Source organism: Salvia hispanica, chromosome 3, assembly GCF_029641045.1.
Source record: "Salvia hispanica isolate PSC_SH4W2 chromosome 3, Shi_PSC_v1, whole genome shotgun sequence".
Taxonomy (NCBI): Eukaryota; Viridiplantae; Streptophyta; class Magnoliopsida; order Lamiales; family Lamiaceae; genus Salvia; species Salvia hispanica.
Genome location: NC_142694.1, coordinates 15,146,842 through 15,218,645, shown reverse-complemented (window position 1 = coordinate 15,218,645; position 71,804 = coordinate 15,146,842). Strand labels below are relative to the sequence as shown.

General features: G+C 39.2%; 4 protein-coding genes, 1 long non-coding RNA gene and 1 pseudogene across 6 annotated transcripts; 3 read left to right on the top strand and 3 right to left on the bottom strand.

Moving 5' to 3' along the window:
- Positions 1 to 9,147: 9,147 nt before the first annotated feature.
- LOC148930233 (uncharacterized) lies at positions 9,148 to 10,163 on the bottom strand. The gene is made up of 2 exons (XM_089066396.1): positions 9,400 to 10,163; positions 9,148 to 9,154 (listed from the first exon to the last, which is right to left on the bottom strand). The coding sequence occupies exons 1-2, from the start codon at positions 10,161 to 10,163 to the stop codon at positions 9,148 to 9,150; spliced, it is 771 nt and encodes a 256-aa protein (XP_088922522.1).
- A 3,646-nt stretch (positions 10,164 to 13,809) lies between these two features.
- Positions 13,810 to 15,644, top strand: LOC125209320 (pectinesterase pseudogene; annotated as a pseudogene).
- A 23,690-nt stretch (positions 15,645 to 39,334) lies between these two features.
- LOC125217072 (uncharacterized) lies at positions 39,335 to 41,548 on the top strand. Its single transcript, XR_016136380.1, has 3 exons — positions 39,335 to 39,521; positions 40,023 to 40,119; positions 41,322 to 41,548. It is a non-coding gene; the product is annotated as an uncharacterized LOC125217072 (long non-coding RNA).
- A 13,371-nt stretch (positions 41,549 to 54,919) lies between these two features.
- On the bottom strand, positions 54,920 to 57,558 carry LOC125212610 (pectinesterase-like). Its single transcript, XM_048112822.2, has 2 exons — positions 56,605 to 57,558; positions 54,920 to 55,694 (listed from the first exon to the last, which is right to left on the bottom strand). Exons 1-2 carry the CDS (start codon positions 57,554 to 57,556, stop codon positions 55,063 to 55,065), a joined length of 1,584 nt encoding a protein of 527 aa, XP_047968779.1. The 5' UTR covers positions 57,557 to 57,558; the 3' UTR covers positions 54,920 to 55,062.
- Positions 57,559 to 61,154: 3,596 nt separating this feature from the next.
- DET1 (light-mediated development protein 1 / deetiolated1 (DET1)) lies at positions 61,155 to 66,777 on the bottom strand. Of its 2 annotated transcripts, XM_048111237.2 has the most exons (11): positions 66,504 to 66,775; positions 65,397 to 65,824; positions 65,077 to 65,305; positions 64,580 to 64,738; positions 64,061 to 64,129; positions 63,854 to 63,910; positions 63,194 to 63,274; positions 62,822 to 62,986; positions 62,639 to 62,734; positions 61,611 to 61,710; positions 61,155 to 61,510 (listed from the first exon to the last, which is right to left on the bottom strand). In XM_048111237.2, exons 1-11 carry the CDS (start codon positions 66,573 to 66,575, stop codon positions 61,371 to 61,373), a joined length of 1,596 nt encoding a protein of 531 aa, XP_047967194.1. In that variant the 5' UTR covers positions 66,576 to 66,775; the 3' UTR covers positions 61,155 to 61,370. The 2 variants fall into 2 exon arrangements, with proteins under 2 accessions (XP_047967194.1, XP_047967195.1); XM_048111238.2 differs by lacking the exon at positions 63,854 to 63,910 and having other exon boundaries at positions 66,504 to 66,777.
- A 278-nt stretch (positions 66,778 to 67,055) lies between these two features.
- Positions 67,056 to 71,318, top strand: ROS3 (RNA-binding (RRM/RBD/RNP motifs) family protein). The gene is made up of 4 exons (XM_048115828.2): positions 67,056 to 67,377; positions 68,418 to 68,639; positions 68,839 to 69,330; positions 69,429 to 71,318. Exons 1-4 carry the CDS (start codon positions 67,183 to 67,185, stop codon positions 70,791 to 70,793), a joined length of 2,274 nt encoding a protein of 757 aa, XP_047971785.1. The 5' UTR covers positions 67,056 to 67,182; the 3' UTR covers positions 70,794 to 71,318.
- Positions 71,319 to 71,804: the final 486 nt, after the last annotated feature.

Below are 71,804 nucleotides of genomic sequence, written 5' to 3'. Positions count from 1 at the left end.
TTAATGATTGTATGTAAACGGGGCTTCAGTTCGGAGAATGATTAATTTTTTTGTTTGTCTCTCATTCATGCTTGTGTCGTTTGTTTTGGTCAATTATAATTCTTTTAATGAATTGACATTCATGATTACATGTGTTTGTTCGGAGCGGATCACCTCATTCAAATAATACACCATTTCATACTACACTAATAAAATAATGACATATGGATATTTTTTAATCAGCGCCATCTCAGTGAATATTAGGCTGAAAAGCAACTGAATCATCTTCTTTCTCTTCACTCGCTGCCTTCTGCTGCTGCTTCTAGTTTTTCAATTTTCAATAGCTCGACAAAGTCTGAATTTATGGCATGGGTGTGATGGAAGAAATAAGAGATGGAAGAATGGGGTTATATTAGAGGGATTCATAATTTTGAAATGAATGTTTTTTTGGGATTAGGACTTTGATTTTTTTTTTCAAATTCATCTTCTGCGTTGCCGACGTGCCCATTAACAGGGATTATATTATTAATTTCTTGTAATTATAATTTTAGTTTATATTGATTCTTTTCTTTATTTCTGAATACAAATTTATCATAGACAGTATGAACAACCACAATTAAGAAACATCAGAGTGGAATTTCTATTGAGGCTAAAGTTAGACCTTGACTCAGAAGAAAAAGGGGAAAAAACAAAAGAATGATAAATAACAAAGTGAAAGTGGAATTTCAAGAACAATAGTCTCACTTTAACTGCTGATGTTTGTGTTCCGGTTGTGGAAGTAATATGGTGTTTCTCTTCCAACAAGATGGAATTGGAAGTGTGATTACACGTTTATTTATCCGTTTGATTAACTAAAATGTTGGTGATGATGATGTATCATAATTAATCTTTTGGTCTTTTATTTTGTTAATTTAAAATATATCCACGTGTCATTATTTTATTAGTGTAGTATGAAATGGTGTATTATTTGAATGAGGTGATCCGCTCCGGTGTTTGATAATGTATGATGTTAATTCTGCATACATTGAGAATATAACTGCATATTCTTGTTTAGCGATTATATTTTTCGCTTTGGCATATTTTGGTGAATTAATATAATATAGGATTATAGTTTCCTTGGTTGTGTTGATGTTACTTTTGGAGATGTTTATGTTCGTTAGTTACGATCTTGGGAATATAATTTTTTTTTGGATTTTGTCGATTTTAGTAAAAATTGGATTTGGAAAAATTATATGGAATCCCATTAGGAGTCAACAATTGTTTGTTGGGGAGCTATTGAACTGACCGTCAGGATTTAACGACTTGCTGAGTTTGCAAGGTATGCGAACCCAATGGCTCGTTGGCTAGCCACTATATTCCGAAAAGTTAACAACGACTTGCTTGCAAACGTTTATATTCGGTTTTAAAATTTTAAATTCAAATTTTTTGGTGCGTCTCATGTTCCTTTTATTGATGTGTGTATTTTAATGAGAATATTAGTTGGCCCATTGGAAGATTAATATTGGCACGAGATACACACATACCTTTAGTGATAAATATGTGACAATTATTCAGTTTTCGTGTAAGTAATGTGTGATGCTCACAGGTGGACATTGCTTAACATGATCTTATTGTCAGTGTTTGATCATTATAAAGAGAATACCACTTACAAATTCACATTATTGTCAAAGGACTTATTGTGAATGTTGTGCTCGGTACCTCAATATGGTTTACTAATGTTCAAATAGATTAGTCGCAATAAGACGTTGCAACAGTAACCTCTCTTGTCTAGACTTCTTTACTACGAATGTTAGGAAGGTAAGTGTGTGTGTATTTGGCACGAGATACACACATACATGTGGTGATAAATACATGATGATTATCCAGTTTTCATGTGAGTAAATGTGATGTCACACCTCAACCCTTATGACGTATGCACTTACTATAAATAAATTCATAAATAGAAATAAATTAACCCATGCTTTAAGTACATAAAACACACATATTATATCATTTCAAAAATCAACATTATAAATATATAATGATAAATAAAACTATATCAATAGGCAAAAGATGCAACTTTCAGGTTAGGGATGTCACATGTGATGCCCACAGATGGACATTGCTTGACATGATCTTATTGTCAGTGTTTGATTACTGCAAAAGGTTACCACTTGCAAGTTTATATTACTGTCCACAGACTTGAATTGAATGTTGTGCCGGTACCTCGAGATGCTACCATTTTATTTGAGTTTTATGATGTGAGCATGACAATTAATTTGGTTTTGTTCTCTATTCAATTGTAATATCTGCTTCTGCAGTTTCTTCCAACATGAACAATACGTAAGTTGAATGGGTCAAATTTTAAGGATTGCAAAGATTATATTTTAATTGCTCTGGGTTGCATGGATCTAGATTACGCGCTAAGGATTGAGCAACCTACTTCTCCTACGAACTATAATGCTTCTTATCAAAGGAGAAACTATGAGAAATGGGAATACTCGAATCGTATAAGCCTACTGATCATTATGTGTAGCATCCCAGAAGCCTTTCTAGGCACTGCATCTAAGTATATCACTAAGGCCAGTGAATGCCTTGCCAAAAATTAAGGAATGTTTTGCGAAAAACATTAAGGCTGACACAAGCATGCTTGATCTCAATAAAGCATAAGGGCAAGGCAACATAAGGGAGCACATTATGAAAATGTCTCACGTTGCTTCACTTAAGCTTGAATTTTAAAGACTTGCTTGTGCATTTAGTGTTGCACATCTGGTCAGTATCTCAAGAAATAAAATAAAGTGCATTAGTAAAAAGTGTATGAGAATGCTGCTATGGATAAGGGTTCATCACAAAGGTAACAACATAAGGACAATGATAGTTGTTTCTTTGGTGGTAGACATGGATATAATAAAAGGAAGAATTGTGACAGATATCACGCATGACGTACAAATGAAGTTACAATTCTTATTTTGGTCTGTTCTGAAATTAATTTGTATTTAGTCCTTAATGATATATAGTGAGTAGATTCTGATGCTACTGCTCACATAAGGTTATCAATGCAAGACTGTCTGAACTGCCGAAAGTCAATTATGGTGAAAGATACATCTAAGTGTGATATGACAAATCGGTGGAAGTATAGGCTATTGGGCATTATAGATTGATATTAAACACTGGAATTTTACGGTTTTGAAGGATACTTTATTGTACTGTCTTTTAGACAAAATTTGGTTTCTATTTCTGCTTTGGACAAATTTGGTTTTTATTGTTCATTCAAAAATAGTAAAGTTCTTCCTTCAAATAATTATGTATTGTGGGCATTGTTTCTTAAGTGCATATAACAATCTTTGTATGCTCGATTATGTTACTTCATATTCAGAAGCTTTACATGTTGAATCAAAAGGGACTAAGCAAATTAAATAATGAAAATTTGGTTAATTTATGACACAAGTGTTTTGGTTATATCTCAAAATAAAGGATTGTGAGACTTGTGTCAGATATTGTATTCAATACACTTATCTTTTCAAAACTTGATTTGTGTGTTTAATGTATCGAATGAAAGCAGGCCAAACTTAATAAATTAGGTGCCAATAGAGATATACATTTTAGAATTGATATATACGGACATTTGTGGTTCATTTACTTCGGTTTCTTGGAATGATCAACAATATTTTATATCATTCATAAATGAATATTCTTGTTTTGGGCACCTACATTTAATCTATTAAAAGTCTGAGGCTATAGACAAGTTCAAAATATTTAGGGCTGATGTTGAGCTCTAACTCAACAAAGGCATTAAGAAAGTCAAATCTGACCGTGATGGCAAATACTACGACAGAAATGACTGCTCAGATGAACAATGTCAAAGACCTTTTGCCTTCTATTTTTGAAGAGTGTAGGATCGTCCTTTTGTACACCATGTCGGGATCGCCTAGCATGAGTGGTGTAGCTAAAAGACAAAATAAAACTCTTAAAGACATGTGAAGGAGTATGATTTATCATTCTTCCTTGTCGCATTTGCTTTAGGAAGAGACATTAAAGACTGTAGCAAATATCCTCACTTTGGTTTTATAGAAAAATTTAGGGTTTTTTTATAATATTTTATGATCCACAAAAGGAACTAATTTTTAGGACGAGAAATATAGTATTCCTTGAGGATGTTGAGTTTGGGGGGAAGAATGTGTTAAGGAACATTACTCTTGAGGAGGAGTCTGTATAGACACCTACTACTGCTTCTGACAATGATCAGGTATCAATTACTATCATTGAAGAAGAAGCATATTAACAACCTCAAGATGATATTGTTGTAAACATTCAATCTCATGCGAATGATATCATTTAAAGACAATCTCAGCAACCTCAATTAAGACTCTCGTCAATGGTATCACAAATTTTATAAAGTAGTTCTTTGATTTGGATTCAGCAAGAATGCTATTGATGGTTGTGTGTATCACAAGTTCAGTGGGAGCAAATGAAGCCTCTTTTGTATTTGGAATCGAGAGAAATAATTTTCGATTGTCACAGAAGAGATATAGTGAAAAGGTGCCTAAAGTATTTGAGATGCATAATTGCAAGTAAAGAAATACCCCTATGACTAAAGGAGACAAACCTAGTCTCATTCAGTGCCCTAAGATAAATCTTGAGATTTAGAAAATGCAGAAGTTTCCATATGCTTCGGTGATTGGGAGCCTAATGTGTGCTCAAGTGTGTATTAGACCCAGTTTCGTTTTAATTGTTTATATGTTGTGCAGATATTTCAGTAACCCGATATGGATTATTAAGAAACAGCAAAATGGGTTATGAGATATTTATAGAGAACTAAGCATTACATGCTCGCATACAGAAACTCAGATCATTTGGAGAGATCTTTAGGCATTTTGATTCTGATTTTGTTAGATGCTAATACAGTATAGGATCCATTTTAGGTTATGTGTGTCTGTTGGCTGTAGAGCCATTTCGTGGAGAAGTGCTGAGCAAACACTTGTAGCTACTTCTACCATGACAACAGAATTTGTAACTTGTTTTGGGGCATCTAGTTAATGAATATGACTGAAATTTCATCATTAGGCTGCATATTGTAAGGTATTGATAGACCACTTAAGTTATTTTGTGACAATAACTCTATAGTATTATATTCTAAAACAACAGGAGCTTCCTAGTTGTTAAATAAAGGGTTCAGAATGGAAAAATACATATAGAGCATAAGAGAATGGATTTGATGATTACAAATCCATTCATTAAGGGATTATCACCCAAGGTCTTTCATGGGCATGTAGCCCAATAGGTGTTATGTTTTTTAAGGATACTTCCGTTCAGTAGTTTTGGTAATTGTTCTATATTGTGTTTTGAACATGTAGTTATAAAACTCATGTTATTCTCTGCAGAAATAAAGTACTTCCTCTGTCCCATTAAAAATGCAACGTTTTCCTTTTTTGGTTGTCCCATTAAAAATGCAACGTTTTCCTTTTTTGGTTGTCCCATTAAAAATGAAACGTTTCCTAAAATGGAAACAACTCTATCTCTACTTTTTCATCTCTCTTACTTTACTCTCTCTTCATTAACTCACAAAACAACACTACATAAAATCCCGTGCCGATTCCCAAATGTTGCATTTTAAGTGGGACGGAGGGAGTATTATGTTTTGTCCATTATTTTTGGTTTGATCTCACTTTGGGAGGACCAGTTGGAAGTAGACATGTATGATCACCTTCCATGAAATTTCCATGCTACACTCCATAATTGATTTATTGTTGATTATATTTGCATATGTGATTACTGATGGGTTTAATCATGAAAAAATATGGTGACTGCCCCTTTAGTCCTATGTCGATATGGTTGATGATAAGATTGCTCGGGAATACACTATATGATAGCATATTTGAGCGTTCATTCGGTTTGTACACATTTATTTGGTGTCATGTGTTGTCCAAGTGGGAGATTGTTGGAATTTTGGGCTTCCACGTGACTAATTTAATGTGTATGGCTATCTTTCAGTTGCCCAATTACAGTGATTCAATAAAGATTAAGGTTTGGGCTAAAGTGTATGTAATTGTTATGGAAATAAGTGTAGATACCATAAAGTGATTTTCTATTTGATGAGGGACCGAATAGAAAATAAAGGGGCTTATATTTAATATAAATATAAGCTAGGGTTATGGTCCCCAGACGTCAGAAGAACGTTCAATATCTTTGTATTCTCTCGGCAGACTATTGTGAAGGACGTCTCTGATCGTTTGGAAGATACATAGCTGATGCACTTTTTATTAGCACTAAATAAACCTGCAAGTATACAGAGTATATATATAGTATAGCTAAAGGTCAGTACCGGATATCGAACACGGGGAAGACGAACACAAAGTGTCTATCCTCTACTGAGACTCAATTACTATTTGGAAAAACATTTGGGTTTTGAAAACTTTTGAAAAACTAAAAGCAAATAAGAGCATAGATCAACTAAAAGCAGATAAATCAAGAGAAAGACAATAGAGATAAGGGAATCCCAGGGATGTGTGTTCACAGGTGGTTATACAAAATTCCAACTACAATACCCTATCACAGTTATTACTTTGATAGAACGTGTCACCTAGATTATGCTCATGCGAAACAAACGTTGATTACAAGATTAGGGTTGTCAATGCTAACATGTAACTCCAAAAATCTCCTAAGACCCTTGAAAAGTCCTCACTCTCAATTAACAGTGCCGTTTTAAAGGAAGCTAACTGTAGTGTCTACTAAGTGGACCTAACTCGCTAGAACTCTGTCACAGTTATGAGGCAAGTTATATTAAATCATACACGATTGTGTCACTCAATCATGAAGCATCAAGATTAACTTAGGGAAGAAACAAAGTAAAAACAAAACGGATATTAAATAGAAAACGGAACTTGTATAACCAAAGTCGTTACTAACACATCCCTAGAATCCTATGAGTTTAGTTACACATAATTGAATAAGCTAAAAACATAGATTGAAGGGAAGACAATTTGAACATAAAACTAAAGCAAATAAAACCCGTAGGTTGAATCCTTGTCGTTCTTGATGTTCTTGAAATCCTGTTCCAACTCCTTGCACCAGTGAAGTACTCTAAGCCTTGATCTCTATGAAGTATTTTGCAATTAGAAGTTCTCTCTTTTTGATGAAGCTTGAGGCCTTATTTATAGGGGAAAGCCATGCCTTGTTGTAGAAGGAAAAAATCTCCAAAATATGGTAAAACTGGGCGCAAATCTAGGGCTTCTCGGATTCGCCGCCTTTCTTCGGCGGGCCGCCGCACCTTGGCCGGCGATCGCCTCGTTGGAGTCCAGAGAGTCTGTTCCCTCGGCGGCGGACCGCCGCACATCTTCCGGCGGTCGCCGGACGAGACTTCTCTTCCAAGCACATTTTTCCGAGGCGGACCGCTGCATTGATCTGCCCGCCGGGCGCCGGTGGTCGCCGGTCGCCGTCTGACTCCAGATTCCCAAACTTGGCGTTTTGGCTCCCTTTTTCGGCTCAATTATGCACATTTCTCACAAAACACGTCAAAATACCAAAATAGACAAAATATGCAAATAATGGACGTGTAGAGTGACTTTGACATCAAAAAGGGACCAAATAATGGCCTTAAAACAGTGCAAAATCCGAGCGTATCAACTCCCCCAAACTTACATTTTTGTTTGTCCTCAAACAAAACAATAAAGACACAAGAATAGACGCACGGAATGCACAAGGACTAGACGTCATAATTGCCTCAAAAGATTAAAGAATAGATTAAGCATGTATTAACGCAATCAAATCAAGTAAGGCTTATTAGTGCACTTTTATTACTAACTCGTGGAACACCTTGAATTCAAGCCCTCGCACGTGGCAAACTTCCAAAGATGGGAAGTGTTCTCTCATTCTCAAAGTGTATAAGGATAATGTGTACATAAGCACTCAAATCATGCATCATGCAAAGTTTACCATAGGCTTGCTCAAAGTCTACCCCCTCCTCTACTAAATGTGATTAAGCTTCAAAAGTCCGAAAGGTCTTTATCTTTGGTTGTAACGTAGGCTCTTTGGTAGGTGAGGAATATCTGGCTAAAAAGTGACTAAAAATAAAAATATCCCAAGTAGAGTAAAGATAACTCCACTTTTCTAAACCCAAGACACTTTTAACACTTCATTTATCTCCTTCAACTCACTTTCCAATCCTTTGATTTTCTTTTTCTTTTTTATTTCTTTCTTTCTTTCTTTCTTACACATCCTTTCGTTTTTTTTATAAGACCAAGCACATGTTTGCATTCTTTCTCAATTTCACAACTTGTACTTCCTTTACATTAAGCACACTACTTTTATACTTTCCCCTTATCTCTCCAATTCCTTTATAAATAAGATAGCAAAAACTAACTAACCCAAGGAATTGTCTCCATTATTTTGGCTTCCAAAGAAAAGCCTTAAAGGCTCAAACTTGGCTCCAAAGGGAAAAATTTTGAATTTTTGAGAGGGTCAAAATTTTGGATAGAAGTAGGCTAAGAAAAGATGGCCAATCATCTTCCTAAATCAACTTAAACACTATGTAAACTTAGGCAAGACTAGGAGCAAGTTCTAGAAACAAATACATGAATGCAGATGAATCACACAAGAATGAAATAATAGGCTCAAATATTCACAAGGTATAAGCATGATTCAAGGCGAACAAGCAATTCACTAATTATGCACCTTTTCACCAAACCATCAAATCAAAACGTTAAGCCACACTTAAACATAGATGGAATGTAATATCATCGGCAACTCAATCTAAAGTGTGTCCCTAAGCATGCGTGTTTCTAAGTTCTTCATGTTAAGTTCACGGCATGGATTCAAGAAAACATTTTTTAGAACACAAAATTCACTTACGGGGTTATTGAAAATAAAAACAAAAATTTAAAGCAGAAAGAAAAATCCTAAACTCACGGTCCACCACTTCATCCCCCCAAACTTATGTACAACAAAGTGTAAAATAAGTTTGCAGAGTTGGTAAGGACGTGAGTGGACTACTGAAAAAAAACGTACCTAGAAAATTCTCGCTTTGAGGCCTGACCGGGTGAAAGTTGAAGATCTTTGAAAAAATTACGCTGGAGAAATACGCCCAGGTGGTGGCCCGCCGCGGGCTGTCAGACGGTCGCCACACGACATCAAAATGTTCCAGCGAGTATGTGGCGGACCGCCGTAGCACATGCGGCGGTCGCCGCGGAGAGGTCAGAGCCTGCGAAAAAATTTTCAATGCACAAAATTAAACTAAAACCAAAAATACTTAACTTAAAGCAAAAATTGTCAAAAACAAGGTTGGGTTGCCTCCCAACAAGCGCTTATTTTTCGTCTTTAGCTTGACGTTCTTTGAAGCTCATGAGTTATCCCCCATCGTGAGGATTCCTTTGGAATGCCTTTGTACCAACAATCTTAGTCTCTGCCACCGCAAATGGAACCAACTTGTTGAAAACTTTCTTCCACCATTTTAATTTTCCATTCGAGGTTTTGATCACGTAGATTTCGGGGTCATCTTGAGGTGTAGTCTTCTTCATCTTCTTTCTCTTGGGCTTTTCCTGCAAGGTAGACTTAGTAGGATTAGGCTCGCCCTTTTTAGGAGCTTGAGGTAAAGTGTTAACAATGAAAATAGTAGGGTTAGGAAGATCTTCCCCTCCAAATGGATCATAAGGCTTAGACAAATCGGTCACCATGACCTCCCTGCAATCATGTTCCATCTTAGCTTGTTTCGCCTCTTCATACTTAAGCATCGCGCTTTCGATGTTGTAGGTCGACTTTCCTCCATGGTCACTTATTGTGATTTCTCCTCTACCTACATCAATAAGAGCTTTGCATGTGGCTAGAAAATTTCTGCCTAAAATCAGAGGAACTTGTTTATCAACTTTCATGTCTAAAACAAAGAAATCGGCAGGGAATATGAAGTCATCAACCTTTACTAACACATCCTCAATTACCCCCACCGCATTTATCGCAGTGTTATCGGCCATCCTTAAGCAGGTATCTGTGGATTTGAGCGGCCCGATGTTGAGCTTCTCGTAGTACTCCAATGACATTATGTTGACGCTAGCTCCAAGATCACAAAGAGCCTTGTCTACCTTGCCATTCCCAATGGAACAGCGAATGATGAATTGGCCAGGGTCCCTCTGCTTGACAGTCCTTTGCTTTTGGATGATATCACTACAGTGAAGAGGTAGCTTTAGATCAGATTTCTGGAGCTTTTGCTTTTTCATCACCGCTTCTCTCATGAGCTTGGCATACCTAGGTATTTCCTGCAATGCATCAACAAGAGGGAGGTTAGTATGACATTTACAAAACATATTTAAGAATTGTCGGAATTGCTCTTCAAGCTTGAACGGCTTCCTCGGCTGGAAGGGGAGTACAATCCCATTGTGCCGCACGAGTTCCATCTTGGCGGGCGCCTCTGCTTCTTCAGTGGCGGGCCGCTGCGGGGTTTGCGGCGGTCCGCCAGGCGTCGGGCAGGATCCAAACTGTGCCCCAGTGGCGGCCCGCTGCAACGTATGCGGTGGTCAGCTAGGTGTCGGACAGTCCCTAAAACTCGTTCCAGAGGTGCTGGCTTCATCCTTGTTGGTACCGACAACCTTGGCAACAACCTTACCTTTATCCTCCACTACCTTATTTTGGAATTGATCCATTTGTAACTTAATGATGGACACAGTGGAGACAACAGTGTTTAACCCAGATTCAAGCTTGGTCAGTCTTTCCTCTACAACTCCCATCTTGGTCTCGTTGTTCTTTCTATCCTCTATCATTAGCTCCAAGATCTTTTGGATGCCAGCCTCATATTTGTCTTCCTTGGTAGGTGGCTCCACCCCTTTCTCTTTGCCTAGTTTGAACCCTGCATGAGATTGGACAAAGTTATGATTATTAGCATGAGATACATGTGGATGTGGGTGATTTCCATTATAATTATTAAAATTATCGCCCCCCTGATGAGGGCGATAATTATTATTATAAAGCCTGTTGGGATCACCCCCATTTTGGACATATTTCACATCTTTGATGGCATTCCCTTCTTTGCCCGGAGCTTCCAATTTTTCTAGTCTTGCTCTGATGAATGCCAATTCTTGGGATGTCTCATTCCAACATGGTTTCTTCACTGCATCTAGCCTTTCAGCTTTGTGTTTTTCCTTGGACCAACCTCGACTGTTTGTAGCTAATTCCTCTATCACCTCCATAGCAGCAACTCCTCCTTTCCTCAAGAATCCCCCATTCGCCCCTGAATCCAACAAACTAGAGATTTTTTCGATAAACCCATTATAAAGGATTCCTACCTGATGGTCTATTCCAAAACCATGATTCGGGCATTTGCGGAGAAGGGCTTTGAAACGTGCGAGAGCTTCATATAGAGGCTCATCGGGTCCTTGTATGAATTGAAAGATCTCACACTTAAGCTTTAGGATGGTGCCAGGCGGGTAGTACTTGTCGAGGAAGAGTACCACTAGATCCTTCCAATTGGTGGTTTTATCTACAGGCAGGTAATCATACCATTCTTTAGCAGCATCAGTCAAGGAAAAGGGAAAAAGTCTTACCCTCACAATATCATCATCAACACCATTGATCTTGATTGTATTATCTATTTCCACGAACTTGGTGAGATGTCGATTTGCGTCCTCGGTGTCTCTTCCTGCGAAGGCATTTTGTTCAACCCTATTGATTAAGGGTATCCCCAACTTGAAGTTGTTGGCCTCTATCCGCGGACCTGCAGGAATATCCACAATGTTACCATGACTAAACATATTCAAGACTGGAACTACCTCCCTTGCTCGTTTTTCTTTTTCAGCTTTTGCCCGAGCTCTCTCATCTCGCATCTCTTCCACCTCCTTTCGGAGGGCGATGATAAGATCGTGGTTGGTAGGCTCCACCATCTTATTATCTCCACAAGATACTCAAATCTGCACAACCTGCAGAAACTAAAAAAAAAAAGACGAAAAGAAAAATAAATAAAATAAAAAAAGAAAAAAGAAAAAAGAAAGCAGTAAAATCCAAAGTAGTAAAATTATCCGTTTGAAGATATCACTCCAAAGTGAATTGTCTTTCCCGACAACGGCGCCAAAAACTTGATGCACTTTTTCTTAGCACTAAATAAACCTGCAAGTATACAGAGTATATATAGTAAAAGGTCAGTACCGGATATCGAACACGGGGAAGACGAACACAAAGTGTCTATCCTCTACTGAGACTCAATTACTATTTGGAAAAACATTTGGGTTTTGAAAACTTTTGAAAAACTAAAAGCAAATAAGAGCATAGATCAACTAAAAGCAGATAAATCAAGAGAAAGACAATAGAGATAAGGGAATCCCAGGGATGTGTGTTCACAGTTATGGTTATACAAAATTCCAACTACAATACCCTAGCACAGTTATTACTTTGATAGAACGAGTCACCTAGATTATGCTCATGCGAAACAAACGTTGATTACAAGATTAGGGTTGTCAATTAACAGTGCTCACTTAAATTAGGCCTCAAAAATCTCCTAAGACCCTTGAAAAGTCCTCACTCTCAATTAACAGTGCCGTTTTAAAGGAAGCTAACTGTAGTGTCTACTAAGTGGACCTAACTCGCTAGAACTCTGTCACAGTTATGAGGCAAGTTATATTAAATCATACACGATTGTGTCACTCAATCATGAAGCATCAAGATTAACTTAGGGAAGAAACAAAGTAAAAACAAAGCGGATATTAAATAGAAAACGGAACTTGTATAACCAAAGTCGTTACTAACTCATCCCTAGAATCCTATGAGTTTAGTTACACATAATTGAATAAGCTAAAAACATAGATTGAAGGGAAGACAATTTGAACATAAAACTAAAGCAAATAAAACTCGTAGGTTGAATCCTTGTCGTTCTTGATGTTCTTGAAATCCTGCTCCAACTCCTTGCACCAGTGAAGTACTCTAAGCCTTGATCTCTATGAAGTATTTTGCAATTAGAAGTTCTCTCTTTTTTATGAAGCTTGAGGCCTTATTTATAGGGGAAAGTCATGCCTTGTTGTAGAAGGAAAAAATCTCCAAAATATGGTAAAACTGGGCGCAAATCTAGGGCTTCTCGGATTCGCCGCCTTTCTCCGGCGGGCCGCCGCACCTTGGCCGGCGATCGCCGCGTTGGAGTCCAGAGAGTCTGTTCCCTCGGCGGCGGACCGCCGCACATCTTCCGGCGGTCGCCGGACGAGACTTCTCTTTCAAGCACATTTTTCCGAGGCGGACCGCTGCATTGATCTGCCCGCCGGGCGACGGTGGTCGCCGCACACATCCGCGGCGTTCGCCGGTCGCCCTCTGACTCCAGATTCCCAAACTTGGCATTTTGGCTCCTTTTTTCGGCTCAATTATGCACATTTCTCACAAAACACGTCAAAATACCAAAATAGACAAAATATGCAAATAATGGACATGTAGAGTGACTTTGACATAAAAAACAGACCAAATAATGACCTTAAAACAGTGCAAAATCCGAGCGTATCAATAGCCACTGCAAAGCAATTCCGCCGTTCAATTCGTTATGAATCAAGGTACGCTTCCGCTCTACAGTTTATGCTCTTTCTCCGTCGTTCTCGGTTAATCATCATAGATAGCTTTATGTAATTGTTCATTCAATTATTCCAACAAAAAACCCTAATCATCTTCGCATTCCTGTCTTTACTAGTCGACGGCGCCGCCACTGCCCACAACCACAAACACCACAGCAGAGGCGAATATGCACCTGCCTCTGCTGTGGTGAGGTCCTCCTGCGCCGCCACACGGTCCCCTGACCTCTGCCTCTCCACTTCGGCTGCAGCGGTCCAGGCTAACGCATTCAATACCAAACTGCTCTCTGAGCTGATAAAGTCCTTCAAAATCTTCTCCAAAACAACAAATATGGGCATCAAGAAATTGAAAGATGTGAATAGCAAGCTGAAGCAGCAGAAGTCCCTGACGCGCCGCGATCAGAGCGCCTTTTACGACTGCAAGATGATGATTTACGACACGGAAAAACAGATCAGAGCCAGCGAGGAGATTTTCAACGAGTACTCGGTGTCCCAGGACGCCGCCCACAAGGTGGAACTCTACATCCTCCTCAGCGCCGCCCAGACAAACGTGCTCACCTACCTCGACGGCTTCTCCCACAGCGGCAGCGACAAGAAGGTCGGGGCGGCCCTCGCCACAGCCTTCCTGAAAAACATGTACAGAAAAGCCAACGACTTGATGTCGAAAGCCGATGAAATGTTTAAAAAGGCTCAGACGGTGAAGAGTGGGATGGGGGAGGAGTGGCCGGAGTGGCTGTCGACCGATGATAGGAAGCTGCTGTTGGATCCGGCGTTGGAGGTGGCGCCGGACTTGAGGTGGCGCCAGACGGGAGCGGGGACTACACGACGGTGGCAGAGGCGGTGGCGAAGGCGAAGGAGGATGCGCCAAAGAAGAGTGGTAAGAGGTTTGTGATTAGGATAAAGGAGGGGGAATATATGGAGAATGTGGTGATACCCAAGGAGCTCACGAACTTGATGTTCATCGGAGATGGGCAGTCGAACACCATTATCACCTCCAACAGGAACGTCGTCGACGGCGACACCCCCTTCAGTTCCCCCACCGTAGGTCAGTTGTCTTGCCTAAAGCCTTGCAATAAACTATTCCACACCCTATTAAATATGCACAACTTCCATAGCAGTGGGTCGTTTTATTTTCAATAAAAATCAACACATTTATTCTTACTTTTACTTTATTCTCTCTTAACCTCTCCACCTTTTCGATTTCCTACTTTATTCCTATTTTACTTACTCACTTAACACAGTTTTTTTCAAATCGTTTGTCGAAAAGAAACGCCTTCACTACTACGGAACGAAGGAAATACTATTATTTTGTGAACTACTATTAAAAATAGAATAAACTATAAAGTATAAGAAAGAGGGAAAAAAAGACAATATTTCACTTTTTAATGCTAACAAGTCAACACATTTCTTCTGAGTGACTTTACCCTCTCTTCATTGTTTTACATTTTTCATTTATATTATATTCTTCTTTTATTTAACTCACTATTTTTGGTGCGTATATTTTTGGTGCTTGTCACAGGGGTTACCGGAGACAGTTTTCTTGCCCGTGACATCACATTCAAAAACACGGCGGGGCCATCGAAGGACCAAGCCGTGGCCCTCCGCGTGAATGCAGACCGCGCCGTCTTCTACCGTTGCAGCATGATCGGCTACCAGAACACCCTCTACGTCCACTCCCTCCGCCATTTCTACAAACAGTGCGCCGTCGTTGGCACAGTCGACTTCATCTTTGGCAACGCGGCCGCTTTCTTCCTCGACTGCAACATCCAGGCCCGGGTCCCCATTCCCGGCGAAATAAACACGATCACCGCCCAGGGTCGCGAGCTCCGCAGCCAGAACACCGGCATCGTCATCCAGAAATGCCGCATCACCGCCGAGCCAGGCGCTGAGGGAAAATTTAAGACGTACCTCGGCCGGCCGTGGATGGCGTACTCGAGGACCGTCGTGATGCAGACTGAAATCAGTAATGTGATAGTTCCTGCTGGTTGGTCCGAGTGGGATGGGAAATTTGCTCTTGATACTCTTTTCTATGCTGAGTATAAGAACACGGGTACTGGGGCGAAGACGGCGAGTAAGGTGAAATGGAAAGGGTTTCGTGTGCTGACGGAGGAGAAGGAGGTGGAACCGTTTACGATCGGGAATTTCCTTGGCAGTTAGAGTTATTAGCTCCCCTTCTCTCTGGGGCTCTGAATCTCATATTTGTGTGTTTTACGTTGTTTCTATGTTGTTTCTATGTTGTTTTGTTTCCGTTGTTGTTGTGCTAAAATAATGAATCAGTGTGTTCCGCTATGGTTGAAATATCTTTTCCGGAACACAAATTTAAAATTGAATATTTAGTGCATTATCTGAAAAGAGAATTGAGAATGATGAAATAAGTAATGAAGAGAAAGAATGTACAGTAAGAGAGACTAAATCTGCTTATTTTTGTCAAGAAGTCAATTATAATGAAACCGTCAAAACAAGAATTAATTCGACTCAACCACAATTGAACGGAGAGAATATTAAGTAAAAATTAAAATGTTACTTTTGGAAACAAAATTTAGGTGGAAGTTTGAGTTACTCAAGTATACTTTTTTTTTCCCAATAATCTTTAGGTGTTGCCATTTTAAAAGAATACCACTATTATGTAATTTTGTACTTCTTCGTCCACTATTTAAAGAAGCTATTTTAAAAAGCTATTTTCTTTTTTCTATTTTTAGTATATAGTTCTCGTATTCCATTAACTTTTATATTCACGATTCATTATAAAATTAATAGTACTACTCCCTCCATCCCCGATTAAGAGTCACACTTTGACCGGGCACGAGTTTTAAGAAATGTAAAGAAAAATTGGTTGAAAAAGTTAGTGTAGTGTGAGACCCATTTTTTTATATTAATTTTATAATAAAATGTGAGTGGATTGAGTTAGTGGAATATGGGACCTACTTACTATTTATGGTAAAAATGAAGTGTAACTCTTAATTGGGGACGGACCGAAATTAAAAAGTGTGACTCTTAATCGGGGACGGAGGGAGTATAACATATCATTTACCCTCTCTCTTTATTTCTTTACAAAGTCAAACATATTTTTAAAACTCATGCTAAATCAAAATAACTTTTTAAATGGTGGACGAGAGAATACTATTATTAGTGATCATAGATCAATTCTCTACCCAAATATTTAAAATCACTTTTAAAGCTGTAAACATTCAAATGTTTATGATTTTTAAAATTATTTTTAAAGCTTAAATACCAATCCGTCAAAAGTTTATGATTTTTTATGATCAATATCCCCAATACAGAACTAAGTTTTAAAAGCAAACCTGCAGTGCCATTAGTGGGGTTCGAAGGAAATTAAGGATGCAGCGAACGATTCCGATCTTAAATGAGTCAAAACTAACCTTTAAAATTAGGTATATTGACACATAATATCATGGATTTTTTAAAAGTTGGATTTTTTTCACGAACTTTGAAATTGACAAATAATATTACGAACTTTACCACGGATTTGTTATTTCTCATCAATAAAAAATTTTCTACCCCGAGTTTTTTATTTAAAGATTTTCAATATTTGCAGCCATCAGTTGTTAATATCTACTTACGTAGATAATTCTTTCCCATGTCCTACACAAATTTGTATTTTTCTGATTGGTAAATCCAAGATATTTGAATTTCTTCCCTCTCTATATTCATAAAATGTCTACCAATTCTTGTGAGGTGCATTTATTGAATCATCCACATACCTAGTTCAAGTGCAGTATTAACTTGTGAGGTGCGCTTATGTATCATTTGTGAGAAAAAAGAGATTTATTTTAGTGTTATTTTTGTTCGTATTGGGTAACTCACCATGTGCAGTACGGTCAAAGTTCTAACCACAAAGAATAGGTAAACAACATTTATAGAGGGGATATTGGTCTAACAAACATAAACTTCTAGCGAATTCTAGTATTTTTTATGAACTTTGAAAGTTGTTTTAAAATCATAAACTTTAATATTGGTGTTAATTTTTTTGCGTTTGGTCATTTCTTCAAACAAGAAAGATCTATGAGATATATTTTAGTATTCTATTTGGCACATTTATTTAGCATCATATTCGAGAATTAAGGCCTCAAAATAACATTGTTCATATATAGTTTAGATTAGGGACGGAGCCAGGAATTCTACATGGGAGGGGCAAAAATATACATAAAGATATTTTAATACATTAAGAAGGGGCAAAAATAAGGATATTTAAACAAAATTTAAAATTATCTATTAAAATTAGCATACATGAATTTTTTTTAGGTGGGGCATTTGCCCCTTGTGGAGGCCTAATAGATCCGTCCCTGGTTTAGACTAAGCCATATAGATTTCACGAATAGCCATGTATGACAAAATCTACCAAAAATCTTTTACAGTATTTGGGTTGGGTCCGGTTGGAAAAATTGCACACATTCAAAAGTTTGTGCTTTTTAAGACAACTATTAAACTTCGTGGTAAATGCCAAAATTGCCAAAATTTTTTATTTTTAAGATCAATATCCCTTTATAGAATGAAGTTTTATAAGCAAATACTTCCTCCGTTCCATAGTAGTAGAGTCATTTTGCCATTTTAGTACGTTCAATAGTAGTAGAGTTATTTCCTTTTTTGGTAAAAGTTAACACATTTCTTCCCACTTACTTTACTCTCTCTTACTTTATTCTCTCTACATCTGTCTACCTTTTACATTTCCTACTTTATTTTTCATTTACTTAATTCACCTAACACAACTTTTTCTTAATCTCTGTACCGAAAAGAAATGTCTCTACTACTATGCAACGGAGGGAGTATGTAGCAACAACAATGGGGTTTGAAGGAAATTAAGGATGCAGTCGAATGTTTTCGATCTTAATATTTTTTGTTTTGAAAAATATACTCCTCTGTCCTATAAAAATATGTGCATTTGACAAGGCACATGAATTAATTCACAATTGATAAAGAAAGAGAGATGATAAGAAGGGTAGTTTAGTAGTATTAGTAAATAGTAGGACATTATTATTAGTATTTAATGAGTTGTAATGGTGGGTTAAAGTAAAATAAGTTGTAAATAAATTGATGTATAGATAATGAGCTGGGGACAACTTTTTCATAAATGCCCATTTTTTATAGGATAAACGAAAATGAAAAGTATACATATTTTTATGACACTGAGGGAGTATTAGTATAACGTGACAGTATGTTATTATTTGTTATATTTATAAGAAATAAAGTTGGACACTGATATAATTAATTAATAAGTATATTTGTTATATTTTAATGTTTTCAAACATTACATAAATGAAGTATATTGTAAATATAAAAAGAATCTACTACTCCTAAATTGTTACTCCCTCCGCCCCACATAATTTTACCCAATATTTCATTTTAGTCCGTCCCACATAATTTTACCCATTTCACTTTTACCATTTTTGATAGTGGTACTCATATTCCACTAACTAATTCCTACTCACATTTTATTATAAAACCAATACTTTAAAAATAGGACCCACATCCCACCAACTTTTTCAACTCACTTTCTATTACATTTCTTAAAACTCGTGCCAAGTTAAACTGTGTAAAATTGTGTGGGACGGAGGGAGTACTAATCAACTATGCGTAAAATTTGACTTTGTTATTGTGTTGACTGTTGATCATATGCCTTGTATGAACGAACGGTTATTAGCGAAACACGTTAAAAGGTTATTGCATTGGATTTTTATACAACATGTTGAATATTGATGGTCTACTTTTAGTTAGACCTTAAGTATTTAATCTTGCATTGGGCCTGACCCAATTGATTAAATGTTGTGGCCCAATGTTTGTGTAATGGTGGCCCAACCCGGCTTGATCCATTACTTACCTTGACTGCACCGATGTCTGCCACGTGTATCTCTCACCTGGATCCAGCTTTGTGGCCGTGATTTTGTGTTGTGTTTGTTAAGTGAGAGGCCGACCTCTCACTTACCCTAATTCAGTTACTCTCCTCTCTCTCACTCCAGAACTCTCTCACTCCAGAACTCTCTCTCCGTCTTCTCTCTTCTTTCTCTCTCTTGTTTTCAGGCGACTTCGCCGGTGAACTCCTCAGATCTTTGGGTTACACCGATTGATCCTTGTTTTAGTGGATCTTATCGGGTTAGATCTTGAGTTTGGAGACTTTCTCGGTTTCCAACAGAGTGCTTGAAGGATTCTTACTTAGGGTTAGAATCTGGTGAAGAGCGGTGGTCAAGAAGTGAGAACTTGAGAGGATCTTGTGAGTTGCTGGTGATTGGGGGGTGTTCTGATAGTCTGGGTGACATTCGGTGTGGCTAGGGTTTTCTGACCTAGTATTCAAAGGTTTCTCATCGTGTGACTTGTGGTAGAAGCGTGTGGCGAGGTCCTTGGCCTGGTTTAGTCACTATTGTGACCTGAGCCATATCCTTACTGTTCTGTCTTTGTTGCATTTGTTTGTTGCTACTTAGATCCGAAAGGATCTTGTACTGATTTACTGATCTATCTACTTGAGTGTGCAGGTACTAATTGGGTAAGGACTTGGATTCAAGATTGGTTGAAATCTTGGAATTGTTAGGGCTTCAATTAGGGTTCGATACCTGTAATAGTTAGATATCTCAGTGGGTTAGATTACTTGTAATCTTGTATCACCGTTTGTACTTGGCTTGTAATTTCTGAGATTAGCCATCTCAGAGATCAATCAATAAAGAGGTCTCGGTAATTAGCGAATCCCGAGTGATCTGATCCCTACAGTGGTATCAGAGCCATGGGGGGATCACTTGGGCGCGCCGGGTCACAAAATAAGGAGGCTCGTCAGAGTAAGGCTCAGCCTCCTGTACAGGCTCTGAGGTAAGTCGGATTCTCCTTAACGAAGGGTTTCCGCTCTGGTAAATTGGCTGGATCTCTAAAACTTTTACAGCTTTCTAGTTTTAGGGGTGGGCAGTTGTTGCTGGTAGTTGCCACTGGCCGTGGCTTAGGCTCTCTTTTCTCCTACTTGTCTTGCATGTTCTAGTTGCTCTTTACAGCTTTCTTGCTTCCGTTGCTGTTTTCTTTGAGTGTCTCTTTAATCTCAAAGTGTGTATCCCAAAGCTTGACTCTGTGTCCTTGAGTGAATTGCCTATCCACCCTGTGCCTTAACCGCCTTGAGTGACCCCTGCGCCCCCATACATTTTGTGAACTGGGAAATCCTCTTGCCGGGGTACACGTGACAGATAGGGAGGAACTCCTTCTGGACTTGATTCTGGAGTCTGAGATCACTTTGAGGTGACTCCTGTGCGTGTGCGCCTTTGCTGTACTTGTGCTTCTGTGTTTCTTGCATGAGAAACCCCTGCATATCTGTTTTAAGTGGTCTCTTTGACTGTTGTGTGTTTAAGACCACTCTCTGTGAAAGCAGGGTTGCTTGTTGTGCTCTCTGGGTTACTGGTACTTTTGTGTGTGTTAAAATCTTTCTCAAAATGTCCCAGCCAGTTGGCATTGTCCCCTTTAATGGGAAAAATGATTTTGTGATTTGGAAACATAAAATGAAGTGTGTTTTAATTCAACATAAAGTTTTCAAATCTGTTGAGGGATTAGTCCCTGACACTGAGTCTGCAGAAATGGCTGCAGAAATGAATGAATTAGCTAGGTCTATTATTATACTCAAGAATGTATTTACTGGAAAAACTCTTTAAGTTTAAACTTGATCTTTCAAAGGACATTGAGGATAATATTGACATTTTTCAAAAACTTGTTCAAGACATTAAAAGGTCTGGTGACAAAACCATTGATGAGTATACTAGTGAAGTAAGGGGAGTAAGTAGTGTGTGCAGTGTGCTTTACGTGTTGCGATATTCAAATAAGGAAATAGCAGGTTCCCTAGATCCAGCAAGTCCACTAGATCACTTGGTCTAGGAACTCGTGGGTCGTGCGGAATCCCGGTCGTCGGACACACAAGCACTTTCCCTTTTCAAAAACCCTCAACCACTTTACTAAACCTAGTATAGGGAAGTAGGGATCGATCCCACAGAGAAGGATGCGTAAGACTCATAGTCAAGGATTTGGGAGTATTTTTGGTGTTGGCTGCTGCCACGCATTTTCTTGGGTTGAGGATAATTAAAATTAACTTGACTTGGGAACCTTAGAAAGAAACTTAACCTAACAGCTAGACCTAGGAGATAATTCTACGGTGGGGACCACGTCTAAAAAGCAAAGTACGACTGAAAAGGTGGCAGAATAACTAACTCTCGTACTAGCTGACAGTGACATCGTCTTCTACAACCAAATTCGCATAAAACTTCTTAAGAAAACACATAAGCAAATCAAAAACAGAGCTACTAACTTGAAATCAAATCTATGCATAATAAACGAAGAACTTAACAGATCTGCATACCCTAGACGAAGTGAAGTAGAAAACAAGAGGAAATAAAACAATTCTATCTACCACTGTCTTTCCACACGCCAAAACTGACCTCAGACGCTAAATCCACTCCGGATCCAAGCGTCCGACATGAACTCCCAACAGAAGAAACTCTCCATCACGTCAGATTTTACAGATAAGAACTCCGAATACTCAAACAACCACAGATCTATCACCAAATTCCACATCAAACACCTCAATAACGAAATAAACAGAGATCGACATAGCAATTGAAGAATTACGCTAACAGCAGAGAGATCTATGCAAAATAACTTGAAATTAAACAGCTCAATGCAGATCCATGAACGGTAAAGCAGTAGAAAATTATCAACATCAAAGTCGACTCCCAAAAGTGAAGTTCGACGGTGGAAACTAGCAAAAACAGCTGAAATTAAAAGTAATTGTATCTTCGCCCTCACTAGGACGGTGTTGCCAAGCACGAAATCTTTAGAAAATACCCCCCCTATCACGATTACCCCAGAACCATTCCCAAGTGTGTGTAAAAATGTATGAGCTAAGAAGAATGGAAGACTATCCTTCCATTGTGCTGCATGCTCTTCTCTATTTATAAGCGTTTTAGTGGGCCCAGCGAGGTATAGATAATGACTTTGTTGCCCTCAGCTGTAGACTTCCTTTATCACGCCAATTTCCTCGTAATTCCTGCTCATTTCGTTCCATTCTCCTGCTAGACCATCTCCTTCATAACTTCCTTGATCTAGCAATTTTCTTCACACACCAGGCTTAGGAAACGTGTTAGACCCAGCAAATCATAACATTTTTTCGCACATTACTGATGCATGAAATTAGCCTTATCAAACTGCTCACACTTAAACCATACTTGTCCTCAAGTATAAAGACAAGAAAAGAAAAAGAATAAGGCGAATTTCAAGCGAGGTTATCTCTTGACCGACTCCTAGACCTAGACTCAAGAAAAACTAAGAAAATATAAGAAAATCATACAAACATGCAAAACACACATACATGAGCTAGTTTCAATTTTAGGCATCTGTCTCCACAAGATTAAGGTCATTCCAATAGTTTGCACTCCTCCAAATAGGCCCTTTCCCTTCCTTTACCTAGCCAATCTGTCAGCTTGTCAAGATAGCTTTCTACTCACCCAATTGTTAGATTCACTCGATCACTCATTCCTCACCAGGGATGTTAGGATCGATTCTCTCTTAAGTTAATGCTGCACCACTGAAGCGTTGGGTTATGAGAGTTTCTCCTTCCTGGGTCAGGCTATTATTATTCCTGTTTTAGACCATTCCCCCCTCTGGACTTCGTCCAGCTTATTCCTCCTCTCTCTCTGTTTTTTTTTTTTTTTTTCAACATCTGGACTTTGTCCAGCTTATTTCTCCATTTTCCTTTCTTCTGGACTTCGTCCAGCTTATACCTTCATAACCCAATTCCCAATTTTTTCTCCTTCATAGCTCTTCTTCCCTAAGCATTCAGTGGTGGCCCTTAAACATGTGTTAGCTCAAAGTTATCTGAGGTTTATAACTCACTATATAGTAGGGCTTCACAACTAAGTATGTAGAAGCATTCTCCGTCATTCTTGCTTCATTCAAATTAACTAGGCTCATTTAAGGAAAAAGCTTTTAAGTTGAAATGCCTCCTATCTTCAATTACTTTTACTAAGGGAATCATGCCGTATTAAATCCACTGGCTCATGTGACAACACTTAAAACTAACAGACTCTTAACATGCAACACGGGTAATGCATTGACTCCTCTCCCCCCTCCCACTTCACTCAAGCTTGTCCCTAAGCCATCGTCGTGAAGGGGGGAACAGAGAGATCAATGAAAAACCAAAATCATAAAACTTCTCACACTTAGACCAAACAATGGGCTAAGTGGGAGAAAGACACAGAAAAAACATAGGAAAACAAATAAAACAACAGAAAACACAAACTCCTCACACTTAGACCACGCAGTGGGCTAAGTGGGAGAAGATATAACAAATGTTAAACACATATATAACAGGTAGACAATAAAAAAAAGAAAAGAACTACAAATAAAAGTTACTTGGTCAAGAGATGATTGATCATTTCTGGGGCTGGCTCCCTCGAGAGCCAGACTGGGGTGGGATTCCGGGGCGGGTCACTTTCACCTTCTTCTTAGCTGGCTGCTCCAGCTCTTCCTCCTTCTGCTCTGGGATTTCCGGTACTGACTTTCTCACGATAGACTTTGATTTTGGTGGGGCTGGAACTTGCACGGGAATGGTCGGGGAGATCAACTGCAGCGACTGCTGTGGTCGCTTGACGGAGGGACTGCTCTGAGTGGGCTGCCTGACTTCACTGTTGGACCCAGGAGTTGTCCTCGACTGGGTCAAGGGGAGCGTCTGCTGCATCCACTTCAACATTTTCAATGAAAGCTCCACCGCTTCCGTCATCCTGTCATTCTGTTTGGCACATTTCGCCGCCAAATCAGCAATATTTCCCCTCAGGGTCTGTACATCCTCCCGATTTCCCGTCAATTCCTTCCTTATCCCACCGAGTTCCTTTATCATATCCTTCCGCATCATCTGCATCTCCTTTTTCATGTCCTGGACTTCCTTGCGCAGCTCCTCCACCTCTCCACTCGGCATGCTTCATCGGCTTCCTCCGGCTCTGCCTTCACCTTGTCTCCTAATGAATAGAAGAGAGTTTTGGTGCCTTGAGTTTGCAGCAACCCCTTGTTGAAGAAATAATCAACACTAAACACCTCTGGGGGGTCGCACATGACTACTAGCGGAGCGGCCTTGGCAATTCTCATTTCTATATTCCTCTGGAGGTAAGCGCCGATGAGGTGGCATGTGTACATATGACGCCCCGGGTTGCTCGTCATCTGGTGGCACGCCTGCGCCATCCAATATCCGAGGTGCACCTTAACACCCTCCGCCATGCACCATGTGAAGTAGAGATCGGTAGTAGTGAGAGCTGAATTCGCACTGCCCATCAAATTGTAGCTGATAAATGTTTGAGCAAAACGGAGGATCCGGTCTTCGATGTGGGAGGCTTTGGAGTAGCTGGATTTAAACGCCCCTGATTTAGAGTGCGTGACCAGTTCCCATGCTGTCTGGACTTTGAAACCAGGCGTGTTCTTTGGCATCCCCACCATCCTGTCGTTCCATGCCCCCTCTACATCTTCTTCCTTAGTGAACAACCCCATCCGTAGGGACCAATCCCTAATGCTCAACTCGTGTTCCTGATTGAAAAGCCTGAATGTGATAGAATCCGCGTCCAGGTTCGTGGTATTCTTCAAACGAAAAGTGGAGAAAAACTCCCTTGCTAGATCCACTGGTACCCTCTCTTGGCAGTGTTGCAACAGCCACTCAAACCCTATTGCTTGGATATAGGCGCGGAATTCTTTATCACATGCAATCATCTTGAGCTCCCTCTTGCTATACTGTTTCCCTGACTTGGCCATCTTCCCTGCGCTACATCTCTCCTTGTATACCGCGATCCTCTTCTGGTCGTCAAACTGTCTCATCTCCTCCAACAAGCTTTTAGTCAGCTAAATCACCGGGCGTCCGGGAATCGGCTCTTCTTCAACCTCCTCAGAGTTATAGCTGGGCTCAGGGATGGGCTCGTCGTGCTCCTCGACAAAGGGTTCCTCGGTCACAGGGGAAAGGGTCTCCTCGACCTACTGGACGGATGGAGCTTTCCTTGACCGGGTAGATGTAGTCGCCGGTGCCTTTCCTTTTCGTGCCTTCTCCTTGGCCAAGCGCGCCTCTGTCTCTGTCGCTTCAGGTATAAAGTCATCGACTTCGTCAAGGAGGCTTCTCCTAGTGCGCCTCCTTTCTGCCCTCTCATCAACCTTGGGCGCACTTTCCTCTTGGTCATCAACCAGGTCCACTATCAGTTTCAACCCTTCCTCAGGCTCCGGTACTATCGAGGGTTGCCCCCTCGATATAAATGGGGTTCTCCCCCCCGACACTTCCCGGAATAGGGGTTTCCCCCTCAGCGATTCCTTCCAAATTAGGGGTTTCCCCCTCAGCAAACTTTTCAAACACGAGGGTCTCCCCCTCAGCAATTTCAACAGACACAGGGGTTTCCCCCTCACGAAAGTCAACAGAAATAGGGGTTTTCCCCCTCACGAATTTCAACAGGAATAGGGGTCTCCCCCTCACGAACTTCATCAGCAATAGGGGTTTCCCCCTCACACATTTCCCTACCTTCAAGATTAGGGTTCTCCGTTACATTCCCTTCTGTCTCCATCAAGGTTTCGTCATGTGACGGTTCACCATCCTCCGACTGTTTGTGGAATGCTTCCTCTTCCTCCGCCTCCTGTGAAACGGTCTCTGCATGCGATGGTTCAGCGACTCGCGATCCTTCTTCAGAGAGACTCGCCGGTTTCGCAGCCGAATCCGCCGGAATTTTCAGTGATGGTATAGTCGGCGCAGACGGCATCAGACTGGCGGCGAATAGGGCATACACCTCCTTTGCTTTCTCTATACTTCCCACCTTCTGCGTCAACTCGGCCAACAAGGTTGGGTCATACTCAGTGCCTTTGGTAGAATCCATCGGTGTAGATCTGAAAAAAAACGAAAAGAACTGGGCAATTTTGTTGTTAGGGTTTCGTCCGTTTTTTAGAGAGAGAGTAAATGAAGAGAGAAGGAAGAGCAAACACAAATTTTTGTCTAATTAGGAATGATGGAGAGAGAAGGACGACGGTTGCTTTTTCTGGTGAAAGGATGGTGCGGTTGCAGGCATGATGTAAGCAACCGTACGTCTTCCATAATTATCGGCCAGAATTTGAAATTCAAAATATCTTTTCCCTCTTTGACTCCTTCCTTCAGACTCTCCTCCTGGATAATCCCCTCGACCATGCCCTACAAAATAAAAATTGAAGGTTCCAGACCCCTGGGTCGAGGTTAGGGCATAAAATACGGGTTCCCCTTGGAGTCTGGTGCTTCGAAAATATATACATATATATATTATATTTTTTTTTTAAACAATTAAACTATTTACATGTTGTGTTTCCGAAATTCCCTAGGTCAGTTGTGAATTTTCAAAATTATCAACTTACCCCTTGACCCAGGAATTCATCGGAAATTACCCCTGTCTTTTTAGGCAATAATAGGGAGTGTGTGTAGCGGAATCTCGTCCACTACACACAACTCGGAATTATCCCTAAAAACTTTCACTCTATGACCGTTTACAAGGAAAGGAACAGAGTTTGGAGCACTTCCCTGGATCTCCACTGCTCCATTTGCTCGGATGCCAACGATGGTGTATGGGCCAATCCATTTAGACTTCAGTTTCCCTGGCATGAGCTTAAGCCGAGACTGAAAAAGGAGCACCTTCTGTCCCACATGAAGTTCCTTGACCCGGAGGTTTTTATCATGCCATAACTTCGTTCTTTCTTTGTACCACATGGCAGACTCAAACGACTCCAGCCGAAGTTCCTCCAACTCTTGCAATTGCAACTTTCTTTCTTCTTCGCAAGCTATCGGCTTCATGTTCATTTCTTTCACTGCCCAGTATGCCTTGTGTTCAATACCTACAGGTAAGTGACACATCTTACCAAACACAAGTCTGTAAGGTGACATTCCAATAGGTGTTTTAAAAGCAGTTCTGTAGGCCCATAATGCGTCCCCGAGTCTTTTGCTCCAGTCTTTCCTTGACGAATTAACTGTTTTCTCCAATATCGCCTTGATCTCGCGATTAGAAATCTCTGCCTGGCCATTAGACTGAGGATGGTAAGGAGTTGACACTCGATGGTGTACATCATATTTCTTCATCAAAGCCTCGATGGTGCGATTACAGAAATGCGTTCCTTGGTCTGAGATGATGGCTCTAGGAACTCCGTATCTATTGAAAATATTGTCCCTGAGAAATTTCGCCACCTCATTCGATTCGCAAGTTGTGGTGGCCTTAGCTTCTATCCACTTAGATACATAATCCACTGCCACCAATATATAAGTATTCCCACAAGATGACGGGAACGGTCCCATAAAGTCCATTCCCCAAACATAAAAAATTTCGCACACAATCACTGGGATCAGAGGCATCTCATCTCTCCTTGAAATTCCCCCTGTCTGTTGGCATCTCTCACATCACTGGCAGAATTCGAAAGCATCCTTATTCAATGTTGGCCAATAAAATCCGCTGTCGAGAACCTTCCTCGCTGTTTTCCTTGGCCCAAAGTGGCCTCCACATGCTAACGCGTGGCAATGATTTAACACATCTCTTTGTTCCTATTCGGGAATGCATCGCCTAATCACTTGATCAAAGCACATTTTCCACAGGTAAGGATCATCCCAAAAATAAAATTTGGATTCGCTTCTAATTTTCATCCTCTGGGCCCGGGAAACTTCTTCTGAAATCGGCATCTCTCCCGTGACCAAGTAGTTGGCTAGATCAGCAAACCACGGTTCTGCATTCAGCGTGCGCTTCCCTTTATCCGATTCCCCTAGACCAGTCAAGGCCAAAACTGCTTCCCAGTCAGGTGGTCTAGGAAATTTCTCCAAAAGGTACAAATGTTCCTCGGGAAAGGCATCGAGTATGGCCTCTTCTGTTTCTCCTTGGAAGATTCTGCTCAAATGATCTGCTACCCTATTCTCCGTTCCTCTTTTATCTCGTACTTCCCAATCAAACTCTTGTAAAAGTAACACCCAACGGATTAACCTTGGCTTCGACTTCTTCTTAGCCAGTAAGTACTTTATTGCTGCGTGATCCGTGAAGACTATAACCCTTGACCCAAGAAGGTAGGATCGGAATTTTTCAAAGGAATACACGATGGCTAACATTTCCTTCTCCGTGGTGTCATAATTCTTCTGAGCTTGATTTAGTGTTTTGGAAGCATAGAAGATCACATAGCTTTTTCCATCAATTTTTTGTCCTAAGACGGCTCCCACAGCGAAATCGCTTGCATCACACATTATCTCGAAAGGATGGTTCCAGTCTGGTGCCCTGATTATTGGTGCTGATACTAATCTGTCCTTAAGCAGCTGGAACGCCCTCTCGCATCCTTCGTCAAAGACGAATTCCACATCATTTTGTAGAAACCGAGTGAGTGGTTGAGCGATCTTTGCAAAATCCTTTATGAACCTCCTATAAAACCCTGCATGGCCTAGGAAACCTCTCACCTCTTTTTGATTCGTAGGGTATGGTAATTATGATATCACATCCACCTTTGCCTTGTCTACCTGGATACCCCTCTCAGAAACCACGTGACCTAGGACAATGCCTTCAGTCACCAAGAAGTGGCACTTCTCGAAGTTCAACACTAAATGCTTTTCCTGACATCTCTGCAACACTAGATCAAGGTTGGCTAAACAAGCATCAAATGAGTTCCCGTAGAGGGTGAAATCGTCCATAAATATCTCAATGCACACTTCCAACAGATCCGAAAAAATGCTCATCATACATCGTTGAAAAGTCCCCGGTGCATTACACAATCCAAATGGCATTCTTTGGTATGCATATGTACCAAAAGGGCACGTGAAAGTGGTCTTCTCTTGATCCTCTGGATTAACGTAGATTTGGAAATAACCGCTGTATCCGTCAAGGAAACAAAAATACTGTTTGCCTGCCAATCTCTCCAGCATCTGATCGATGAAAGGTAAAGGAAAATGATCCTTCTTTGTGGCTTCGTTCAACTTCCTGTAGTCGATGCACATCCTCAATCCTGTCACTAATCTGGTGGGTACCAATTCATTCTTCTCATTTTTGACAACTTGTATCCTAGACTTCTTTGGCACCATATGGACAGGGCTGACTGATACGCCCGGATTTTGCACTGTTTTAAGGCCATTATTTGGTCCGTTTTTGTTATCAAAATCACTCTACATGTCCATTATTTGCATATTCTATACATTTTGGTATTTTGACGTGTTTTGTGAGAAATGTGCATATTTGAGCCGAAAAGGGGAGTAAAAACGCATAGTCTGGAAATCTGGAGTCAGACGGCGACCAGCGACCGCCGCGAAGTTGTACGGCGACCGCCGGCGCCCGGCGGTCAGAGCTATGTGGCGGCCCGCCTCGGAAATTTACGCTAGGAGAAGAGTCTCGCCCGGCGACCGCCGGAGGACATGTGGCGGTCCGCCACCGAAGGGTCAGAGTCTCTGGACTCCAACGCGGCGACCGCCGGCCAAGGTGCGGCGGCCCGCCGGAGAAAGGCGGCGAATCCGACCAGCCCTAGATTTGCTCCAAGATTTACCAAATTTTGAAGATCTTTTCCTTCTATGATGAGGAATAATCTTCCCCTATAAATAGGACCTCAAGCTTCATCAAAAAGAGAGTTTTCACACAACAAGAACACATTCATAGAGAAAGAGAGTGACTACTTGCAACATTCATAGAGATCAAAAGCTAGAGTACTTCAATTGTGCAAGGAGTTGGAGAAGGATTTCAAGAACATCAAGAACGACAAGGATTCAACCTACGGGTTTTATTTGCTTTAGTTTTATGTTCAAATTGTTTTCCCTTCAATCTATGTTTTTAGTTTATTCAGTCATGTGTAACTAAACTCATAGGATTCTAGGGATGTGTCAGTAGCAACTTTGGTTATACAATTCCGTTTTCTATTTAATATCCGTTTTGTTTTTACTTTGTTTCTTCCCTAAGTTAATCATGATGCTTCATAATTGAGTGACACAATTATGTATGATTCATTACAACTTGCTTCATAACTGTGACAGAGTTCTAGCGAGTTAGATCCACTTAGTAGACACTACAGTTAGCTTCCTTTAAAACGGCACTGTTAATTGAGAGTGAGGACTTTTCAAGGGTCTTAGGAGCTTTTTGGAGTTACGTGTTAGGATTGACAACCCTAATGTTAGTAATCAACGTTTGTATCGCATGAGCATAAGCTAGGTGACTCGTCCTTTCAAAGTATTAACTGTGCTAGGGTATTGTAGTTTGGAATTTGTATAACCATAAAAGTGAAAGCACATCCCTGGAATTTCCCTTATCTCTATACTTTTCTCTCCGTGATTTGCTTGCATTTAGTTGTTTACTGTTTTTAATATTTACTGTTTTCAAAAGTTTCCAAAAATTCTTGTTTCTCCAGATAGTAATTGAGTTCTAGTAGAAGATAGACACTTTGTGTACATCTTCCCCGTGTTCGATACCCAGTTCTAACTTTTTGCTATACTATACCTACTTTGTATACTTGCAGGTATTTATAGTGCAAATAAAAAGTGCATCACTGACCCACTCACTGTCAGGAATGGAATAAATGATTCCTAGAGCAAGCAACTTCAATACCTCCTTCAAGACTTCCTCTCGCATGTTTGGGTTCAGCTTCCGTTGTGCATCTCGATGAGCCTTTGCACTTTCTTCTAAACGGATGTGGTGCATGCAAAGATCCGGACTTATTCCCACCAAATCTGAGAGAGTCCATCCTATTGCCTTCTTGTTCCTTTTGATGACCTCCAACAACTCCTTCTCTTGTCCCTTGGTCAAGTTGCTGTTGACTATTACTGGAAATGTCTCGTCCTCCTCCAAGTAAGCGTACTTAAGACCTGGTGGAAGTGTTTTCAGCTCTTTTTTCGTTCCATTCGTCTCCTGGGGCAAGGGATTTTTTCCTGAAATTTCCGGTGAATTCTCTTTCCCTGACCCAGGAGATTTTTCCAAGCTGACCACATAACCTGATCCCTTGGACCTAGCTGATTCCGGGCTTCTGCAGAATTCCATAATGGCCTCTGTGAGCTCTTCATCTGTCAATTCCTCTGTGTTCACTGCTGCACACCACCCCACAACCTCTTTGTCAATTGAATGGCTCAACTCCGAGTTGTCGATTTGTTCCTGTATCAATTCTGTCTCAAGATATTCTTGGACTAATGGGTTAATAACATCAATAGCGTAGAGATTCTCAACATCTAAAGGTCTTTTCATCCCCTCATCTATGCTAAAGGTATATTTTTCCCCATTATAGTCCAAGCAAATTGTTCCATCAAACACATCGATAATGGTCTTAGCCGTACGCAAAAATGGCCTCCCCAAAAGTACCCCACTAGACTCAGCAGACTCATTATCATTCAATCTTGATCACGTAAAAATCAGCAGGATATAGAAATTCATGCACTTTGACTATAATATTTTCCAACACTCCTTCAGGGCAAATGCAAGTTCTATCGGCTAGCTGGATCACTACCTTGGAATCAACCATTCTTACCCCAGTTAACTTCTTATAGATTGAAAGTGGTAAAACATTTATTGACGCCCCTAGATCACACATGGCATGCTCAACCTTGATATCCCCTAAAGAAATGGGTAATGTAAACATACCTGGGTCGGTGCATTTTGAGGGCATCCTTCTTTTCTGTATCACAGCAGACACAGTTTCTCCAATCACAATCTTCCCATCTAGCTTGGTTTTCCCTGCAATAAACTCTTTGATGAACTTACTGAAGGTGGGCATTTTTAAGGCTTGCAAGAATGGCAAGTTGATTTCCAACTTGCTGAAAATCTCCATGAGATCCTCTGTGTCATCCTTTTTCTTCTTCGCCTCCCCTCGATATGGAAATGGTTTTGCTCGCTTTACTGCATTTGTGGAAGTACCAGCCTGGGTTTCATCAACTGCTTTGTTTCCTTCCCTACTTACTTCCTCAGGTTCGGGGTCTAGGAAGAACGGGTCCCTTGGTCGAGGTAGAGATCCCACTAAATCTTCCTTCTGGAGGTCTCTCTGAACAATGATCTCCCTCGGTTCAGCGCCTCCCTCTTGCTGTTTCTGACTCTGTTTCCCTTCTTTAGCTTGCATAGGCGCTTCCTCATCAGTTCCCAACGTCGGCCCTTCGTAACCCCGCCCAGATCTCAAAGTGATTTGACTAATGTTTGCTCGGTCTGGCGGTTTGACAGTAGCAGGAAGTTTGCCTTCATTCCCTCGCATCTTGTTCAAGGAAACTGCGATCTGGGAAAGTTGTTTTGCCTTCATGTCCATGGCGGCTTTTTGCTCTGACTGAGCATCTTGTAACTTGTGCACCATGTCATTGTTGGAATGTAGATTACCTTGCATGAACTGCTGTGAATTTACCAAATCATGGACCATGTCATCCAAACTCCGTTGTGGTCTGAAGTTGAATTGACCAAAATTTTGTCCTTGACCTTGGTTCTGTCGAAAATTTCTTTGATGATTATTGTATTGGTTATTCGACCCTTGATTGTTGTACTGGCCACCAGACCCTTGATTCCCTTGGTGGTTCTGTTGGGAATTCTGAAAATTGCCTTGGTTATTCCTTTGGTGAGGTGGCACATAGGAGTTTCCTGGGTTGTTTTGACTTTTGTTCCCCCAATTAGCTTGGTCCTGATTCCTGTATCCCAGTTGCAATTGTCCTTCTTGGCCCTTCCCTGACCAATTGGACTGCCTCTCCGGAGGGTGTGCAAAATTCGTGAGCTGCAAGGGAGGTGGCTGGCTTTGATCATGGTCAGTCCATCTGAAGTTTGGGTGAGTCCTCCATGGAGCGTCCCTCTGTCTTCCTTGATTCCAACTTCCATCGGGATTCCAACTTCCCATCGAATTTGCTTGAGCTTGGCACTCCCCTTCGCAGGGCTGACTGTAGTATGGTTGCAGTTGCTTTTCCTCTTGACCAGGGGATTTCTCATTTCCCACTGGAGCATGCGGATTGCATTTCTCGATCGCATTTAGCAAGGCCTTTTCCAGTTTATCGATCCTATCTTCCACATTCATGTCTTCTTGATCCATCACTGCATTAGCTGATCCTCTCCTCAATATGCTTCGCGGGTTATCATAGGCCTTCTTTGCCTCAATCAATCTCCCCAGCGTTTCCCTGGCTTCACTTGCTTTGTTCTTAGTAAAATTTCCCCCGCTCGATGAGTTCATCAAGTCCTTTGACTCAGGGTTTGCACCCTCATAGAACAAATAGTAAGTCTTCGCTTCTATCATCCTGTGGTTTGGACAAGCATCCAGAAGCCCCTTGAAGCGGGACCAATAAGAACTTAGAGACTCATCGTATTCTTGTTTGCACTCTTGAATCTCCTTCTTCAAGGCATTCGTCTTGTTAGATGGAAAAAAGTAATCCCAAAATTCCATTTTAAAATCCTTCCACGTGTTGATCGAGTCCGGTGGAAGCCTCAGCAGCCAAGTGTTCGCCCCTCCCCTTTGAGAGCAAACGGAATAGCTCGAAGATGGTAGTCCTCTTCTGTTGCCTCGTTGGGTCGCTTCTGAATGCTGCATAGTTTACTGAACTCGTTCAGAAATTCATAAGGGCATTCGTTCCTACGCCCAGAGAAGGTAGGTAGAACTCCAAGTACATTTGTCTTGATGTCAATCGACCTCCGTCGTGGGTTCGAGACTATAGCATGAGCGGGTTCACCATCAAGATGTGCGGTGAGCGACCCTATTTCCTGATCGGGGTCTAGTAGGTGAGCCATATCTAGGTCCTTCTCCTCCTCGGTCTCGGAATGCTCTGGTTCGGTTGATGTCCCTGGGTTCTCCTCTGTCGATGAATTCCACTCCTTTTCACTTTCTAACTCGAACGGGAATGGATCTTCCGTTCTCAATCCTGATCTAGTAGTGATGGTAGATGTAGATTCCTTGATTTGCCACTCGTACTGGCCACTCCCTGATCCAGATGAGCTTGCCCAACTTCCAGATTGGAAGCCCGCTTTCATAAACTGTCAGGGAGAAAGAAAATAACATAAATTAAAATATTTACACCAAATACTTAATAACAACAAACGCCATCCATCCCCGGCAACGGCGCCACTTGAAGTAAGGGGAGTAAGTAGTGTGTGCAGTGTGCTTTACGTGTTGCGATATTCAAATAAGGAAATAGCAGGTTCCCTAGATCCAGCAAGTCCACTAGATCACTTGGTCTAGGAACTCGTGGGTCGTGCGGAATCCCGGTCGTCGGACACACAAGCACTTTCCATTTTCAAAAACCCTCAACCACTTTACTAAACCTAGTATAGGGAACTAGGGATCGATCCCACAGAGAAGGATGCGTAAGACTCATAATCAAGGATTTGGGAGTATTTTTGGTGTTGGCTGCTGCCACGCATTTTCTTGGGTTGAGGAAAATTAAAATTAACTTGACTTGGGAACCTTAGAAAGAAACTTAACCTAACAGCTAAACCTAGGAGATAATTCTACGGTGGGGACCACGTCTAAAAAGCAAAGTATGACTGAAAAGGTGGCAGAATAACTAACTCTCGTACTAGCTGACAGTGACATCGTCTTCTACAACCAAATTCGCATAAAACTTCTTAAGAAAACACATAAGCAAATAAAAAACAGAGCTACTAACTTGAAATCAAATCTATGCATAATAAACGAAGAACTTAACAGATCTGCATACCCTAGACGAAGTGAAGTAGAAAACAAGATGAAATAAAACAATTCTATCTACCACTGTCTTTCCACACGCCAAAACCGACCTCAGATGCTAAATCCACTCCGGATCCAAGCGTCTGACATGAACTCCCAACAGAAGAAACTCTCCATCACGTCAGATTTTACAAATAACAACTCCGAATACTCAAACAACCACAGATCTGTCACCAAATTCCACATCAAACACCTCAATAACGAAATAAACAGAGATCGACATAGCAATTGAAGAATTACGCTAACAGCAGAGAGATCTATGCAAAATAACTTGAAATTAAACAGCTCAATGCAGATCCATGAACGGTAAAGCAGTAGAACATTATCAACATCAAAGTCGACTCCCAAAAGTGAAGTTCGACGGTGGAAACTAGCAAAAACAGCTGAAATTAAAAGTAATTGTATCTTCGCCCTCACTAGGACGGTGTTGCCAAGTACGAAATCTTTAGAAAATACCCCCCCTATCACGATTACCCCAGAACCATTCCCAAGTGTGTGTAAAAATGTATGAGCTAAGAAGAGTGGAAGACTATCCTTCCATTGCGCTGCATGCTCTTCTCTATTTATAGGCGTTTTAGTGGGCCCAGCGAGGTATAGATAATGACTTTGTTAGGGGCAGTCTCTAAAACTGCTCAGTCAAAGGCTTTAAATGTTAGGGGCAGATCTAAGAATAGAGGGGGTAATGAGGACAGTAACTCTAATGGGAATGGTAAAAGGAAGGGCAAGAGTAGGTCCAGGTCTAAGAGCAGGAATCCTAAGGCTAATAGAAAATGTTTTAACTGTGGTGAGGTTGGTCACTATAAAAAGGAGTGTCCTAATCCTAAAAAGCAGAAAAATAATAATCAACTGGATTCCATGGCTAACCTGGCTAAGGATAGTGATTCTGAAGGTGTTTGCTTCATGACTCATGATATTCTTTCTGTTAACTCTACTCTTGGCTGTTCTTTTTCCATGAATGACTGGCTAATTGATTCTGGATGCACCTATCATATCTCTTCTTTCAAAAATGTGTTTTCTGATTTCAAACCTGTGGAAAATACCTTTGTTTCTATGGCAAATGACAAAAAGTGTCAGATTCTTGGCATTGGTACAGTGTGCTTGAAATTCAGTAATAGCTATGTGCTTAATTTGAAGAACATGAGATATGTGCCTGATTTGTGTTACAACCTGCTCTCCTGTACATGTTTAGAACAAGAAGGTTTTGAGGGTAAGTGGGGGCAGGGTATTATGAAAATCTGTAAGGGTGCTATGTGTTTGTTTAAAGCTGAGAAGAAGTATAATCTCTATGTGTGTTCTGCTCAATCTGTGGCCTGTGTAAGTAATCTTGCTAATGTGGTTAGGGTTGATAAGGCCATGTTGTGGCATAATAGACTTGGTCATATGAGTGAAAAGGGTCTTAATATTTTGAAGAAAAATGAGTTGTTATCTGAAAATGATTTTCAAAATAGTCTCCTCTTTTGTGACACTTGTGTGTTGGGCAAACAACACAGAGTTACCTTCCCCACTCCTATGACTAACAATGTCAGTCAGAGTGTTATTGAGTATCTCCACATGGATGTGTGGGGACCAGCCTCTGTTTCTTCTCATTCAGGGTTTATGTATTTTTTGTCCATAATTGATGATTTCTCCAGGAAAGTTTGGTGTTTTTTAATGAAAAATAATTCTGAAGTCTTTGAAAAATTTTTGACTTGGAAAAATCTTGTTGAAAATCAAACTGGAAAAACCATTAAAGTTATAAGGACAGATAATGGTCTTGAGTTTTGTAATTCCCAAATGGATGCTCTGTGCTCCAAGTTTGGAATTAAAAGACACAAGACCACTCCTTATACCCCTCAGCAAAATGGAGTTGCTGAAAGGATGAACAGAACCCTTTTGGAAAAGTTAGGTGTCTTTTGTCTAAAAGTGGTCTTTCTAAAAATTTTGGGGTGAAGCCCTTCTGACTTCAGCATACTTGGTGAATAGGTCTCCCCCAGTCCCTTTAAAGGGTAAATGTCCTGAGTCTATATTCACTGGGAGGAAAATTACTTTATCCCATTTAAAAGTTTTTGGATGTAGTGTCTTCATTCACTCTAAAACTGATAAACTGAATCCCAGATCCAAGAAAGGGGTATTTCTTGGATATCCAGAAGGTGTTAAGGGTTATAGGATTTGGAATAGAATTGAACCAGGTTTTAGGGTCATAATAAGTAGGTATGTGGTCTTTAATGAGGATGAGTTCCCCTGTCTTAAGCCTGACCCTGATACCTCTCCTATAAGTGCTGACAATGAGCCTCTTAGTGAGGTGGAGCCATCTAATGACGCTCCAAGTGAGGTGGAGCACTTCTGGAATACAAACCCTATAGCCCCTGACCCTGAACCAGAACCTGAGCTTGAGCCTCAGCTTGAGCCTGAACCCCAAAATGTGACTCTTCATGATGACCAAGTTATTGAGCCTGAACATGTTCCTAACCCTGGTCCAGATTTGAAGGATTACCTCCTGTCTAGGGATAGAGTCAGAAGGAATCCTAATCCTCCTGTTAGGTACTTAGGCTTGTTAATTTGGTTAATCTTGCTTTTAATGTTTATGAGTCTGATGGAAATGAGCCCCAATCTTATAAGCAGGCTCAAAAGTCCAAGTTTTGGGACATGTGGTTCAAAGCTATGACAGAAGAAATCCACTCTTTGTATGTTAATAAAACCTGGATTCTTGTGCCTCTGCCCCCTGGTGCCTCTGTGGTTGACTGCAGGTGGCTGTTTAAGTTGAAAGATGAGATTGAGGGGTTGAGGTACAAGACTAGGTTGGTTGCAAAGGGTTTTACACAGCAAGAGGGGGTAGACTATACAGAAATTTTTGCTCCTGTGGTTAAGTTTACTACTGTGAGAGTGATGCTTGCCTTATGTGCTCATTTTAATTGGGAATTAAAGTAAATGGATGTCAAAACTGCTTTTCTTCATGGTGACTTGGATAAACCCATTTACATGAAACAACCAGAGGGTTTTGTGGATCCAAACTTTCCCAATCATGTGTGTTTACTTAAGAAAGCTTTGTATGGTCTTAAACAATCTCCAAGGCAGTGGAATATTAAGTTCAATACTTGCATGTAGAAGTTAGGCTTTGTTAGGAGCTCCTTTGATGCTTGTTTGTATGTGAAAGATCTTGATAAAGTGCCTGTGTTCTTGCTGCTGTATGTGGATGATATGCTTATTATGGTTCCTTGCATGAAGTCTGTTAAACATGTGCAACATGTTCAATCTGCTCTCTGTGATAATTTTGACATGAAAGACCTTGGTGATGCCAAAAAGATTTTGGGGATCAATATCCTAAGGGATAGGAAGTCCTCATCTCTGATTCTTCATCAGGAGCCTTATGTGCAAAAAATTCTTGAAAAGTTTAATATGCTTGGTGCTAAAACTGCTTCTGTTCCTCTAGCTGCTCATTTCTTGCTAAGTAAGGACTTGTGTCCTAAGTCTGAGTCTGATGTGAAAGATATGAAGAATGTCCCTTATTCAAATGCTATAGGTTCTGTTATGTATCTCATGGTTAGTACTAGGCCTGATATTGCCTATGTTGTTTCTTGCTTAAGTATCTACATGTCTAATCCAGGACCTGTGCATTGGGAGGCTCTTAAATGGTTGCTTATGTAATAACCCATGAAATAAAATATAAAAAGAAAAAAAAAAGAAAACATATATATATATATATATAGGGGTGCGTTAAAATGACAACACTCTTAAAATGACACTGTGACACCACGCTAGACTACAATATTATATATGCTAGACTGTAATAGTATAAACGCTAGACTGCAATCTATATATTGCAGTCTAGCGTATTGGATATTGCAGTCGGGAAAAATTGCAGTCTAGTGTATTAGATATTGCAGTCCGTGAAAATTTATCCTTGAGCAATTTTTATGATTGCCACATGGCAGCTTATTATTCGTCCACATGTACAAATGATTGGCTAGGAATGGTGGTATAGTGTTACTTTAAGAGATGTTGTCATTTTAACACAATCCTATATATATATATATATAATTCTGAATTAGTTAAAATGCAATAAATAAATAGACATAATTAGAAGTTGTGAATAGTATATGTTTCCATGTAGTTATTGTTGTGTGGGGTTGAAATTTAGAAAGTAAAATAAAAGAAAAAGGAAAATGAATTGGAATTAAGAGATTATGATCTCTTTTGATACCACTTACGGAAATTTTCCCCAAAACACATCCACCCACCGCCATTCACACACATATACACTCACCGCCATTCACACACATACATACAGACGATAATCTCTCTCCAGCGATTCCTCACGCCTCCGATTCTCATCCAGTTTTTCCCCCTCTTTGAGTCGCCGCTGTCCGGCAGGTTCCGGCGTTGTTATCGCCATTTTCCGGCGAGTCTAGGTTGGACTTGGCTCTAATTTATGTAAGAAAATCTCCTGCACCTCCAATTTACCCAATTTCTTCTCTAAATCTAGAGCTAGGGTTCATAATCAAGTGCTTCCCCAATTTGGAATTTAGGTAAATTAAGTGTAAAGTTGTCATGATTTCTAATTCACTGCATAGAGATAGTTGGGAGATGATACAGATAGAAAGACTTTATAATTAACATTTTTAGCATAATCTATACCTTAACAAAGAAGAAGTTTGTATTTTTGGCATGGGAAAGTTGGGGCAGCTTTTAGACGAGTAGGAATGTGAGGATCTTGCATATTTTTGAATGAAAGATGTTCACAGTTAAAGTTGCTTGTTTGGGACCATGTTTATTATATGTTAAATAAAGATTGCTTGACAAAAATGAGTGATTAAGCTAAATTATTGTAGCCAGTTTATAACATAATTTGTAGCAAGAATTTAAAAGGAGAATTTTATTTATGTTTACATTGTTTTGTGTTGGTGCTAATAAGAAATTTATATATATTGAAAGGTAACACTGCCTCAAGAGCTAATACGGGTATGGAGAAGGAGAAGGAGAAGGTGAAGGAGTAAGGCACTTCCTATATCAAGACTTTTTGTATTTTGAGGTAATATAAATATTCTACTTTAGACTTAAATTGTTGAATATAGTTATGTTTTTACCTACTGAGTATTGAATGTCAGTCAAGAGATGCTATATTTGAGCATGATAGGAGGTTTATCACTTGAGTATGTTGAGTGGTGTTATTGAAAGAAATGATTATGTAAACTTATATATGTTGAGATAAGTTGTGAATGTTAGAAATTATTGAATATGAGTATGGGTAAGAACTAGATGGCATACCAGAAGGTAATGATATGTTAGCATGGCATGAGTGTAGAAGATATGATGTTATGTATGGTGTGATGGGAGGAAATACAATCTAATGTGACCGAAACATTACCATGTGAGGTACGGTGTGATTGGAGAAATTAAAATATGATACACGGTGTGATGGGAGGAATTAAAATATGATACACGGTGTGATGGGAGGAATTAAAATATGATACACGGTGTGATGGGAGGAATTAAAATATGATACACGGTGTGATGGGAGGAATTAAAATATGATATGTGGTGTGATTGGAGAAATTAAAATATGATACACGATGTGATGGGAGGAATTAAAATATGATATGCGGTGTGATTGGAGAAATTAAAATTGATGCATGGTGTCATTGGAAGAATTAGAATATGATGTCCGGTGTGATTGGAGGAATTAGAATATGATGTCCGGTGTGATTGGAGGAATTAGAATATGATGTACGGTGTGATTGAAGGATATATAAATTGATGTATGGTGTGTTGGAAAGATTCTATTAGTCTTATGCCACAATATTCCGCCCACAACGTGTATTCGTACTGAGTATCGACCATAATCCAGAAACAAATAGGAGTATAAATATGTGATAACATACGTGCTGTGATATATATGGTATTGGCTAAGAATTGTATACGTGTGGGCGTTGGATATGATGGAGATATGTATTCCGTGTGCTTTATATTCGATTAATTGGGTATAGGCTGATATTCGGTGTGATGAAATTTGTCATGGACTACACTCTTATCAACTGTATGAGGTCATTTATGATTATGACTGATAGGATATGTATAATTATGATGATGTTGGTATGGATGAAAATACTTATGATAGTTATTATCAACTGCGTAAATTGTATGGTATAGCTTCAGAATTTATGCCTTAATGGTGAGTTACTATTAAATTAGTTGAAGCTCATTCCATATTCTTCTTTTTATCCTGCAAACTAGGTGATCAGGTTAACCCTTTTGCTGTACAGATGCTGAAGTCGGGTCACTAGCGAACGGTTGCGTGTGAGTAACTCCCTAGATATGTTAGCCATGGCATGTACAGGAGTAGAATGCAATTTAGAACAGTTTTACTTCTTTCTACACCTTTGCTAAGTACGTGTGTTTTTGTGAATAGTTGTACGAACTGGGCCTATGTAAATATATATGCATATATTATAGTTTTTCTATTTGTTGAGAAAAAAAAATGGGGTACTAAATTGTGACATCAGTTCGGGGTGTTACAAAATTGGTATCAGAGCCCAGGTTTGGTTGATTCTAGGACTAGATGAGGTCTGATATGTTAGTTACATGCCACATAAAGAGTTTGTTGTGTCTGAGCTAGTGACCTGATGCAGCTGGTATATATATAGGTGTATCATTCTGAAGTGGTGAATCTAAAACTCTAAATATGGCTGAGGATGTAGCTCAAAGTATGATACAAGGTTCTCCAGCTGGAGAACAGCCTATAAACAATGATGATGTCCCAATCCCGGGACATGATATATTACAGACGATGGCGACTGCTTTGCGCCAGATAGCAGGAACAGCGACTCCCACTCAAGATTCGGTAGTTGAAAAATTACATAAGAATAGAGCTGAAGAGTTTAGAGGAAGACGAACTGATGATCCTAACGCAGCTGAGTACTGGGTGCAACAACTTGAGCGAATCTTCACTTTCATACCATATACTCAAGAAGAAAAACTACAGGGTGCTATATCATTACTTAAAGAAGAAGCTTATATATGGTGGTTGAACAGTGGAGAGATGCATGCCGGAGATGATCACCTGGGAATTTTTTGTTAAAGAATTTAGAAAACGATACGTGGGGGCAAAGTTCATGGAAGAACGAAAAAGAGAGTTCCTCCACTTAGTGCAGGGTAGCATGTCCGTTCTCGAGTATGAAAGTGCGTTTCAACGTTTGTCTCGATATGCCCGAGAGATTGTGCCTAATGACGAGGAGATGTGTCGGCGGTTCGAGCGAGGGCTAAATGATAATATCCAGAAATTAGTGATAGGAGCAAGAGAAGATGATTTGACTAAATTGTCTGAGTTAGCACAAAGCATGGAAGCCTTAGATTCTAAAGATGGAACTGAGAAAGATAACAAGAGCATGGGTAAGCGGCATGCAGAATCATCCTACTCCGGATCACATTTTTCAAGCAAGAAGTTCAGAGATTTCAGGAGAGGTGGGTACTCAGCACCGGCACATTTCCGAGGAAGAAACTTGAACCCAGAATCTGAATTCAAACAGAGAGCACCGACCCCTTCGGTGGCTAGTTCGGGAGGGTTCGATAGCCCACCCATGTGTGAACATTGTGGGAAACATCATCCTGGAGTGTGCAGAAGGTTAGCAAGATTATGCTTTCGATGTGGCTCAAGCTATCACTATGCTAAAGATTGTCCGAGACAAACGAATGCTCCAACGCCTACATATGCGAGATCTGAGTCAGTTAACTACCGAGGGCGTGGGTCAGGAAGAGGTTTTGGAGCTGGTAGGAGTCAGAGGGAAACGTCTGGTTCTACATCAAGAGTTGAGCCGCGAGCACCAGGACGTACCTATGCAATACGAGGCCCAAGAGGAGCATGATGCGTCGGACGTGATATTGGGTACATTTACACTTTTTAATATACCTGTTACTGCTTTAATTGATCCTGGTTCAACGCATTCATATATATGTGACAATATTATAAAAGAATTCAATGTGCCTCTTGAAAAGACTTCGTATGATATAGAGGTGTCAAGTCCCTTAGGAAAAAGTTTTTAGTGAATCAAATATATAGAGAATGTCCTCTGATTGTCCAAGGGTCTTTATTTTCGGCGGATTTGATGGAGTTACCTTTTCACGAGTTCGATATAATACTTGGAATGGATTGGCTATGCGTACATCGTGCAGTAGTGGATTGTTCAAAAAAAAGACTGACACTTTATACCCCAAACAATAATGAAATCTTGGTGGTCGGAAAAAGGAAAACAATAATGAAATCTTGGTAGTTGGAAAAAGGTCAAATTACCTTAGTAATGTGATTTCAGCCACAACAGCTAGCAAGTTGATTTGGAAAGGTTGTGAGGCCTACCTGGCTTATATATGGGATACATGTACCGCTGACCCAAAGCTACCAGAAATACCAATAGCATGTGATTATCCTGATGTATTCCTCGAAGAATTACCTAGGTTGCCTCAAAATAGAGAAGTTGAGTTCGCCATCGAAGTCGCACCTGGAACAAACCCTATTCCATGGCACCGTATAGAATGGCTCCAGCCGAACTGAAAGAGTTGAAAGCCCAGCTTCAGGTTTTACTTGATCGAGACTTCGTTCGGCCTAGTATATCACCATGGGGAGCACCTGTCCTGTTTGTAAAAAAAGAAGGATGGATCAATGAGATTATGCGTTGATTACAGGCAATTGAACAAAGTGACAATCAAAAACAAATACCCATTGCCAAGAATTGATGACTTGTTTGATCAACTAAAGGGGGCAAGCGTATTTTCGAAGATTGATTTGAGGTCAGGGTATTATCAACTGAAGGTTAAAGACTCGGATGTTCCCAAGACAGCTTTCAGAACCCGTTACGGACACTATGAGTTCAAGGTCATGCCGTTTGGGCTAACAAATGCCCCCGCCGCTTTTATGGACTTGATGAATCGAGTATTTCAATTATATCTTGACAAATTCGTGATAGTTTTTATCGATGATATATTGGTGTATTCCAAAACTAAGAGTGATCATGAACAACATTTGAGAATAGTTTTGCAGACACTTAGAGATAAGCAATTATATGCCAAGTTAAGTAAATGTGAATTTTGGTTGTCGGAGGTTACATTTCTTGGTCATGTAGTATCGGCAGCATGAATTCGGGTGGATCCAAAGAAGATTGAAGCAATAGTGTTGTGGAATCCTCCGAAGAATGTTACTGAAGTTCATAGTTTTCTTGGCTTAGCTGGATATTATCGGCGATTTGTGAATGGATTCTCGATAATTGCTAAACCCATTACTGCTTTACTTCAGAAAAATGTTCCTTTTCGTTGGGACGCCAAATGTCAAGTGAGTTTTGAAAAGCTGAAAGCGATTCTCACTGAGGCGCCTGTGTTGATTCCACCTGAATCAGGCAAAGTCTATACAATTTTCAGCGATGCATCACATAATGGTTTAGGTTGTGTCTTAATGCAAGAGGGTAAAGTAGTAGCTTATGCCTCAAGACAACTCAAAATTCATGAAAAGAACTATCCCACACATGATTTGGAGTTGGCAGCTATAGTGTTCGCCTTGAAAATATGGAGATATTATTTGTACGGCGAGAGATGTTATATATATACAGATCATAAAAGTTTAAAATATTTACTCACACAGAAAGAGTTGAATTTGAGGCAGAGAAGATGGATAGAACTCATCAAGGATTACGACTGTGTAATTGACTACCACCCTGGTAAGGCAAATGTCGTGGCCGATGCATTAAGTAGAAAGTCACTTGTCGCTTTAAGGGCTATGAATGCACATTTGGAAGCGTTGAATGACGGTAGTTTGATGGCGGAAGTTAGAGTGAAGCCCACCATGATTCAACGAGTACAAACATCTCAAAGGACTGATGAGAAGTTGAAAGCTAAATTGGAACAAATCAACAAGGGAGACGCACCTGAATTCGAACAAAGTCCTAATGGATGTATATATTTTAGAAAGAGGTTGTGTGTACCCGATGACAACGAGCTGAAAAATGATATTCTTCGGGAAGCGCATAATAGTTTGTATTCGATGCACCTAGGGAGTACAAAAATGTACCATGATTTAAAGGAATTTTATTGGTGGCCCGGAATGAAAAGAGATATTACAGAAATTGTGGCGAAGTGCCTGACATGTCAACAGGTCAAGGCTGAACATCAAGTTCCATCTGGTCTATTGCAACAAATATCAATACCGGAGTGGAAATGGGATAAAATCGCCATGGACTTTGTGTCAGGATTGCCTATGTCACCCTGGAAAAAGGACTCTATATGGGTAATTGTTGATCGGTTGACGAAATCAGCTCACTTTCTTCCTGTAAGAACTGATTACTCCATGGAGAAACTAGCTAAATTGTACCTTAATGAAATTATAAGACTGCCTAGAGTACCTACTTCTATAATTTCTGACAGGGACCCACGGTTCACATCAAGATTTTGGGAAAAATTTCAGGAAGCCTTGGGCTCCAGATTAAATTTTAGCACAGCTTTCCATCCACAAACAGATGGCCAATCAGAGAGAGTAATACAGATTCTTGAAGACATGTTGCGGAGTTGTATCATAGACTTTGACGGTAGTTGGGAGAAATACCTACCATTAGTTGAGTTTGCGTATAATAATAGCTATCAGTGGCACCTTATGAGGCCTTATATGGCCGAAAATGTCGAACGCCATTATATTGGACTGAGCTCAGTGAAAAGAAGATTGTTGGACCAGAATTGGTACAGGAGACCGAAGATAAAGTTCGAGTAATACGGAGTAGGTTGAAAGAAGCATCGGATAGGCAAAATCTTATGCAGATTTGAAACGAAAAGATATTGAATTCAGTGTTGGTGATAAAGTCTTTTTGAAGGTTTCACCCTGGAAGAAAGTGCTTCGTTTTGGGAAGAAGGGCAAGCTGAGCCCTAGATTTATCGGTCCATATGAGATACTTGAACGTGTAGGTCCAGTAGCTTATAGACTCGCCTTACCATCAGAACTGGAAAAGATCCATAATGTGTTCCATGTGTCGATGCTGAGAAGATATCGATCAGATCCCTCTCATATAATTCAAACAGAGTCAATTGAGGTACAACCAGATTTGACATATGATGAGGAACCAGTTCAGATATTGGCTAGAGAGATAAAAGAACTAAGAAATAAAAAGATTCCACTAGTCAAAGTATTGTGGAGGAGCCACCAAATCGAAGAGGCTACGTGGGAACCAGAGGATGTTATGAGAGAGCAATACCCGTATCTATTTAAATCAGGTATAAATTTCGGGGACGAAATTTTTTTAGAGGAGGTGAATTGTAATAACCCATGAAATAAAATATAAAAAGAAAATATATATATATATATATATATATATATATATATATATATATAATTCTGAATTAGTTAAAATGCAATAAATAAATAGACATAATTAGAAGTTGTGAATATTATATGTTTCCATGTAGTAAAAAGTAATGGAATTAATGTTAGTGGATCATGGGGTCCACTTTAAGTTGTTAATTGTAGTGGTATAAGTGGTAAATAAATTGATGTATAGGGGTGTAAAGATTTCCTAAAATAGAAAGTTTGAACGTTTATATTTTTAAATAAAGGACTAAGATGGAAAGACTTGCTATTTTTAAAAAACGGAGGGAGTGTATATATATGTGGACTCATAATCTACTAACTTATTCAACTCACTTTTATTTATATTTCTTAAAATACGTGTCCACACTAAATGTGGCACTTAACGTTGGACGGAAGTAGTATGATGAAAAGTAAGTTAAAAAATTATTACAGAATGAATTCTGTTTTTATATACGTATTAATTTTATAGTAATAAAATGTAAGTTGAAATGAATTTGTAAAATATGAGGTCTATTATCAAACATGGTAAAAAAGTAAAATGTGGCAAATTTTGTGATACGGACGAAAATAGAAAAAAATGACAAAATTTAAGTGACAGATAAAGTGTTTGATTTCTAACTTTTGTAAATAAAACAATACTCTCTCGTTCGGATAAAAATATGTGTATTCGAATTTACACGTAAATTACGCAATTGCATATCCGTTGCAATGTTGCACAATGTATAGAAATCCGGTCCTGGTATATTTTAATATACAAATGGGTTAGTGGGCAACGAAGCAATAATGGCTTCACAATCGTCGTTATTGAACCGGGACCATATTCTGTACTTTTTAAACAATATTTAGAGCCAAAATTTGATATAAATATATACGAAATACAAGTAAATACTGCCACTGCAGTGGCGGATGGAGGTGGGGTCGAGCGGGGTCGGCCGACCCCACCGCCGTCCCCGGAGAATAGCCAGAAAAATCCTCTTATCGGTTCCCGACCCCACGGTGTTTGGAATTCTGCCCTTGATTTCGTGAATCTGTGTCCAGAATTCTTCCATTGACTCTGTAACTCTGTGATATGCGAATGAGAGTAGTATAATTGGGGAAGAAGATACAGTTGGGCTTGGGCCTTGTGCTCTACTTTATAGTAGTAGTATAATTAGACTTCCGTTAAAAATTAAGGGAAGTGGAGTATCATCAAAAAGAGAGAAAATAAATAGTATGAACTTCCATGAAATTTCGAAGATGAACTGAACTTGGATCTAAACCTACCATTCAACTATGCGTAATATTTGTCCTTGTTATTGTGTTGGTCATACTCTTGTCAGAATGAATTATTATTGGCAAAAATATATATAAAGGTAATAAAATTTTGTATTTCAATCGGTTCTTCTACACTTTATTAGGTTTTTGTATTAATATATTTAGTTTTATTTAGAGGGAATATTTATTTTGATACACCAACTTTTGTTAAAGTATCAATTTTAGTAGGTCTCACATTCCACTAACTCACTTCACTCACATTTTATTATAAAACCAATATAAAAAAGTGGGTCTCACATTCCACTAACTTTTTCAACCTATTTTTCTTTACATTTTTTAAAACTCGTGCCCGGTCAAACTATGAGTGCTAATGGGAGACGGAGGGAGTATTATTTAAGTTACTTTTTCTCGTTTAGACCTGATTAAGATCGAAAGAGTTTGATTGCATGTAAGACCTTACTTTCCTACAAACTCCGCTAATGCCACTAGCTGCTTGTGAAACTTCATTTTATAAAGGGGCATTGATCTTCAAAACCATTCACTTTTGGCAATTTTGATATATACCACAAACTTAAAGAGTAGAGAGGTAGTACGTGAGACCAAGGTCTCGGGTTCGAATCCTTCGCCGTATGGCTTTAAAAATATACTCCCTCCATCCGTGAAATGTCGTCCAATTTTACCATTTTGGTTCGTCCATTAAAATTCGTCCACTTTGCTTTTTTCCTATTTTTGATGAATGGTCCCCACTATTCACTAACTCTTTACACTCATATTCTATTACTCCCTCCGTCCGCGATTAGGAGTCCCAGTCAATTTTGCGCACCCGTTTTATTAAAATTATAAAAAATAGTTAAAGTGGAGAAATGGTAAAGTAAGAGAGAGAATAATGTTGACAAGAGTCTTCTCAACATTATTCTCTTTTTTACATTACCATTTGTCCATTTTAACTATTTTTTATTATTTTTATAAAATAGGTGCGCAAAAGTGACCGGGACTCCTAATCGCGGACGGAGGGAGTATAAAACTAGGGGAGTGTTATATTGCTAATTGAATGCTTAATTGCTAACTACAACTCAATAATAGCCATTAGATATTCAAATTAAAGGTCTAGATCATTAAGAGCATCCACAATGGTCGGCTAGCGACCGGCTAGCCGATTCATCGCGCTAGCCGAACCATTGCAATCGGAGAGGACGAAATCGGCGAGCGGATCGGCGTGGGCTGGCCGATCGCTCATTGCTGGCCGAAGCGTTGGCCGATCGGCTAGCCGCCATTGTGGCTGCCCGATCGGCCAGCGGCGATTTTTGATGTTTTTTTTTTAAAACCTATATAAACGCGATTTTCGTTTCATTTTCATATGCACCACTTATTTTAACGAGTTTTCTCTCTCTCTAACTTTCTGTACAAGAGCATCATCGAGCGATGGATCACAACAACGAGTCCAGTTCAATGACGAGTGGATCTCAGACTCCCACGGTACCTGTGGGATCTGGATGGGGGCAGATGGGCCCGGGGTTTAACATCCCTTGGAATCAGATGATGGGGATGATGGCTGGTGCGCCGGGGGGAGGGGGGGCGATGGGGGGGAACCAGGGGGGTATGCCGGGGGGTATGCCGTGGGGGATGCCGGGCGGCGGGCAGGGGAGCGGCGGGCAGTCAGCGCCCAGGTGGGGGGGTATGCCCCAGGTGCAGCAGCAGATGATGCTGCAGCAGATGATGCTGCAGCAGATGATGGGGATGATGTGGCAGGGCGGGATGCAGGGGGGGATGCAGCACGGTATGCATCCCGGGATGCAGGGGGGGTGCAGGGGTCACCGGGAGGGGACACGGTATATCGGCCCTCGCTTGATTTTTTGACAGCTTTGTCTCACACGTCGACCCCGGTGGAGACGCAGTTCTCTGGCGATGACCTTCTGTCATTGCATGATATGGGGATCGATCTCGGGGAAGATGATACTCCCGTTCCAGCGACGCGGGCCGCGCCGAAGAAGAAGACGAGGGGGAAGGGGAAGGGCAAGGCGGTCGGCGAGTCATCGCAGCCCGCTGCCACTGGCCAGAGGAAGTGGACGGAGGATGAGTACGCCGGGGTGGCCAAGGGGTGGTTGGAGGTGTGCGACGATCCGCTGGTTGCGAACAACCAGCGGGTCGTCAACATGTGGGCGAAGATCAGAGCTGCCTATAGGAGGCACTGCTCGCACGGGAAGGACTTCAGCAACGAGGAGGTCCGGAAGGGGTGGGAGCGCACCAGGGCCGCGGTGGGCCGTTTTGCGAATTTGTACGCCAACGCCCTCCGTCAGCTCAGAAGTGGGCAGAATGAGGACGACGCCCGCAGGATAGCCGCGAGTCAGTTCCCCTTGGAGGGGAAGTATAAGGAGTTCACCTTCTGGGAGTGCTTCTTGTTGTTGAAGGACTCCGAGAAGTTCCGGGCGGGGTGCGACGCTGGGTGGCCGAAGAAGCAGCGACTGAACTATAGCGGCGACTACAGCGGCAGCAGCGGCGGATCCCACGACCTCCCCCCGGATGCTGAGGAGTTTCCATCCCCTCCTTCATTTACTGGTCGCCCCCGTCCGGTTGGATAGAAGCGGGCGCAGCGGGCTGCGAGGGGCGGATCCCCCCTATCGCCCAGCGAGGTCCAGTCCTCCGCCCTCCCACCCGCCCCACTCGAGTACACTCTCCATTCGAGTAACCAAACGCGGGCTCAGATGTACAAGGTCTTCCAAGAGTGGAAGAACGCCACTGACCCCACGGAGAAGATGTTTATTCACGAGATGCTCGAGAGCATGCGTGTTGATTTGGAGATCGCGAGGGCACGGCTAGGGGGTTCCGACATGGGCTCAGATACCACGGGTGGCGGCGGCGGCGGCGGCGATGGCGAGGACGACGGCGACGGCGATGAGGAGTAGAGAGTGGCGGGGCTCGTGTGTTGAAGCCCTTTTTTAAAAAAAAAAAATCATGTACTTTTTTTTAAAAATCTTTGTACTTTTTTTTTAATGGAATGGATTATTTTTCCCGTATATGTGTCGTAAATTTAATTCCGTATTTTAATCGTAATTTTAATTCCGTAAATGTAGTATATTTTGAATTATTTTTATTGCGGCTGGCCTATGGCTGGCCTAAATCTGATGTGGCAGGTGGTTTTTTTAGTGTTGCTGACGTGGCAGGGGTGAGAATGGCTGGCCTATGGCTGGCCTAAGCACCATTGCGGATGCTCTAACCACAAAATGTCAATACGATCAACAAAAAACGTCAATAATGCTATAGGATTAATTCCAATAAAAATCAATAGGGGTATTAATGTCAAGTTAGTTATAACTAACTTTTAAAAGAAATCCCAAAACTTTAAATTCATATAACATATATCAAATTAAAGATAATTTTATAAGGATTCCAACGATATACTACATGCATATGTTCCGACGTCAAAATTTGAAAAAAAAAATCTAGAATTTTCGTATTTTTCGTACACAGGCTAATGTCAATACAGCTAAGATAATATGTCAATATAAAACATATACAATGTCAATCCTAAATTTGTGTTTACATTCTCAAAGCATTGTGTTGATATTTTCGAAACACTATATTGACATTTTCATCCAAAACCCTAATTTGGCGTTTTTTTTTTAATTTTTTTCGATTTAATTAATAAAAACAAAAATTACACGTGGCAAACTGTAGACCACACGTTTTTTAAAATCATGTGGCCTTAAATTAGTTGTAGTTAACAATTAAATGGTGAGTTAGCAATTGATCACTCTCCTATAAAACTATTATATAAATATGAGACCCTTATCTTATTAACTTTTCTACATATTTCTTAAAACCCGTGCAAAGCCAAACTTGGACAATATTTTATGGACGGAGGGAGTACATATATATTCATTTACCAATTATAAAAATAAAATAAAAAACTTAAGAAATCATAAAGTTTGAATATGTGCAATTTTTTTCAACCTAAGTATAATTTTTTGGCAAATTTTAATCCTATATGGCTAGCCATATAGCCTATAATATAGTCTGAACTATAAATGAAATCATATCATTTAAACGCCCTAATCTTGAATTCGATAGTTGAATAATATTATACCTATTAGAATAAGATATCCCCCCGCGATCTTATGAGTTTGAAGACTTGACCTTCCAGGAACCTGACATTAATCATCATTAAAGTTTGTGATTTTCCACTTTTAGATAAAATAAGAATTTACCAAAAGTTTACCCACTAGGAACTAAAAGTAGCAGCCGCAGGTTCCTATGAACACAAGTAACACTCAATGAAAATCTCTTTTCCTCGCAAAATGATAACAGTATATAAATGCACCTCACAAGATAATACTACACTTGAACTAGGTAGGCGGATGATTCCATAAATGCACCTTACAATAATTGGTACACATTTTATAACAATACGATACTACTATACAACACGACTTGATAACACGGTTAGAATCTCATAGCAACTACTCTTTATTTACAAAAGTTGCAAAACCTTAAATCTGATCATTCAGAGTCTAATTAAAAACCTAAAATCTGATTACACAGTATGATGTGACGAATAATAACATCAATAGATTCATAGCAACAAAATCCAACGAAATCCAACAAAAAATATTATTTTTAAAATACTAAAAAATAAAATATTATAATATTATTTCTTAACGGGTAACACGAACCCGCCATGAAATTTTCGTGTCCTTAATGGGTTAACCCGATAAGAACACGAACCCAATAAACTTTGACCCAAACCATTAATTTCGTGCGGATTCATATTGGGTTATCATGTCGTGCCAATAATTGTCGGCCCTATTAACACATACTACCTCCGTCCCTGAAAATTTGATACAGTTTACTATTTTGGTCCGTCCCTGAAAATTTGATATACTTCACTTTTACCATTTTTGGTAGTGGACCTCATATTCCACTAACTTATTCCTACTCACATTTTATTATAAAACTAATACTTTAAAAGTAGGACCCACATCCCACCAACTTTTTCAACTCACTTTTCATTCCATTTCTTAAAACCCGTGTCGGGTCAAAGTGTAGCAAATTTTGGGAGTAGTAATTTATAGATATAGTCTGAGAAGCTATTAAAAAATACTTGCAAAATTGAGTACCGTTGCCTAAAGTGCTAAAATTTCAATTTATATATGACAATGCTACTACTGGTAGTACAGCATATGCTCTCAAAACATTTCAGGTGATTGGCACAAAATACTATTCCATCCGTTTCACATTAGTAGTAAAGTCATTTTGCCATTTTGGTATGTTCTATAGTAGTAGAATCATTTTACTTTTTGGTAAAAGTCAAAACTTTTCTTCTCACTCACTTTTCCCTCTCTCATACTTTATTTTCTCTACTTTTTCCTCTCTCCTACTCAATTATCTTTTTATTTAATACATTACACATCTTTTTCTTAATCATCATGCCAAAAGGAAATGTCTTCACTACTATGGAACGAAGGGAATACCTAGTTCCAACTGAACAAAATTTCACTTCATGAATAGTCTCAGTTAAGTCTAGCATATCATAAAACCTAACTAATGTCATTATTAATTAATTATATTAATTGTCCACCTTTATTTCTTAAATATATACTACCTCCGTCCCACATAAGTGTCATATTTAGTGTGGATACGAATTTTAAAAAATGTAAAGAAAAGTGTATTGAATAAGTTAGTGGATTATGAGTGTCACTTATATATATTAGTTTTATAATAAAATGTGAGTAGAATTAGTTGGTGGAATATGAGATCTAATTACCATCTATGATAAAAGTAAAATGTGACTTTTATTGTTTGACGAACCAAAATGGTAAAATATGACGTTTATTGTGAGACGGAGGTAGTATCAAAGAGTAGGACTGTAGGAGTATATGATGCAATAATCTGGTTTTTCATAGACTCAAAAATTATCGGCATAAAAAATATGGAGTAATGAATAACCCAAACTTCCACATATATCATTTGTTCCAAATCAACATCTTTAGGATGTTCACAATAGGGAGGACACGGTGGCTGCCGACTCCGCGGCGGTGCCGCACCTCCCTATAGTAAGGGCCGCTTGAGCCACGGAGGTGGGCGGCGGACAAGAGGTGCCCCGACTAGTCGTACTTCCTATATCTTTGGGCGCCGGGCCGCGGCGCCCTATTGCATGGAAACGGCGAGCCGCGGCGGTGGGGAGGTTGTGGGAGAAGGGGTGCGGTGGTGGGGAGAGTGTCTACTCCTATTGTGGACACTCTTAATACTGCTATCCTTTCCATTATAGTTTAGTTGTACTATTTCTTTTCAGATCGTTCAATTATTATTGAGCCACTCCTCTTTTTGATAAAATTTAATCACTTTTTCTCTATTTTCTACTACCTCCGTCCCCAAATTTTAACACATTTTGACTCGGCACGAGTTTTATGAAATGTAATGGAAATAGTTGAAAAAGTTGGTGGGATGTCAGTCCTACTTTTAAAGTATTAGTTTTATAATAAAATGTGAGTAAGAATGAGTTAGTGGAATATGGAGTCCACTACCAAAAATGGTGAAAAGTGAAATTGTGTCAAATTTTCAGGGACGGACCGAAATAGTAAACTGTGTCAAAATTTGGGGGACGGAGCCACGGAGGTAGTATCATGCTCCCTCCGTCCCACAAAGATTGTCCCATTTTTCCATTTCCGTCCGTCTCACAAAGTTTGTCCCATTTCACTTTTACCATTTTTGGTAGTAGACCCCATATTCCACCAACTCATTTCTACTCACATTTTATTATAAAACTAATACTCCCTCCGTCCCAAGGAAGATGACCCCTTCCTTGGGCGGCACGAGATTTTATGCAGTTATATTTTATGTGGTAAGAGGAGAGAGTAAAGTAAGAGAGAGGGAATAAAGTAGAGATAAAGGTGTTTCCATTTTAAGTAATGGGTCATCTTGATTGGGACAAACCAAAAAGAAAAGTTAGTCATCTTTAATGGGACAGAGGGAGTACTTTAAAAGTAGGACCCACCAACTTTTTCAACTCACTTTTCATTACATTTCTTAAAACCCGTGCCAGATCAAAGTGGGACTATCTTTGTGGGACGGAGGGAGTACATTTTATTCAATTTAAATTCATTTTTACTCTTTTATACTTTTTTCAATTTTTATTTCCTTCATTACAATATATTTTATTCTTTATACTTTATTCAGTTTTTATTTCTTTCGTTACAATATATTTTATTCTTTCATACTGTATTCGCTTTTTAAATGTCATACTCAATTCTCTTAAATGTAAAGGAATTAGAAACATCCCCACTATAACACAAACAGCAATGGAAACAAAACAGTAAAGAAACAACAAATATGAAAAATACAGAAACATGAGAATGAGAGGCCAAGAGGAGAAGGGAAAAGTCATCCCCTTCAGCTAAATCCCATCGGCGATGAAATTTCCTGCGCTTCCACCTCTTTCAGCTTCCGAATCCCTTTCCAGTTCACCCTTCCCTTCGTCTCCGCCCCGGCACCCGTGTTGTTATACTCAGCATAGAAAAGAGTATCAAGAGCAAACTTCCCATCCCACTCAGACCAACCAGCAGGATGTATCCCACTGCTGATATTAGTCCCTATCACGACGGTCCTCGAGTACTTCCCCCAGGGCCGCCCGAGGTACGTTGAAGATTTTCCCTCGGCGTCTGGTGTGGCGGCGATGACGCAGTTATGGATGACGATGCCGGTTTTCTGCTTGGCGTCGCTGCGGCGCTGGGCGGTGATCGTGTAATTTTGGTTTGGTTCGGGGCGGAGGGCTACGATGCGGCAGCTATGGAAGACGACGGCGGCGTTGCCGAAGATGAAGTCGACTGTGCCAACGATGACACACTGTTTGTAGAACTGGCGGAAGGAGTGGACGTAGAGGGTGTTCTGGTAGCCGGCCATGCGGCAGCGGTAGAAGGCGGAGGAGTCCGCGTTCACGCGGAGGGCCACGGCGTGTAGCTTCGATGGCCCCGCCCTGTTTTGGAATGTGATGTCACGGGCGAGAAAACCGTCTCCGGCAACCCCTGTGACGTTCACCGAAACAGAGGGAGTATTAATTAAATGTCGCTGGTACTACTTATTAATTCATTTCTCTCGTTGTATTTAAAATACTAATTTAATTATAATAAAAAATTAATTTTAAATTCATGATCTGAAATAATAGTAAGTACAAATATAGTACTCCAGCCGTTCATCATTAAATGTGTCATATTTGACTAGCACGAATTTGAAAAAATTGTTTGACTTTATGAGTTTATAAGTAAAGTGGATAGAAAAAATTAATGGAACGTGAGATCCACTTTTATAGTTTTATATATTGATTTTATAATAAAATGTGAGTAGAAAGAGTTAGTGGAATGTACGGTCAACTTACCAAATACTCCCTCCATCCCACAAAAGATGTCACACTTGTGGGACGGCACGCGATATTAGGAGATTTTGTTTTGTGTGTTAAATGGAGAGAGAAAATATAATTTTTATATTCATGTGAGAGAGAACTTTTCCAAAAAGAAAAATGTGAAATCCTTTGTGGGACAAACTAAAAAGGAAAGTGTGACATTTTTTGTGGGACAGAAGGAGTATAATAGAAGTGAAATGAGACATTTATTGGCAAACAGACTGAAAAGATAAAATAAGACATTTATTGGCGCCGTTCCATAGTAATGGAGGCGTTTTTTTTTCAGCACGATGATTAAGAAAAATTGTGTTAGGTGAGTTAAATAAAGGGAGAATAAAGTGGAAAATGGAAAAAGGTAGAAAGATGAAGAGAGAAAAAAGTAAGAGAGGGTAAAGTAGGTGTGAAAAAATGTGTTGACCTTTTAGTAAAACGGAAATGACAACATACCAAAATGGCAAAATGACTTATATTATTATAGAAAGGAGGGAGTACTAGTTTATAGCATGGCTGATTATTTGTGTGACAAGAAAACTGACCTACGGTGGCGGAATTGAAGGTGGTGTTGCCGTCGATGACGTTCTTGCCGGCGATGATAAAAGTTTTGTCGTAGCCATCTCCTACGAACGTCAAGTTCTTCTTCTCCTTGGGTATCTCCACATTCTCCATATATCTCCCCGCCTTTATCCTAATCACATACCTCTTACTACTCCCCTCCGGCGCCTCCGCCACCGCCTCCGCCACCGTCCTGTAGTCCGCAGGCCCGTTCTTCGCCACCGTCACGTCCGCCTCCACCTCCTCCTCCTGCAGCAGCTTCCTATCATCAGCCGACAGCCACTCCGGCCACTCCTCCCCCCTCCTCCTCTTCACCTCCTTGGTCACCTCCTTCGCGTCCTTACCCCCCATTTCATCCGCCAACGACAGCAACAAGCCGGCTTCACGGTGCAACAACATCAGGTCGGCCTTGAGGATTTCCGCCTGGGTCTTCTTTTCTGCGCGGCTGTGGGAGAAGCCGTCGAGGCAGGTGGCCACGTTGGTCTGGACGGCGCTGAGGAGGTTATTGAGCTGCACCTTCTGTGTCGCGTTCAGGGATGAGATGCCGTCCTTGGACCATTCCACGCCCTCGAATATCTCCACGCTGGACTTGATCTGGTCTATCGAGTCGAGAGTCATCACGATGCAGTCGTCGAAGGCGCTCACTCTCCCGGGCCTCCGCGACTGCTGCTGCTGCCGGAACCAGGGTCGCACGGCTTGCTTGATGTTTTTGTTTTTTGTTATCCCGGGGAGTTGGGATTTGGCCTTGGCCTTGTCTAAGAACTTTTTGATTTCCTTCGGGTTCGGGATCTTGACGTTGGACGTCTTGCTTGTGATTTTGGTGATCTTCGACCAGAAATTGGACCTCTCCTCAGGGGAGGCTGGGGTGGATACGGCGGCGTCGACTAGTAAAGATAGGAATGCCAAGATGATTAGGATTTTGAGAATTTTCTCCATGCTTGGTGTGGTAGGATGTGTGAAGAGATTCACAATTTTGGACTGCTATATATAGAAATAAAACATTATCTCTTTTACTTTATCATTTCTTCACTTTAACTATTTTTATCATTTTTACAAAAAGAGGACAGAAAAGTCAATGAGACTGCTAAAGCGGGACGGAGGGAGTATTATACGTCTCGATATAAAATCTAGACTATATTCTGATCGTGAGATTTGTCGATATGATTGATTAATAATTATCCAAAAACATGCATGTCATTATTAAGCAGTTTTACTTTTATATACTCCATTCATCTTATAAAAATATATTATTTAGGGTTGGTATGAGTTTTAATGTGTAATTAAGAAGGATAAAAAATAGTAGAAATTATGTAGAGGATGGTGGAGTCATAAATACGTCCCACTCAAGATAGCCACATTATTGAGTTGCACAGAATTTTAAGAAATGTTGTTTGTTGAGATAAAGTAGAGAGGAAAAATGCAGTTGAATATTTTAATAAGAAAGAAGAGAGAAGGTTATTTAAAAGATTAGAAAATGGTTATTTCGATTGAGACTAACAAAAAGAAAATGTGATCATCTTGAATAGTTGAATAGGATAGAGAGAATAATAAAGTTAAAAAAAAAAGAGAAAAATGTTAGTCATGAATGGATATGAAACAGATGAAAAAGAAATATAATCTAAAAAATATAATCTATTTGCATGAGATGGAAGAGTACTAATTTTATATTCAAATAAAATGAGTTTGTGGAATATATTATAGAATAGTGATAAATAACCAAATTTTGTACAATCAAAAAAGTTTATACTACTAGTAATTTGATGTATTTATTATGTATTAAAATAATAAATATAGTTAGTGAATATGTTAAAAAGACTTATTAGTTTTTAGCCTCATTTCCAATTTTTTTTTTATATTTGAATTGTCTCTATATTATTTTTTAAATTTAACTTAAAATATGCATTAATTATATTTATGGTTCTAAAAAAGTAAAAAATTTATACACAAATCAGAATTATATGTTCATAATATTATGCATGTTCAATATATACCAATATATTTTAATCAAATGCATAAACAAACTCATTTTTTCTCAAACAAAATAATTTTTGGTTGTACAAAATTTGATCACATAGACTTATTGTATATTATATATATGTCCATTATCAAAATTAGATGCGACAAATATTGATGGGCGGATAAAAAAAGAAAGTGCGGCGAACGGAGAAAGTATGTGTAGCGAAGCAATAATGACATTACAATCGTCGTTATTGACTGGGACCATATACTGTGCTTTTTCAAGAATAGAGCCCAAATTTGATATAAATACATACGAAATGCTATTAAATATTGCCACTAGTGATAGTGTGAAATTCCATGAAATTTCGATGATCAACTTGGCCCCAATTTGAATAAATATATACGAAATGCTATTAAATATTGCCACTAGTGATAATTGTATGAAATTCCATGAAATTTCGAAGATCAACTGATCTTGAATCTAAACCTACTATTCGAGTATTATTGAATGACTATTGGCAAAACATATACAGAGGTCATGTATTTTATTTCAATTGGTTCTTCTACACATTATTAATTTTTTATATATGTTAATATATATTTTTTTATTTTTTTATTTTTAATTATTGTTGCATTAGGTTCTTGTACAACATACTAAATCATTCTGATTTAAAATTTCTTTGGTTGTCTTTACTTACCACATTTTATAATTTAACTAACTTTTTTGTGTTAACTAAATTATTTTTGTTTTATTTGATTTGAAAATTTGATTGTAATATTGACTTAAGAGTCATTAGAAAAGAAAATTTTTTAAGTTAATAGAGAGCAATATTACTAAATTTTCACTGATACTTATATTATTAAAATAGGAAAAAAAAAAATCCAACCTTAGAGAAAACAATGTCACGCACTAGATCAGTCGTCCCCCTTCGCCCCAATCTTAACCAACTGCGGCCCACGTATCTCGCTTGGCCCACCCAATGTTATACAATACTACTAAAACATTTTGATTACGGGGTTTCTTTAGTTGGATTATTATTTATTGGACTTATAATTTAATTAATTTTCTTATACAAATTAATTTAATTTTTGTCTTATTTATTTTGAAATTAATTCAATTGTAATAGCAGCAACATTCAATATTAAACGATGTAGGATCCGAACACAATGGTTTAAGAAGAATTTCAAGTGCTTTTTATGTTATTTTAGTAATTGGGTTAATTTGAATTTAGAGTTGAAAACGACGTCGTTTCCTTTAATATTTTCTGGTAGTCCATGTAGATTCGACGGCTGCCAGCATGGATAGTGTTCGGTCAGAAAACTTTTAATCTGGGCCGAGTTGGGGAAAACCATGATTTGAGAAAGTTGGTGGTATTAAGGACTAATTCTAAAGTCGGTGAGAAATACTAAATTTTTATGGGAATTTATGGTTTTGCATGCCCCTATCTCTTTTATTTTTAATAATGAAACATCTTAGCTGAGACAAATTAAAAAGAAAATTAAATCATCTTCAATGATATAGGGGAAGTATTATATTAAACTCTGACGCATTGTTTTTATGTTTTTTCATTCATTTAGCATACTGTCTCGGAATGTTTTTAGTAAGTATCTAGAAATATGTTAAACATAAATACTAGTCCTTGTCTTAAAAAGACGAATAACAATTTAGAATCTACAAAAGTTTTGCACTAAATTCTTTTTATATTTATGTGATGTTTGAAAACATAAAAATTATTAACTACATATAACTTTGAATACATAAAAATTATTAAGTACCAACTTTATTTCTTATAAATATAACAAATACATTGTGTTGTCATAATATGAACGTAATCCATATTGAAGAAGTTTAGTATCTTTACTTTCCTGCGAACCCCAATTATGCCACACTACATGTGCTTGTGAAACCTTGTCCTATAAAGAGACATTGATTTTAAAAATCATTTAACTTTTGGCAAATTTGATATTTACCACACTTTAAAAGTAATTTGAAATAGTAGAAAGGTAATGTCTGAGCCTGAACGTTTCGAGTTTGAGTCCTCCGTGGTGTGACTTTTCAAATATATATATCCATTTACCAACTAAAAGAAAAACCTTATAAATTAGAAAATTTGAATGTCCGCAAATTTTGAACCTATGTGGCTAGTCGTGTAGTCATATAATTTAGCCTGAATTATACATGACGATGTCGTTTCAACACCCTAATCTTGAATTCAATGTTGAATAATACTCCCTCTGTCCCATGTTACTTGCACATTTCATTTTCGGACTATCCCAAACTATTTGCACTATTTATATTCTAAATATAAAATTATGATATGTAATTAAGATATTAGAGTTAGTCAGTGTGTTTTTTTTAAGTGTTATCTTAGAGTAACATAGGACAGATGGAGTATGTGCCTAATAGGATAAAATATCGCCACCAAAAATCTTTTGAGCTTGAAGACTCAAACCTGCCATGCCAAATTGACATCAATAGTAAAGTTTGTGATTTTTAGACCAATTTCCACGTGCGTGGGAAATACAAGAATTCACCAAAAGTTTACCCAACACAAGAATTTCCGGTGAACAAAAATAGCACTCAAATCAAAATCTCTTTTTCTCACAAATGATACATATGTGCACCTCACAAGATAATACTGCACTTGAACTAGGTATGAGGATGATTGCATATAAATGCACCTCACAAGAATTGGTACACATTTTATGTATAATAGAAAGGGAGGAAATTCAAATATCTATGGTTTTACTAATCAGAAAAATACAAATTCGTGTAGGAAATGGCAAAGAATTATCTACGGAAGTGGATATTAACAACTGCTGGCTGCAAAAATAGAGTCTGTTGTACAGAAATTGCTAGGGGCAAAATCGGATGAAATAGAAACGACGATATCTTCTTTGTCCGGGTATCCGAATTCCCAGCTTCAGGACCTTCAGAGTTAAAAATAACCATTGTCAGTTAAGCAAGAAATCTGTTAGGTGTAGTATCTGTTAAGAGCCATAGTTTAGAATTAGAGGGCCCCATTGCTACCTGGTTTGATCTTAAATTTAAGAGTATTCGGTTGCCTCCTCAAAATGAATTTGATTGGATGGTCAGTGGACTGTCTGTGTCGGTCAGTTGCTGAAATCAACTGCAGAAGTTGCTTCAAACATTAATCAAGAAACTCAAATACTATAGATTGATAATAAACCTTAATCAAGACACTCGGATTCCATGCAAGAGAATCTGGTTCGGTCATAAGATTGGGGGAGTTGATTGAGGAAGCTCAAAGAAACTAGGATGTCACAGCATGTATATTCAACTCTTCTCAGTTCAGTTTCATAGCTAAGTGTAAATTACTTCTTGTGGACATAAGCAAAATGCTATCATTTCTTGTTCGAAAATGGTTCATATAGTAGAGGTAATGCAGAACAGAAACGTAACGAGGAATAATTTCTACGAATTAAACCTCCAAACACACAATCCGGAATCCACCAGAAAAGTATGATAAAATTTCCAAGAAAATAAAGTTCAAAATCTGTCAAAAGTGTCTATGCCTGCGGCCTATTTATACTCCTAAGAAAATTAAACCCTAAATGCAAAAAAGGAAACACAAAGTAGAAAAGGAAAATTATAAAATAGGAAAATATAAAAATTTGCCAATTGGAGATTGTCTATCTAATTATGGACTCCTAATTAGACTTTCCTTCCTTGCTGATTTGTCCTTTATCAAGAGGTGGACAGTTAAATAGCTTCTAGGAAAGGCATGAACACACCATGTAATAAGACATGGAATTTGGATATCTTACTGTTCGTGAAAGATATTCAAAATTAAACGATTTAAAATGTTTATAGCCAATTGTATGTGTTGCAAGTACTGGTGTCCAAATATCCTAAATTAAAAGGATGCTGACTAGAACATCTTCCTATCTACTTTCCTAGTATTTGTTATGACAGAAAACCAGAGCCAAGAGCTTGTAATTATCATCTTATCAGAAATGACAAATAAACATAAATTAAATTGCATATCAATTTCTAACAAGACAACTTAAAGAGTGAAAAAAGAAATAGATCCTAACCTTTTCATCATATCGAAATAGTGAGTGATCGAAGTAGGGTGAAGGGCTCTGGGACTGACAATTGAAAGGCAAAGTAGCTAACATCTTCTTAACAAACTGCATTATTAGTAGTAATGTGCATAAGCGTCAAAGTAATTGATGGACGGTATAGAATAGATACCAATTATAAACCTCAAAATTTACCTGCTGGCAGCTGCTAGCTTTGGTTTTATTGCATTTCAATTGCTCCAGGGCATAAATGTTGTTTGAATGTGTTGATAAAAAATTCATGTAAAAGGAATTCTTTGACGAGGAATGGAAATGGTCGCAAAACAGCTCAAACAATGTGTAGAGATCCTCAGCAGAGTTCTAAGAAGAGAAAAAAAAAGAATAGTTCAAGAGGGAAAGTAAGCCTTCAAATTCAAACTAAAATCATTTCTACTGAAGAAAGCATAATACTTAAGCTGCCAAACATTAACTAATTTGAAAGCAATTGGTTTGTGAATATGAATGGGAACCAAAATTATTACAAGTTCTGCTGAGCAAGGCTTCAAGAGTAGCCAAATGGTTACAGACCTGATAGAATGAAATTATTTCCGTCGTCTCCATATTATATACAGCAAAGAATGCGGGATGGTTATCTGTATTTCGTGCCACCTGCAGCACAGAGAATCAAATTAGGAAGTAGGAACCAAGCCTAAGTCAAAAGCCACTTAACAATGATCATCAGAGGCCTTTAATAAGATTATGAGCAATGGAGCAGCAACCAGCTAGTGGTTATTTCTGCAACGTATCATCTAAATTACCATAACTAGAAAAATTTGGTGGGCCATGTGCAGGTTTTTGTGTCAATAAGGATTATTGTGAGGGTAAATTATAAGGAGTGGTGTTCAAAAGAGAGAAGTTTAACACTCTCTATGGATGCCTAATAAGGCAATTGCTACGCACTTTTGGTGATGGAATTATCTCTAATTACAGAAGCCCTTCTCAAGTGATACAAAATCTGCTCTATTGTCCGCATTTGGTTACATATGCAGTAGCAAAAGTATGAGAATAATTTATTTCCTCAATCAATTATATTAATTAAGGCATAAGAGCATAAGCTACATGCTGTTTCACTGAGATAAACCATGAAATGCCTCCCTTTATCTTTAGATGCTTGTGATGACTCTTTCACCAACAAAAAAAGAATATTATGACTAAATTGAATGTAATAAGCAATAAACGAAGACTCACCCCACCATCAACACTGCCAAACTTTATTAAAAGGTGATGGCGGTCTAAGAATTGCACCTGAGCGAGATAATCAACTGCTGGTCAAAAAGCTCTAGCAGTACGGAAATACTAACTTGTATAAAAATAAAGAAAATAAATTAATTGAAAAATATACATTCAGGGGTATAGAATAATGTAAGGACTTGAACACGAAAAATAGATGCTTACCTTCCATATAACCAAATCAGCATAATCTTGGAAATGGAAATAAAACTTCTTCTTAAGGCACTGCATTCTCTGGTAAGAAGTCAAGAATTAAAATGCATAAGAATTTGTAGATATAGTCTGAGAAGCTATTCAAAAATACTTGCAAAATTGAGTACCGTAGCCTAAAGTGCTATAATTTCAGTTATACATGACAATGCTACTACTGGTATTACAGCATATGTTCTCAAAACATTTTAGGTGATGGCACGAATACTACCTAGTTCCGACAGAACAAAGTTCACTTAATGAATCATCTCATTTAAGTCTAGTATCTCAAAAAAATTTCCCAATTCAGGGATATTTAAGTTTAAAAACACCAAAGTTAACCTACAAACCAAAGTTTCCCATTTCCCTTCCTTTTGTCTAGCAACTATCACAAGGCCATACTATATTTCTAAAATGGGTACTCTTTGTGGCCTATATTTAAGGGGGGAAACATATCAGAAACTTTGTGATTTTTATCAATATCCATATACTTACTGAAGTCGGATCATGCTCTTCATTCCATATCCCGCGTAATATAAAGGAAAGCAGGCGCTGCTTTAAACCACTTAAAAAAGAAGTCTCTGGCATATGATGGATACTTTCCAGACCATTGCCAATATTTTGTGCTGTATTTCTGTCCGGGATGGCCATACCCTGCAATTAGTAAACAAATTACCTGTCGGGTCTACACTTATACCAAATTCACCATGGGACATATAAAATTGGAACACAAATCACCTAGATAAAATGAGAACATTCAAACATGAGCAAATGGATCAATCCATGAGAATGAAAGAGCGAGTCTTATCGTCGATACAGTTTTAGAAACTTAAACTTAACATTCAAGCTGTACACCATATTTAGTGAAGATTGTAAATTGTACTATTTCAATATCAGTTTAGAACATCATTATTGACACGAGTGTAGGACAGCAATATCACCAAGAAACCTTTTGGATAATTTTTTGAAGAGCTTGAAGCAGTACCACTTGCCTGAGAACTTGAATTGAGGAAAAGCTCATCATCTTCTCTGCAATATTCCCCAATAGATCTAACATCAACAAGGTTTCCAGAGTCTCTGATTTGGAGAATGTGGATTCTCTGATAACGCAGAGACACTATAGCCACCAAATCATCGTACAAGAAAACACCCATGCTATGCGCCAAGTTAATATAATCATTGCAGAAAACCCTCTCATCAAGTATCACTCCATCTTCCAATCTATACGATTTAGAGTAAGCAACACTCAAAATGTTGATTCTATAGCTATACAGGGTTAAAAATCAAACTGCAGCAATATAATATTACAAACCTTACAAGGTGAAAGGTTATTTTTTCGATTGACGGAATTCCTTGAATCGCACCTCCAACAGCAGGTGCATCGTGAATTTGTGCAGTTGACGTTGCAAATATTCCATATTGATTCTTCTCTGAGTACAGGAAGAAGTCTTTGCATATAAGCTCACCACTGGCAGCAAGAGTGACGCAATACAATTGGGTGAAAAAACTCTCAAATTTGTTGGCTTTAGAAGGAAGATCACGATTTAGACAATCATCTTCTCTGCACGAAAATGACAGCCAAGTTGGTCTGTAAACAACAAGATCCTGATGATTCCGGCTGAAGGTTACAAGATAGTTTCCGTCATCACTGAACTTACGAAATAGAATGTCAGGGCATTCAATGTCATATATAGTATGACTTGGAACTATGTTCTCATAAAATCGTCTGGCACAATGGACCTGGGACAATCAATAGTTAGATTACTTAGATATCATTCACAAGAATGGATATTAAACAAATACATAGACCACAAATTCCCCTAACTTAATTTTGGTGAGTGCATACAAGAAAAATCCTTATAAAATCAAAATCTCAGGTCTTACAGAGCATAAAGCAAGCGAAAGACCGTAAATTCACCAAAAAAAGTCACATAATAATCAAGTCACCAAAAAATTCACCAAAACGAAAGATTGACTAACTCATAATAATCAAGCACAACATTCCGGCTACGCTGGAGCTTAAGCAGTGTGCGTCACCAGAAGAAAGTAGTCTTTCACTAGTTCTCTCAAAAAATGACAATCAAATTTACATCCAGCACTAAGTCCAAAGAAACTCAAGTCAATCACTTCACTTTCCTCATTATATTCCCCAATCCAAAATTACATCTTGATGATACAAATTTCATGCACCAATGCAGAAGATCACATTATTGAACTCTCCCGGAAACAATCCCACTCATCTCTCTGAACATAGAGACCTATCTCGCTCATGCTTGCAGCTAATTAAACCAAACATAACGGCCAGATTGAAATCCTGAGCTAAACTAAGTGCAAAATCATCCATAAAAACAGCTCAAACAGCAGCAATCACAATAAAAACAGCTGGAAATAGAGGGAAAGCAAAGAGAATAAAGCTTACAGAGGTGCCGGGAGCAGGAGAAGAAATCTGGCGCTCGAAAATTCGGGCCGCCACATTGTTGCTTCTAAACATTAAGTAGGAAAACGATCCCAATTCCTTCCTAATAATTTGTTTTTTCCCCTGAATTCAAACCATGTGGAGACAATATTTCACCTGAGGTTGAGAGTGGGGGGTTTTTGGGGTGGGGAATTTGAATGGAGTGAACACAAGAAGACGAGAAGGGGTAAGTTAGAGAGATGAAATGTGTTTTTGTGCGTGTGTGTGAGAGAGAGCAATTATAATTGAAGAAAGTCTGCATGTTAGTTTTGTAACCACAAATGTAGAGTCAGCTAAATTCCATTCATATGGATTTCATAGTTTTTATTTATATTGCAATATTTCTAAAATTAAAATTATTAATGAAAAGTATATGATAATGAAATTATTAAATTCTTCTTTTTTTTTTGGTGATTGCAATTTCTAATTATTTAAAAAAAAATTAAATTCATAAAGTTGCAAACCGGCCCAAAACAATCCAAGCCCAACCACAAGTCTTTAGGTCGTCGTTTTGTTCTTTTCTTTGACCTTTTTCCTCGAATTCGGAATAATGGGGGTTTAGGGTTTTACGACCTCCATTGACGACGCACAACCCTGAATAGCGGAGATTGTGAGAAGTTGCAGTGTTGATCGAATTGAGAGGATGGGAGAGAAATTGAGGCTTCATCTGGGAGGATTGGGATCAAACGTGCAGGCATCCGATCTCCACAGGACCTTCACCTCGCCGCAATTGGGAGAAGTTCAATCTGTCGAGATTATTCGCACCAAAGGTCGCAGCTTTGCCTACATAGTGTTCGTTCCCGCTTCTGACAAAGGCCTCGCCAAGCTCTTCAGCACGGTCTCCCTCTTTCTCTCTCCCCTTCTCCTTCACTGTCTCTGTACATATTCCTGTTTCATGTTGAATTGTTACATTTGTGTGGGAAATGTGATGTATTTCATACCTAGGTCCGTTTCTATAATATTGCACATTTGATTACAATTAACGCATTTAGATGGATTGGAACTTTGCCATATACCAAAAAACTTGATGGTTGGTATCATTGAGCTGATTTTGTTTGATTTGTGTCAAAATCTTAGCAATGAGGATAAAAAAAACTCAATCATGTATCTTTATGTATAATCAAGAGTAAACGTTCCCCTTAAGAGCGTTTATCTGCAATTGAGGGAAAATCAGCCTGTAGCTAGTTTCTTACTGATAATGTACGAGTTTGATAAGTATTTATATGCCTGCAGTTGTCTGACTTAGTTAATCATAGTGAATAACTGGCTTCTTCTTGGGTAGGCTACATCTAACTGATTTTGTGCTGGGTCTCAACTTTTTTTATGTTGGAGTAAAAGAAGTTGTTACATGTTGCTGTTTTAGGCGTCATTGTTGACTCAGTTACATACTAATCCCGAGGATTTATGGTTAAGTTAAATTTAGACGTTTGTAGGTAGGCTGTGCCGCTGTGTGGATTTCGAAACGTGAATTAGCCCTATGCATATCAAATGTTAAATGTAATTGAAGTTAGATGTTAATAAAATATGATATAAGGTGAATATTTTATCTTTGTTAGTATAGCATCATTTATATGTTTTGATGAAACTCAATTAGTCAGACATGATTGTAAGAGGAACAGCATGCTTGCATTGTGGGGCAGAGAGTAATAGTAGCTTTTTTTGTGGAAAGTGATCACGATTGTTGACCTAGGTAAGTAGGGAAGTAAAGCAGTTGCAAGGTCATACATTGTTCTAGATTGAGCTAACATCACACCCCAAAAATTGTTATTTTTATGCTTTAGTCATTTTTTGTATTGCAATAATCAGTTTCACATTTGTTGAGTTTTTCGCATGATAATGATTTCTCACAGTTGGCTATCTGATGTATGAATGCTGCAGTATAATGGGTGCATGTGGAAGGGGGGAAGACTTAAACTTGAGAAGGCCAAAGAAGACTACCAATCTCGCCTAAGACGAGAGTGGATGGAAGCTGCTCAACATGAGACTAAATTGCCCAACCAGAGCGTTGATGCTGATGAAAATGTATGTGAAATGCCGAAACCAAAGAAAGAAGATATTGAAAAAATGCAGCTCAAGCTATTTTTCCCCAAGTTGAGGAAGGTAAATCTGGTTAAGTATTGATGTTTTTTTTCTTTTTCCTTGCCCGGATTCTTAAATTTCTTATGATTCATTCATATTATTTTTCCTATTAGTCTAATAACATCCTTCTACTATACGACTTACGTTTTCCATTAGTTCTTGCTGATTTTGGTCTGGTGCATCTTGGCATTATCTCAGTATCTATTGTATTCTCTTGTAGCTAAAAGTGATACCTCTCAAAGGAACTGGCAAACACAAGTACAGCTTTCAGCGCATTGAAGTTCCGCCCCTCCCCACCCACTTTTGTGATTGTGAGGAGCACTTTGTACCTCCAGAGCCAGCCAAAAGAAATCATTCTGGGCTTCCTATGCCAGCAAAGAGATATAAAACTAATGATCATGAGGTAGACGATAATGGGGTGAATGAGGAGGAACTTAACATGATGAAGTCAATATTGGACAAGCTATTAGAGAAGGAAATCCGCTCAGAGATTGTGTCCGATGAAGCTGAACCTTCTGAAGAAATACAACATGATGCATCTTTAGCAGATCAATGTCAAGTTGATGACAACGAGGAAGACCAAGAAAGCGAGGAAGACGAGGAAGATCAAGAAAGTGATGAAGATAACCTTGCTATTAACATTGTGGGTCGGTCAAGTAAGAGGGGTAAATTGTTTGAGGATTGGGGACAGAAAACAAGTATTACAAATCAGGTAAAATACATGACACAGTTAGTAGTTCTTTGCTTATCACTTCCTATGCTTTTTGTGCCCTTAACGACAACTCTGTTTTTCTCTGCCATGAATTCCAGGATTCGTTGGTAAATGAGCCCGAGGCCTTGAATAATACCAATGGCAAGAAGCAGGAAACGCAAAGCGCTAACCAAATTTTTGACAATAAGAGAAAGCAGTCTGTTCGTGAAGACAAACCAAATGATACAGTACCTTCTAAGAAGAAACGAGTGATGGAGATTTCTCATGACTGCACAGGTGATCAAGTTGTTGAAAATACAAAACCGGTAGATAAAGATCCAGGCTCTATACGGTTAGGTTCTGATGTAGCTATTGCTCAAAAGAAAAGTTCTGATGTGGCTAGCTCAACTAAATTAGCGTGGAAAGCCCTGGTCAGCGAAAAGGGGAACACTGCTTTCAACATATCAGATATCTTGATGAACCGTAATTCTGCTATTGAAACCGAACCTGGTTCTGGTACTGAAACTGAATCTGGTTCTGATACTGAAGCTGAAAATGGTTCTGATACTGAAGCCGAACCTGGTTCTGATTCTGAAGCTGAAAATGGTTCTGATACTGAGGCAGAATCTGGTTCGGATACTGAAGCTGAACCTAGTTCTGATACTGAAGCCGAACCTGGTTCAGAGACTGAAACCAAACCTGGTTCTGATGCTGAAGCCGAACCTGGTTCTGATGCTGAAGCTGAACCTGGTTCTGATGCTGAAGCCGAACCTGGTTCTGATGCTGAAGCCGAACCTGGTTCTGATGCTGAAGCCGAACCTGGTTCTGATACTAAAGCTGAACCTGGTTTTGATATTTCTACTGAACGCTGCTCCAATGGAAACAATGGCAAGCAAGATCAATCAAGCAAAGATGAAGAGCTGGAAAAACATTCTGATGCCCAATCTACTGAGCAAACTGCGTCTGAAGATTTATTAGCTAGAGGCGCATCATGGAAACGAAAGTCTTCATGGCTGCAAATGGTTGCAGATGCAAATGCCAGTGCCTTCAGCCTTTCACAAGTTTTGCCTGATGTAACTTCTCAAAAACAAGAGCCACAACAGTTCAAGGTGATTGACTTTTCCAGTTCAAGTCGGGGAAAACAAGACAAGTTTTTGGATAAAAAATCTTTTGCTGAAGACATTGGTGAATCTCAACGTCCTGCTAATACAAGAAACCCGAATGAGGATGTTTTGACAAAGGAACAGAATACCGGTGTTCCAGTTGGAGAGCAGCTGAATTCCCATTCAACCGCTCCGGTGCTTGGCGTGAACCTGGTACCAAGTAATAGGCCTATGGGAGAGATCATTATCAGTGAAACTTGCCCATTTATGAAGAGCGCTGATTCAATGAAGGAGTGGGCTAAGTCTAAGGCAGCTTTAAGTGGTTCACATAAACGAAAAGGCAAGGAAATGGACTCCCTCCAGAAACAGCGCGGCAAGTGAGGTATTCGGACTCACAGGAGGGCACTGATATGGATTCCTAGCCATTTCCAATGAATCTAGATGATCGATCTCCAACAGTTAAGTCTGATTAATTGCCTTGGCAGGTTCATTTATATGATCTCTTTATGTTGTGCACATTAACATTAACAAAGTAAGGCCTCTTTTGATAAAATATATGATCTCTATATCTTATAAACACCATAATTCTGCTATTTGGATAATTTTACCGTTATTTGAATTTTACCGTCGGGTGCGGGTATCCGATACCTGCAAAACTCAACATCCTAACACCCGATCCCACACCGTTTCCCGATTTTGTCGGGTATCGGGTCGGGTAGGAAATTACCCGATACCTGCTACCTGTTTCGACACCTAAATGAACAATGATGTGGTGATTGAGGTCTAGTTAGGTCTCTTTCAGTTTCGATTTCTTGTAGGAGTACCTTTTCTATGTATTTCAAAGAATGAACTATTTGACTTGAAAATTATTAATGAGTTGGAAAATTTTCCCATTTTTCTATGAAATTATCGAGTGCTATTCATTACTATTATTCAGTTATTATATTTCATTTTGTTTCTTATTTTTCTTTATTTAGGGTTTTAATATTTTCCTTTTTTATGGACTACATGTTATTATTTTCATGTGCTAGTGATGATTTTGCACATATAAACACATCATACATCATCTAGATTATAGTGGTGCTTCAATATTCTCATAAAATGTAAATATACAAGAGTTAACCACAGCCAAGTTGATTCCACTTCGTATCAATAGTAGTATTCATTTTTCATCTCCATAGCAAAATCTAGGTTCTTTTTTACTGAATTAGAAGATCAAAAAAGAAAGCAGTTAACCTATTCCAGTAGAAAACAATTAGTTAACAATTAGTTCATGATTTACAATGATTTTTCCAGAAAGATGGGAATAATTCCAAGTCGTGACCATATTTTAGAGTTCACATATATAAAAAGAAAAATACTAACTGAATAACACATAAAAAGCCGGGAAAG

Bases quoted from the DNA above. Each gene is read 5' to 3' on its own strand.
- LOC148930233 (XM_089066396.1), bottom strand. From the start codon at position 10,163: ATGAAAAAGCAAAAGCTCCAGAAATCTGATCTAAAGCTACCTCTTCAC.
- LOC125212610 (XM_048112822.2), bottom strand. From the start codon at position 57,556: ATGGAGAAAATTCTCAAAATCCTAATCATCTTGGCATTCCTATCTTTA. The intron at 55,695-56,604 runs GTCAGTTTTCTT...TGAACGTCACAG, and splicing joins CTTCAATTCCGCCACCGTAG to GGGTTGCCGGAGACGGTTTT.
- DET1 (XM_048111237.2), bottom strand. From the start codon at position 66,575: ATGTTTAGAAGCAACAATGTGGCGGCCCGAATTTTCGAGCGCCAGATT. The intron at 61,711-62,638 runs GTTAGGATCTAT...CAACTTCTGCAG, and splicing joins TATTTCGATATGATGAAAAG to TTGATTTCAGCAACTGACCG. The intron at 61,511-61,610 runs GTAGCAATGGGG...TTAACTCTGAAG, and splicing joins TAAATTTAAGATCAAACCAG to GTCCTGAAGCTGGGAATTCG.
- ROS3 (XM_048115828.2), top strand. From the start codon at position 67,183: ATGGGAGAGAAATTGAGGCTTCATCTGGGAGGATTGGGATCAAACGTG. The intron at 67,378-68,417 runs GTCTCCCTCTTT...TGAATGCTGCAG, and splicing joins TCGCCAAGCTCTTCAGCACG to TATAATGGGTGCATGTGGAA. The intron at 69,331-69,428 runs GTAAAATACATG...CATGAATTCCAG, and splicing joins AAACAAGTATTACAAATCAG to GATTCGTTGGTAAATGAGCC.